The sequence below is a fragment of the Liolophura sinensis genome, chromosome 12 (genome assembly GCF_032854445.1).
Source record: "Liolophura sinensis isolate JHLJ2023 chromosome 12, CUHK_Ljap_v2, whole genome shotgun sequence".
In the NCBI taxonomy this organism is placed as follows: domain Eukaryota; kingdom Metazoa; phylum Mollusca; class Polyplacophora; order Chitonida; family Chitonidae; genus Liolophura; species Liolophura sinensis.
The window spans coordinates 4,878,132-4,933,730 of record NC_088306.1 but is presented as its reverse complement, the minus strand read 5'-3'; the positions used below and the strand labels follow the sequence as shown (position 1 = coordinate 4,933,730).

General features: G+C 38.7%; 2 protein-coding genes across 5 annotated transcripts; both read right to left on the bottom strand.

The window, feature by feature from the left end:
• Positions 1 to 558: 558 nt before the first annotated feature.
• LOC135479470 (uncharacterized) lies at positions 559 to 9,974 on the bottom strand. Of its 3 annotated transcripts, none has more exons than XM_064759314.1 (4): positions 9,830 to 9,974; positions 6,315 to 6,416; positions 4,256 to 4,484; positions 559 to 1,176 (listed from the first exon to the last, which is right to left on the bottom strand). In XM_064759314.1, the coding sequence occupies exons 2-4, from the start codon at positions 6,409 to 6,411 to the stop codon at positions 1,032 to 1,034; spliced, it is 471 nt and encodes a 156-aa protein (XP_064615384.1). In that variant the 5' UTR covers positions 6,412 to 6,416; positions 9,830 to 9,974; the 3' UTR covers positions 559 to 1,031. The 3 variants fall into 3 exon arrangements, with proteins under 3 accessions (XP_064615384.1, XP_064615386.1, XP_064615385.1); XM_064759316.1 differs by lacking the exon at positions 9,830 to 9,974 and adding an exon at positions 8,286 to 8,520; XM_064759315.1 differs by lacking the exon at positions 9,830 to 9,974 and adding an exon at positions 7,067 to 7,179.
• Positions 9,975 to 27,134: 17,160 nt separating this feature from the next.
• On the bottom strand, positions 27,135 to 55,385 carry LOC135479151 (methanethiol oxidase-like). Of its 2 annotated transcripts, none has more exons than XM_064758911.1 (11): positions 55,299 to 55,385; positions 46,956 to 47,125; positions 38,167 to 38,352; positions 36,766 to 36,886; positions 35,667 to 35,849; positions 34,768 to 34,949; positions 34,241 to 34,319; positions 33,903 to 34,024; positions 32,185 to 32,250; positions 31,698 to 31,843; positions 27,135 to 30,540 (listed from the first exon to the last, which is right to left on the bottom strand). In XM_064758911.1, exons 1-11 carry the CDS (start codon positions 55,300 to 55,302, stop codon positions 30,354 to 30,356), a joined length of 1,446 nt encoding a protein of 481 aa, XP_064614981.1. In that variant the 5' UTR covers positions 55,303 to 55,385; the 3' UTR covers positions 27,135 to 30,353. The 2 variants fall into 2 exon arrangements, with proteins under 2 accessions (XP_064614981.1, XP_064614982.1); XM_064758912.1 differs by lacking the exon at positions 55,299 to 55,385 and adding an exon at positions 54,682 to 55,096.
• Positions 55,386 to 55,599: the final 214 nt, after the last annotated feature.

The following is a 55,599-nucleotide window of genomic DNA, read 5'->3' as shown; positions in this document are numbered from 1 at the left end:
ACAAATACATAGCCCCACATTTTCGAACGCGCTGATCATTTGTCAAAATGTCCAGGCCAAAGAAGCTGAGCTTTTGTAAAAGTGCTCAAACGGCAAACTGTTATTCAAATACACAAATATACACGTAGATTAATCACAAAAACTGACTAGTTAAATAGTCACATAAAGATTGACTAATGTTCAAAGAACACGTGTTTATTCTACAGCTGCACACGTCAAGTAAACTGAACTTTTTGTCCATGTATTCAAACAAGCTTATTATTTGGCAAAGTGCTCAAACTGAAAACTCAAACAAATTTTAGTTCCATGCAAACAGCGATCATTGTTCAAAGTAAAAACGATCATTGTTCAAAGTAAAACGCTTAAAACATTCATTATCTAGCTGCAAAATCACACCGATAATTTGTTGAAATATTGAGACAAATAAACTGAAAATGTGTGGACGTATTCAAATAAACTGCCATAAATATAAACAAACTAAAATTTGTCATCGTATTCAAATAACATTTCGTTCGATGCAGACACACTAATGACCAAGATCCAAACTGATCACAAACTGAAAGTAAAACCTTTAAAACGTTCATTTTAGAGCCGCAAAAACACACTCATATTTTGTTGAAGTATGAAGACAAATGAACCATAAATATAAACAAACTGAAATTTTGTCCAAGCATTTGAGTAAAGAAGCTGAGCATTTGTCAAAGTACCGGTACACAGATAATGTATGAAAGTATCCAAACGCACGGGCATATGGCTGTAATTTTTCAAAGTACTGAAACTACATATGTATTATACAGCAACATGCGAACAAACTGACCATTTGTTGATGTATTAAAACAAGCTGCCCATTGTAACCAGTAACCAAACTCTCACACACAGCGGCACACTTTGATTTTACCGTTATCTGAAGCTAGATTACATTTTAATATTTTACAGTATTAACAAGTGTCATTTTTAACACTTGGATACTGTAGACTGTAGTCTGCGTGGACGAGTGTACCAGCACCACTCTGGCCTTGCTCGTGAACGTTTCACCTGCGAAGAACCTTTACTGTGTATTGCTTGGTCGGGTAATCAATCTGTGCTGAAGCCATGAAGCAGTGAAGATTCTTGTTGAAGTCACTTGGCTTCAAATCTTTGATGGTAAGCGTAGCGCCTAAGACAGAACGGCCATTTCTGGAAAAAATGGGTAGACACAATATTAAAGACTACGTCCTACATCATTTGAGCAGTGGCGACAGTGTGACAGCTGAAATATGGTCACTTATAATACATGTGAAATTCGGCCTATTGTCAATTTAGCTCAGCCAGGGTTTTATGTGGACTGTTCATGTGTATGTTTAAAGAGAAGCAACGTTCACGCATGCGCCCAACACCATGGCCTAGTCCGAATTAGGTAAAAAAAAAGTACAGTGATGACAGCTGGAATTTATTAGACGTCACGGGTTAAGAATCACTCTCTCAAAATTACTGTTGTCATCACATTTAATACACGTTCACAGGTAGGAAAACGTCTTTTAGCCTGTAAGACGGCCAGCACTATAAGAAAGTAAGTGGATTTTGGTAGACTAAAAAGCATTGCTTTCATAGAGAATGTAGAAGTATAAAGATAACTGTCATATTTCTGTCTGTACGTTATACAGTTACTTTTATTTGTGGTGGAGACTTACACGACTCACTTTTGTCAGCTAGTTCAACTCCCCAGACATAGATTATCTCGACTGAGTCCTTATAAGACGTATATATAGGCTTCACTAAGAACAAACGCCATCCCGTGTGGCAAACGGAAGCTAACAATGAAGACTTTTGATGATGTTATTTTTTCTTGACGTTTAAAGTCTGCCCATGTAAAGCAAACAATGGAAGGTTTGATGATGTTATTTCTTCTTGACGTTTCAAGCCTGGGCATGTGACTGTGAAATATAACTTTTCCATTTGGGTACTTTTTCCCGCAAAATGGCGGCTCGGGTCCAAGCTGAACTGGTCGTTATTCTCTTGCAACACATTGGTACTACGTCACCAGTTTGCCCTCAAAACGTCATCACAAAAGGCATGAAGGAACAAAAGACCACATAGCTTTGGCCGGAATTACTGTACTATAATCGGTCAAGGTTCTTTAGTGATGTCAATGCCGGTAATTCCACTTAGGTTTCATTTTCACCCCCCAAAAAATTTATGATCATATTCCTCCTATTGAAACAAACCACGGAAAAGCTGAGAAGCACCTCAGGTATTCAGCCTGGAGCGGGCGTTGTATGTCAATGATTTGTGTTGATGCACATCTGTCCTATTGAGGTCACGTTGTTTATTGATGAAAGGATAGGCTACACTGTAAGTGAACATAGGCCTACCCATTTTCAGACATGGCATTGCTATTAGCACTCAACTACCATATATGATAGAAATTATCATAAACCCATTTTCAGATACGGCACTCCTATCAGAATGGCCGCTGATATATGGCAATGGAGGGCTGATACATGGTAATGGTTAGGCTGATACCAGGGAAATGTGTAATAACCTTTATGTGCTTCAGGTTATTACGTTAATAATGTCAAAATAATTTTCCTACTTTAAAGGTGACTGAAATCAGAATGTATATACCAGTAGGCTTGGGCATGAGAATATCGACGTGGTTTAAATACCAGTAGGTATAAAGTTTCAACAAAGGAAAAACAGAAGAAAGAAAAGCACAGACGCTCACGCACACGCACACGCACACATACACAAACAAAAACGAACAAACGTTCGTATAATAACGGAGCGCCAGCTCTCAGTTGCTTAGAAACAGACTTTACAATATCACAATACTGCGAAACATAGGTCACATCTGGCGTCACATTTATATGCTGACACTACAGCGCCTTGTGGATTGCGTAAACACGACACACTAGTTTCCAAAGAATACACATAAAAGTAATTAAAACGAAAAATGAAATAAAAATATAAAAAAACAGCCCACAGTGAAAGATTCAAGCTTGCAGCTCTAGAAATTAATCGTTAATCTAGAATTTTTCACTAACAAAGCGGCGGTCAAGTGTATGGGTGAAAGGAAACTTGAGGGGCCGGAAGACTGAATCTCCGATTGCAGCAGTTGTGTACCGGTAAAGCTATATTTGACGTTAACTGTGTAATGTAAGGCTATAATTAACTTTAACTGCGTAATATAGGGCTATATTTAACAATAACTGCGTAATATAGGGCTATATTTAACATTGACTGTGTAATATAGGGCTATATATAACATTAACTGTGTAATGTAGGGCTATATTTAACATTAACTACGTAATGTAGGACTATATTTAGGTCCACACATGCACTCGTCCATGTGCAATTTATTGAAGCTTCTTGAAATACGCTCACGCGCAGGCTCAAAACACTGATTCATCTGTAGGCTGCTCGGGGGTGGAAACGAAACAAGGAAGAAAACCAGATTGTGTATGAAAAGCGTACACCGTTAATCTACGCGCTGTTTTGCGGGACTTGGTGTAGGTGTAAACAATGGCATGTGCCCATACTACGCACAACCTGATGTCAGCGGATATTGCCATGACATACGGAAATATCTCATTCTGTCTACTAAAGTCAGACATTAAGTGTTAGCCCCATGATATTAATTAAAATATTGTTCCCTTTTAAATATGGAGGATATTTATAAAAATGTCTATTCGCGGTTAAAATACAAAATACACAGTTTTGCACATCAAATAAAAATAAATGTATACGGTGAAGAAAAAAAAAACCCTGGTTCTAACAGAAGGACAAAAGTATATTCGCGATTTGTTTCTTTTGCTTCAGAATGACTTCCCCAAACGACTTATATAATTTTCATATAATTTTTTATACAATGTGATTGAAATATCCTACCACGGGTATTCTGTGCTTGACGTTCGCGCTAACGAAGACAAATAATGGTTATATTGTAACGTGACAGAACTGTGACAGCTGGAATATTCTGTGACGTCTGAGTCAACAAGATCCGAAAACCGTTACCAATGCATGTAACGTTACAAATCTGGGACAGCTGGAATATTCTTGTGACGTCTGAGCCGATTTCGACCCAAACCGTTATATTGTATCGTGACAGATCTGTGATAGCCAGAACATTCCGTGACGTCCGAGTCAGAGAGGGTTCAAAACCGTTAACGGTATATGTAACATGACAGATCTGTGACAGATGGAATATTCCGTGATGTCTAAGTCAGCATGCAAGGGCCGAAACCCGTTACCGGTATATAAAACGTGACAGAACTACCTAGAGTATTCCGTTATCTTGTAGCGGGGGTCCTCCGTGAGGTCTCCGATAGGTTGGACGCCGTACCCCTCTATCGTCACATCTCCCATCCAGCCAACATAGCGAGTACTGGAATCCCCGCAGCCGAAGTCCGCCTCACACTGGAACTCCACCGTGTCGCCAACGTCTGCAAAACGGCTGTCGGGAATTTTGGTCGGGTGCGGGCCCCCTATGGGGTATTCCTTACAATCTGGTTAACACACAAGCATGCGCATAGGGCATAAGAGACTTACAGTACAGACAATGAAGTCAGAGCAGTGACCAGAGTGTGAAGGTTACCAAATGGTCACACGTAAACGGTGAAATCCGGCCTCTTGTCAATTTACGTATCCATGTATCTCAGGATTTTATTCTAACTTTCCATGTAAATGCTTAAATTACAGTAAATTACACGCCTCTAGTACCATGGCTCAAGCAGAATTAGGTTAAAAAGTTATTTGCAATTTAACAGACGTCACTGGTCTCAAAAATTACCCAGAAAGCTCTGTTGTCATCACATTTAATAAACAAAAGCACAAAAACAATGCAAAGGGTCCAGACTTCGAGAACGCTATAAATCATTTGCATGTTTAATACATTTAAGACAAAAGTTGGTGCATTTTGTGTATAAACCAAACAATACAAAATATGGCGAAAAACACCGTTTGTGAGTGCTAAAGACGTACATGTATATACCTCTCGGGGCAATATGTGGTTTGTTGACCAGTAAAGCTGCTTCATTTCATGGTTAAGCACTTATCAGTCCCAATGGTTGCTCGTCATATTATTGCGTCCAAAGTGCTCTCCGTGTTATTATTTTAAAAAATCACTTAAATATGATTTGTAAGCATGATTTGTTGCCAATATACGATATGCCTATATATATCAATTCATATTCACAGGTACGAAAATCAATATTTATTTATGTATTAGGTTTTACGCTGCACTCAAGAATATTTCAGCTATAGGACGGTGGTCAGCATTATGGTGGGAGGAAACCTGACCAAGCTCCGGGGGAAAGCCATGACCACTGGCAGGGGTCTTTTTGTTTTGTGTATGTCACAGATAGTGTGACAGATCGAATTTGGAACATATTGGTCAGTTACCATGGTACTGGTTCATCCCGGATCTAAGTCATGCCCAAGTGTCACGGATCAGACATATATTGTCGGAAAGTCACTTGTAATCACTCCCTTAAAGGCAAAGAAAATGCTAAAAAAAAGTATTTATCAGATGCAAGACCATTAAACACTGCTCAGGAAAATAGTTCCATTTACTTTTTTTTAGAATTTTTCTAACCGACTAAATTCAGTTAAAACATGGGATCCTATGTTAGCCTGTTGGGACCCCAAGGGTATCAGTGACGTCACAGCAATATTTTTAGCTTCAAATGATTCGTTTCAAGATCCATTTGTTCAATGCATTCATTGCTCTAAATGAACACGTATTTTGAATGATTAAGTATAGCAATCTATGTGTGTCACGTGTTAAAAGCTGAATTAACATCACCCATCCCACTACGGCCACAAAAGATCACAGTAGAATACACATTTTAATTGCATTTTACCAGGTCAAAAATACTCTAAAAACATAAATCAAACCATTTTCTTGGACAATATTTATGGTCTTTCATCTGATATGTACTTCGTGTTAATGTGTTCTTTGTCTTTAATCTTCACTTTCATGCATGGGTGTCAAAGGATTAGATTACGTAACCAGTGGCTCACAGGGAAATTGTTACACGAAGGCACACATGCTGGTTGCCACTTGATCGTACCTTGTAAGTTCTGCCATCAGTTTGCGGATGATCGGGATTTTCCCCCGGGTTCTGCCAGGTTTCCTCCCGCCATAATGCTGAATAAGTGAAATATTCTTGAGCACGGCGTAAAAGACAAATCAAATAAATGAATACATTTAATGTCAAGATAAGCTAAGTAGACGGATATCTGCTGTGAAAGGGGTAATAAATCTATAATTGCAAGACATGTCACCCCATATGATATATAATATACAGGGGTGACTATGGTCACAGAATACTTACCTCTTTCTGACAGGACTCCAGCTGACACGAGACTCACAAGAAAGTTGAAGAGATATAGAAACTTTGAAGACGCCTTGTTATCTGCGTTAATCATCATGGTGTCTGAAACAAAACGAAAAAAACACCCTTCAGTGAACCGTGATCGTGGTGGAACCTTGGTCACGTGATTTTCGCTTCTAAATCTCTAAGGTCATTTACCATACAGTAAGAAAAAAAAGTTGAAAGAAAGCTTAAAACGAACCTTTTCTACATGGAAAAGTAATGTAACACCAAAAAGGTTCTTCGCAGAAGAACAGTACAAAACTTTGTTCTGTTTTGTTGAAAATGTTTTCAATTAAGTTCCCCATTACAACGTAAACTGCAGTACTTAATTATCCTCAATACCGTGTATGCATTTCGTCCCTTCCAAGCCAATGTTAAATGCCTGGAGGTCATGAAGGTCATATTAGTGGAATTTAAATATTCATGTATGTTATCTTGGCAAAGGTTTGGGGAGTATAAAGCAAGGTTTTAAAAAGTAAGACAAGTATACAGCCAAGAAAAGATTACAAAATTCGTCTTATTAGACTGCAGTCCACATAACAATGCGAAAAGCTACCAAGGAAATGTCTTAACAAGCACATGTAGTGTTAACTCTTTAATTTAGAGCTGTGATTACGTGTACTATATAATAGAATACGTAATGACAGCCCAACCGTCCAGAGCTAATGCTGTGAGTACATCGGTAAAACCGTATGCCTAACGGTATTCACCGGGCCGTGTGATACCAACGACTTAGTAGGCCTACAAATGGTACTTGCTGCTGCCTCGCTTGGTGCTCAGCACTCAGAGGTAAGACCAAGGAAACATCACTATAATGAGACTGTATGGGTTGATATGTCTAGTGTCTTCATCATGATACTTCAGTGGCGGCAGCACTTTGGCGATATGGACGCCCTGCCACAGGAAGACACTATATACACACACACCTAATGACTCCCCAGCGTCACATACATACATACATACCTACCTACCTACCTACCTACATACATACATACATACATGCATACACACATACACGCATACACACGCACACCCGTACATACATGCTGGTATTCACTAGATAAACATGTTTACGTGTTATCATAAAGTCATCTCTGCTTTAATATAGCACCGTCACAAGCTGCGAGATGTGTTTCCATCTCCAAACAAAAATTATTCGTTCATAAAGAGGATATTAATTAGTAATTAAACCCTACCTTTACGGTTGTTGTTATATAGTAATATACGGAAAGCGGTTATGACGAGAGCTACATGTATACTTTAGCGACGTTCGTGAACTAATAGAGAAATTAACTTTCCATGGCCTTTAAAACGGCGTGTGGGATACATGTACATGATGTAGGTGTATGTATGGAGATAAACAACTGCGCATGCGTGGTCAGTTTGCATGCCATACAATCCCAGCGTCGCCTGCAGACAAATGTCGGGCAGCTATCCATGCCTTGGCTTCTGTAGCCTGGCTAACATTCAGTCACGTGTATATAAAGTAAACATCCTACAAAACATGTCGATAACATCGGTGAAACGTAAACACGTGAAAAGTTCATGTAGCAGAAATTTGAGACTGTTAATTATTTCGTTTTTGAAACTGGTTCGATGATAAAAACGCTGTATAGAATTATATGTGACTAGCTGTATATTTGAACAAACAAAAATTCTTTATGTACATGCATATTCAGTTATGAACGGTCATATGTATACAAATTCTCTGTCCAAGGCTGGGTTTGAACCCCCGCCTCACGTATCCTAGCGACCGGCTGATAAGTAATTACCTCTCACCAAGGCTCTGTCCCCATTCCCACCTGTTATCACGATTAACAGCAAATATACATGTATATTCACATAGGTGAAACATTCTAGAGTAATACACTCCATGAATCCATTGATCCAATCAATTAAATAGATCAAAAATATATACTTTATGCTCACAAGATCAGCAGATGTTCGCGTTCATAAACATGGGATGGGTAACTGTATATGTACAACGTTTTGATATAGTCTTCTTCTTGGAAACCTCTAACACTGTTTCATTAAAAGGAAGAAGGAAGGGCGGCTATGTTTTAATGTTAACTGTTTCCTTAATTCCTCGACCACTCCTTTTATATAGTCTAACACATGTCATGAACACACATGCAGCTCCGCAAAAAATTTTAACCTTTACTACTTTTTCTAATACATAACAATTCAGCATACAGTAAGCTCTAGACGCAATTTTTACTCTTTAAATTATTATTCAAACAAAGGTCAAATACCACGATCTTAAATTATCAAAGTTAAAGGTATATATTCATGCACGCATTTTATATAATGTCATATTTGCTACAGCTTTTCTGAATCGATATATACACTGCAGAGTACACTCCAAAAATAAATCTCTTAATTTTAACAGAAACTCTGTTGCCTGAGTGATGGTAGAATATACTCTGCTATTGCAGCTGACTGTCCTGTTAAATGAAACACACATATTCTGTTAATTTAACAGTAAGATTCTGTTAGACTAACAGGGTATTATGCTGATTTTGACACAGTGTTATTGTGTCAAAATAACAGAATATATTCTGGCATCACTCAGGCAACACATTTTCTGTTAAAATTAACAGATTAATTTTTTGAGTGTTCGCGACTGTATTTTGTTTCATATATATTTATAACAATAAAACATTAATCAAACGTATATGAACAGTATCTAAGTTTATTTATTTGCCTCTTTTTTGCTTATTTATGAAATTTTCCTTTCCTTTTTTTTTAATCAGTTTTACCTCAATGTTTTGCGTTCTACGCAAAACTCAACTTCGCTTGGCAGTTGTCTAGATGTCTAAATGATATGCTTACATCGAGTTTGTTTTCACCACTTAAAGCAATACCGATCGAATTATAAAGAAGCGAAGTGCAGTTTAAGATAAGTTGTATTCTGATTTAAAAATTTAACTTTTGTTTTAAAACTTCACGGTCAAACTGAGAAAAGAAAGAAATAGCAAGGGAAAAAATTCGCTGTGTAACATTGCCACTTCACACACCCATTCGTGATTTGAATTACATGTAGGAAATCTTTATGTACAGAGGATTTCACAAATTAGGCACACTATACGTTTCTGACCACACACCTCTGTTACATTTAAAAACAATTGGTTTCTAAACGACAGCTTTTTTTGGTAGAGTTGAATTTAATTTCGTTATGCCTGTATAGGCTTAGAAGTATATAACATTATAAGTTTCTACTTTAACTTGGATCAAAACACTCCTTTGGATGGGCAAAAAGGTTACATGATTAACTTTAAAACTACTAAAAATACTTTAAGTTATGCAAAGTTGATCAAGGAAATATTGCAGTTATCATGCAGGTATGGAAATGATAAATAGAAAACGTCAAACGATTCACCTTCTGGAATATATATATATATATATATATATATATATATATATATATATATATATATATATATATATATATATATATATGCTCGTGTACATACTCAAATTGTTCCCTCTGCTGTGGCTTCTCCTGCTTGGGTAGTTTGACAATACTTAGTAAACCCGAGGCCTATATATATAGCCCTGTCGGTGTAGCCCAAGCGTAGCTCCGTGAAATATGACCAGCGCATGATTGTGACTGATGACCTACGCAGCCACAACGTAGGACGGGATTTCCCTGCTGTGTCTATTTATAGGTCAAAACACGAGGCGAAGACAGAAGACATCAGCAAAGTGTTGAAATGATTATGGTATTGATAGCGAAACTGCCAAGAGGCTGACTTGGCACGATGACACATAAAACCCTGATTATGACATAGGGTTTATTTATTTTGTTTTTATTTGTGTTTTACACTGTACTCAAGAATATTTCATTAATACGACGGTGGCCAGTATTATGTTGGGAGGATACAGAGGGGAAGCCCAAGGATATCCGCAGGTTTCTGACACACCTGCCCACATAAGATGACAGAGGAAACCAGCATGAGCTGAACCCGAACTCATTGGGATCTTACTGGCGAGAGGCTATTGGGTCATTTTTTCTGAGCTAGCCCAAGGAGACACCATGAACTATGAGAAAATGTGGTATTATCATTTATATAGGCTGCTATGAGCTAAAATACCGATAACTTTAAAACTATTTGTTATTACATATATGGCGACAAATTGTCGATTTTTTTGTGACGAAGAGAAAGTGTATAAGAAAAATCCCCCCCCCCTCGAAAAAAACCCCTTCTTTATATTTCTATTGTCCCCGATGGCCCAGTTGCGTCCGCTTCGGGGGCCGCAGATAGGGGGATAATATTGGGTTCGGGTCACACCTAAAACCTTAAAAAGAGGAAGTTGTAGCTTCCTCGATTGGCATTCAGCATTAAGGAGTGATTATTAGTGCGATGACTGGTTGACTCGCATCAGTATAACGGCTCGGGTGAAGCAGCACTACGTAATAGGGCGGTGGAAATCCGTCCTGCATCAAGAAGGCACATTACATGCACTCTAAGGACTCATTCGTCGTCACATGACTGAAAACTTGTTAAGTGTGTCGTTAAACCTATTAAGGAGGTGTTGTTGATAATATGTTAAGTAATTCTCCACCCTTTTTGTTCTAATGCATAGTTCTACTGTATTGGTGATTTTATCACGGAAAATCAGCTATGTTGTATATCTGAATCAAATATGTATCTCCTATCGTATAAACATTTTCATAACGTGGCAAGTACTTGTTTAACGCTTCGTTAATTATATCACATTGTAAATAAATAGGACATGTCTGGCGCTATTGTATAGTCACCAAACATGGCGCAGCCTGTCACTAAAGTATCATTGTGGAATCTCTACATGAAGGGGCAGACAATCACAATGCAGGCGGGCACAGGTGGAAGCTGAGAGGTTAGAGCAACGAAGCAGGACTGGTTGACCCTGAGTCAGTATAATGTGACAGGGTGAGGTGTTATGTCTGGAGTCTTCGATGCAACACATGTACGTGTACTCTACATGCATGTACTCGTTCTGCCATAAGAAGGCAGAGTATATATATACAAAAACCTAATGACTCCTTGTAGTTATAGGCTTGTTTGTTTATTTATTTGAATGATGTTTTACGCCTTTCTCAGGAATATTTCACTTACACGACGGCGGCTAACATTATGGTGGGTGGAAACCGGGCAGAGCGCGGAGGAAACCCACGACCAGCTGCAGGTTGCTGCAGGACCTTCCGACGTACGGCCGGAGAGGAGTTCAACGACAGCGACAGCGACGACATTGGTGGGAGGCTCCTGTGTCGTTGCGCTTTGCTGGCGTGCTATCTCCCTCGGCCTGGGAGACCTCCCCCCCCCCCTCATCCCACTCCACATGTTTGTGCGAAGAAATGTTAAGTACGACTAAAAACGATGTGTATATACAAGCATACAGATACTACATACAAACATGCTTACATACATATTTATATGAAAGAGTGCCATATTTCTCGGAAGAACTACGAAGTTCAGACAAAATGGCTTCGATATCTTATTCATACACGTCAGCCCTCGTTTTTGTAAGCCAGTCTGTACAAAAACCCCAACTACGCATACATAAACATGTCGGTTACCGGTAGTTTATGGCACTAAAATGGAGATTTTGAAACTAAAAGGTAGTACGTTGCCTATACTTTTAAGTTTTTTGCCTAGACACTTACGTTTACAAATAAATTTTCTTCTTTATTCCTGTATAGCCGTACATATATATAAGCTGAAGAAATGTATGTTTGTGCTTGAATTATTTATTTATTTATTTCACTGGTGTTTTACGCCTTACTCATGAATATTTCACTCATACGACGGCGGCCAGCATTATGGTGGGAGGAAACCGGGTAGAGCCCGGGAGAAACCCATCACCATCCGTAGGTTGCTGGCAGACCTTCCCACTTACGGCCGGAGAGGAAGATAGCATAAGCTGGACAAACTCAGCGACCGCATTGGTGAGAGGCTTCTCGGTCATTACGCTCTGCTTGAATCAAAAATCTTCTTTGTTATGGTCAAAAAGGGTTAAATACGTCAGTTTTACACGGTTTTACTCCATATACACCCAGGAAACACCAAATGCTGGTTTCGTTTTCGGCAGTACGCGGGAATGTCTGCCAGCAGTCTGCGTATGGTCGTGGGTTTTCCCCGGGGCACTGTCCGCTTCCCCCCACCCCCACCATAATGTTGGTCGAGAAAGTAAAATATATTTAGTATGGCTTAAAAACACGAATCAAATAAATAAATACTGAAATTTATGCTCAGTTGATCAAAGGAATGCTGCAGTTCTCAGACATGCGCAAGTACATACATGTACATTCGTATAGTTCAACCGAGAATAGACTTTGGTCACACTGAAAACATGTCACTCACCCAATCGTATCTACTGAATCTACATGTGCACATTTTCAAAGAAGCAGAAAATTGTTCAAAAAAAAAAAATAATAAAATATTTGGAAATATATTTGGGGTTCTCTAGGCGCAGCCTTGAAATGTACCTCAAAGGATATTTATATATTATGTCATTTTCCCTCAAAACCTTACGTAACACGTACATTTTGTTACAGCATGATTTGAACGTAACATAGTGATATGCTGGTATGATATGTAAAGATGTGACTTCAAATGGAGACGCGCATGTACTCTCAAAAATAATCTGTTAAATTTAATATTTATTTATTTGATTGGTGTTTTCCGCTGCACTCAAGAATATTGTTAAATTTAACAGAAAGCTTGTTGTCTGAATCTCACTAGAATGTTATCTCATTCCAACATATTATCCTGTTATATAGATAGCAAACATATTCAACATTAGCAACATTAATTCAGCCTAAAGATTGTATTAGGCTAACCGAATATGACACAGTGACATAGTATTAATATGCCTAATCATAATAACAGAAAACATTCTATAGCATTAGGTCTGCCAGCAACCAATGGTCGTGGGTTTCCCTGGGCTCTGACCCGTTTCCTCCCACCATCATGCTGGCCGCCGTCGTATAAGTGAAACATTCTTGAGTACGGTGTAAAACATCAATCAAATAAATAAATGAATCTATAGCATAATTCAGGTAACAGGCTGTCTGTTATATGTAACAGATTTAACAGATTATTTCTTTGAATTCGTTACGTTCACGCGTGTGTAAAAGGCCAGATTTGTGTCAGATTTATTAGTCTATAATCATAAAGCTGGAATGGACATAAGATTATCGTTTATATGTGACAAAAACACTTGAGATGTGTGAGAATGATCTGCCGGGGGGAGGGGGGGGCTAAAGCTCTTAGTAATGCTTGATTTCTCGTAAACTGACAAATGCTGATTATCTCATCCAAAAGACAAGGCAAAAAATGTTTTTCATGTTTATGTAGAGATTAATGGAGTAGGATGACATGTAGGCAGGAAACCAACACTTGACACATGAGATAATTCCCACCTCCATGTAGACTGTATAAAAGCAATGTTTAAATACTGACGATATAACAGGTATATAGCAGGTATAAAGGTAAAACGGAAGTGAGAATCATCTTTACAATGTTGCGTATCAAATAGAAGGAGGAAAATAATTTGTGAGTAAAAATTCTAGTTGTTAACGTGCTAACCCGCACAATGACTCAGACGCAAGATTGTCCGTCTATAAGGTCTCATGACTCAACGCGTTAGTTCAACTTTCTTTCCTTCTGTTCATTCTAGGCCATTGTTTGATCGCTGTTGTATTTCCTTCTCATATATGCTTTGTGGTTAGCCTGTAGTATTAGGCTATGGGTTGATCGGTATTGTATCAGGCAATTGTAGTTCAGACGTCTACTCCGTAACTAGAGTACATGTACGTGTGGTGATATCCCCGCTCAGTAGTGACTCTGCACACGTGACGAAGCGTAAGTAGAACACATGTGCGTGTGATACCCCCGATGAGTAGTGACTCTGCAGGCGTGAGGAAGTGTACCGGTAACTGGAGTACATGTACGTGTGGTGATATCCCCGCTCAGTAGTGACTGCAGACGTGAGGAAGAGTAACTGGAGTACACGTACGTGTGGTGATAGCCTCGATCAGTAGTGACTCTGCAGGCGTGAGGAAGCGTAACTGGAGTACATGTACGTGCTGTGCAGACGTGACGAAAATAATTATCCTGATTGCGTGTACACGTAATTATAACTGCAGCTATGTCTTTATTTTTACCGGATTTCAGACTGCCGGAGACTAAAGGTGACGTGCTGGCCAAAAATCTCTGTGTTTATCAATGAAATTTTCATGTAATTAAAACACTAAAAACACTAAATTAAAGAGTATAAAAATATCTTTTTCTTTTCCGTTATTTTAAAAAAAAAGTGTAAAAAAATATCTTTTTCTTTTCCGTTATTTTTATTTTAACCATTGTGTCGGCACACAAAAAAGAAATACAACCATAAAAGTCTAATACATGTATATAAATTCAAATATCTTAACATGTATACAGCACTTTTTTTTTAATATAGACAGTTATCGTTTGCTATAGTTACGCTATGCGTCTATGAACATCGCCGCTCCAGGGTGTTTAATTTGAATTAATTTATTTATTTTATTGGTCACAGCACAGTAAACACATCCCCTCCTCTCCCCATCGTTTTCCCTGGGTTTCCGGAAAAAAGATAAATAACACGTTTTATTTGGTGGTTCACTGATACATTATTCTTAAGTATTTATTTCGTGTTTACGTATACATTACATTTAGGTGCTTATTTGGTCTTTTATGTATACATCACATTTCGATATTTATTTTTTGTCTTATGTACACATTACATGTACTTATTTATTTGGTGTTTTACGTATACATTACATGTAGGTGCTTATTTTGGTCTTTTATGTACACATCACATTTCGATATTAATTTTTTGTCTTATGTACACATTACATGTACGTGTTTATTGGTGTTTTAGGTATACATTACATTTAGGCGCCTATTTTGGTCTCTTATGTAGGCCTATATATCATGCGCTGGACTTGAACTCACAGCGAAAGCATTGGTGAGAGGGTGGTTTATTCATATATTACATTTAGGTACTTACTAGGTATTTTACTCGCACAAGCTATATACAAGTGGTCAAGTGACATGTGTGGGAAATATCCTCAAGATATCTAATGCTAATAATTACCATGAATACCACTGTTTTGATTTGAGATAATATTCCTCAATTGAGGCCTGTATAGGGCGTGGTGGTCAGATGTGCTATGGCACATGTACGTCCCACTGCATGGTCACACGCTTTGTACAAGCTTCATATGAAGTGAATGATTTAAAGACAAAAAGTTTCCAATGCATTTTAGCAGTATGTTTTTGTATTAAGGGATAGCCGAACTGTTCCCAGAAATTGACCCGTTTCGCAAACGTCACCATGTATGGGCCATGACTGAACATCACGTGCTCAGGTACGTGACCGCAAATTACGTGACCTATTTTACCGCACACCATGTGAGCCATATATAATAAAGTATATATAGCTCACATTTGTTTTTAATTTCAATAATTTGACATATAAAGGAATGAAAATACAAATTTAGCCAAATTATAAAGTAATCCTTTGGGAATAAAACCGCTGACGGCTTATTTCATCCCAGGATAGGTAACACCAAAAATCCCCTTATAAAATGATGAAGTAGGCTAATAGTGAAATATTACAAAACCTTAAAATTCATAGTGGCAATCAGAGGGAGATTTAGAGGGACATTCTTTTAATGAACTTGGTAAATAATTCCATTCACCAAGACATTGTTGATTTTTATATGTGTGAGTGGTGTTTTACGTCGTAGTCTAGAATATTTGACTTATACGACGGTGGTCAGCATTATAGTGGCCCCTGGGGAAAGCCACGACCATCCGCAGGTTGCCGGCAGACCTTTGCCAGGACATTCTGAGTCATATATGTATACCAAATTGTCACCAAGCAAATACTAGGAAGGCGCATTAAAACACTCGCCTTATCTTTGCTCGTAAATAGCACGTGCTCAGATTGTCGCAATATTACCGCACGACTTCCCTCATAGTGTTACTGGCTTATCGCACAAAAACAGGAAAAAAAATAACCAGGCTTTTCAGCATCCGTGTCCTTTACACAAACAAGTACAATAAATAAACTGTTTGAATGTCGGGTGTGGGTGTGACATGCAATATAGACATCACTGGAATGCAGTACAGATATTAGTGACACGCAGAATAGACATAAAAGACACATGCGCAGCGGCCATTCACACAGATCGGTGCAGAATTTGCCTCAGGATTGCGGAATGCTGAGTCTACTCACAAGCATTAATGTCCTGACATAACTGATTTATGTACTGTTATTTTGCACCTTGTTAAAATATGTTAGAATTTTGTCTCTTTTTGAAGGAACTGAAGACCTTCTCCACAGGTTTATACTACCATGCACTGTGTACATCTTCTGCTTATATGCCTATTCCATGTTGACGAAATTCTATAGCCTCACGTCCAGCAGCAGTATATATATATATATATATATATATATATATATATATATATATATATATATATATATATATATATATATATATATATATATATATATATATATATATATATACCACGAGCAGCGAAAAGTTATAATATTCTGTGATGGTGTGGGAGGATGGGGGAAGGCTTAGGCTGCGGAAGCAGTATACGCCTGTGCTCGGAAAGCTCTCGTCATGTATATGGCTGGAGAAACAATTTATGCAATTTATGGTTATGAATTCGGGATAAACTGCACGTTGTTCTTTATTTGTTAAGCATTTTATATTCAGACCGCTCAGCCGATATCGTTTGGTCTATAGAAGAAAAAAAAAGGACAGTATTTTCGTTAGGGAGTGGGGGGGTGGCTTTAATTTCAGAGGTTCCGCCACCTATGTTACGTGTATATAGTGAGAAAATAAACGCGCTCGTTTAGCCCAAATATACCTTCACATGATAGGGGGTCGATAAATAATTATACAATCCCGTTGAAATCAGAGACAATGGAGGGAGTACCGTGGTTCGGAGTTGTCTGACGCACGACCCCGGATTTCCGGCCTACACTGATGACGGATGCTGAGATAGTTACATAGTGCATGGTCTAGAATCATACATTGCATGACATTTTACATGTACCAATAAAAATTGGCAGGCCGAATAATAGCTAGCTAGTTTAAGCGTGAATATCGTATTTTATATTTATACCTATATTTGTTGCTATATGTATGGTTTTAAATATATTAGTTGATCTACTCAATAGCTTAATATGGCTTGATAAAGAAGCAATTCTGACATTCGTAGTCATTTTATTTATTCAAAGTAGACCTATATGTCTTTAATAAAAGGTCAGCGTTTGTTTCCGGGTGTTGCCATTTTCAGATAATAAACGAAGCCAATCTGTTCCCGATTAACGATTTTACTTCTCGCCACGATATGGCTGACCTATTGCCGACGCCACACTCCAAGAATTAATCTGTTAATTTGATCACAAACTCTGTTGTCTGAGGGATGCTAGAATGTATTCTGTTATTGTCACACAATATTCTGCCATATTCAACATACTATTCTGTTAGTCTTATAGAATCTTTATGTTGAGTTAATATTATATGTGTGTTGTATTTAACAGAATAACCTGCTGCAATCACAGAATACATTATAGACAGCAGATTACCTGTTAAATTTAACAGAATAATTCTTTGAAGGCAAGTTAAGTCAGTAGGCTTAATCATTCATCCTTCCATTCTTTCAGCATTCCTATCGCAGGCTACATATAAATCCTTTATTGATTATTATTATTAAAAATGTTGGCGTGTGCCAGTCCCAACTGATTTATCTTATAATGTCATCGGGGCCTCCGTGGCTCAGTTGGTTATCACGTTAGCGCAGCGTAATGATCCAGGAGTCTCTCACCAATGCGGTCGCTGTGAGTTCAAGTCCAGCTCATGCTGGCTTCCTCTCCGGCCATATGTGGGAAGGTCTGGCAGAAACCTGCGGATGGTCGTGGGTTTCCCTGAGCTCTGCCCGGTTTCCTCCCATCATAATGCTGGCCGCCGTCGTATAAGTGAAATATTCTTGAGTACGACGTAAAACACCAATCAAATCAAAAAATATGATGAGATCCGCCTTCATGTATACATACTCACACTTCCGTAAACACATACATAGTGCTGACATCAACATTATTATTTTGGCCTAATGCCGAGGCTGAATATCCCTGTATACATCCTGCTGACATCAAAATTATTTTGGCCTAATGCCGAGACTGAATATCCCTGTATACATCCTGCTGACATCAAAATTATTTTGGCCTAATGCCGAGACTGAATATCCCTGCACACATCCTGTAACCCTGTAGCTTACATATGCGGTATTTCTAACCAGAATGGAAAATCAGACCGAAGAATATAGACCTATTTGAAACCATATATAGAGTGAACGCGAGAGCTAAATATAGATTTACATGTAGAAGACAGAAATGTTCCATGACAAGGCCGAGATATATTTCTCAGCAGAGAGCTCAGCCCACTATAAACTGCCGGGGATTCTCCTAAGTTTAGTCATCTACCTGGTAAAGAGGGAAGACAGAAATGTTCCATGACAAGGCCGAGATATATTTCTCAGCAGAGAGCTCAGCCCAGTATAAACTTCCGGGGATTCTCCTAAGTTTAGTCATCTACCTGGTAAAGAGAGAACTATAAAGAGGAACAGAGACAAACAGGTGCTGTTTGCTTTTTTATTTTTACTTTAAATGTCTTTCATTAATGATAATAAAGTCAAAAAAATTGTCACCAAGCAAACGTTGGCACACGCCAACATTTTTAATAATAATAGCATTTGCTTTTATACATAACCTACATTTCATATACTCCAGTCAGTCAGATTGTGTACCTCGAATCTAGTTTAAAACATAGACCTTTATTAAGTTCTGTTGCTCGCTTCCTCCCCGACCGTACGATGGAAGGTGTAACAGCAACCCGCGGTTTGTTGTGGGTTTCCCCCAGGCTCTGTCCGGTTTACTCCCGCCATAATGCTGGCCGCCGTCGTATAAGTGAAATATTCTTGAGTGCGGCGTAAAACACCAATGAAATAAATAAATAAAAGTGTTTAATTCTGTTTCATGTATTTACTTATTTACTTGCTTACTTATTTGTTTTTATTCATTCATTTGCAGTTTGCAGCTTTTTTAATTAATTATTTTTATTCATTGTTACTTTAAGCCGTAATCATTTATTTATTTATTTGTTTATTTATTTTATTTATTTTGTTGGAAGGTTTGAGCTATAGTAATTTACTTCTTAGACGACCGCCCGGAAAATAAAGCCGTACAATATATCTTTTCTGAAATTAATGTTAAACAGTTAAATTTTTCTAAAATAATTTGGTATTCATAAACTTTTCTCAAAAGATAATTTACTTAACACATTTAAAAAATAATTTCTCATCTTTTGCAAATAAATTTTGGATTGAGAAAACTGACTTTGATTTGGAGGAGACAACTAAGCTTCTGTAAGTCGGTTACCATGAAGTGATCACATTTTGCTATGAGTAAGTAAAGCTTTAAACCTCAAATAAGCTATATACTAGGGTATGTTTGTATATTTAGGGGTTACGTCGTACAAGTACTAAACAATTTTCAGTCATATGACGAGGAGTCATTATAGGTGCATATACATATACTGTGTCTTCTTGTGGCAGGGCGAACCCATGCCGACTAAGTGCTGCCGCCACTGCATGAGGTATCATGCCGAAGATACCAGACATGACACCGTAATCAGTCACGTTTTACTCCCACCAGGCCAGCCAGTACTGTTTCCTTGCTCTAACCTTCCAATGCTGGGTGCCATACACACCAATGTTCTCTAAGCCTCGTGATTTTACCTTCAAAGCCATTTCTTTACTTTTAATCTCGAGAAATTTTGACCACCTCAACAATGTTATATTAAGATAAGTTGAGGTATTAAATTGTTAAAAAAAATGTAAATGATGATAAAGTATAGTGAAGTATTGCCAAGCCTACATAATTATAACCCAACTGCCCGGTTTCACTACGTGTGCGTGTTTTGAGTTGTTTTTTTGTTTTGTTTTTTCGAGACAATAAAGCATAGAGGTCTAGGCATCAGTGGATGACAGAGAAGGATTGGAAACACAGATAAAAGGAATGTGTAGTCAACTATTATGTCATAAAAGTAAAGAGCACTGTCCTTCAAAAAGCTGGCCTTTCAGATAGGCGTGACTGCGTCTTGGCTATATATTTATTTCGCGTAGTTCCGCACATTTTTTGTGTTTCCTGCTGCTGAATTCATCGGCACGACTCGGCACGAGGGCGTGCAAGATGAATATGGTGGCCTACGCTGCATTCATCACACACACTATTGTCCACTCGGGTGTTTCCATGTGTCAACATCCCGCTTCAGACAACAGTCTGCATAAGGAGGCGTTAAAATAACAGAAAAAAGAAGTGAGTGTCAGTCAAAAAAAATATAAAATAAAAAAATCACTGGTTACTATATCTAAAATAACTTTTTGATCATTGTTTTAAGAGTTAATATTTGAAAAGAAGCACGACTTGTGGACCATGTATAATTGTTAACTCAAAGGCAAGTAAAAAATATGTATACCTCAAATGAAAAATAGGCAATAAATAGATGTGTTTTTTGTTTTCATTTATTTTTTTAACCAAGAAATGGCACATTTCTCCTATTTATTTTGAGCATTTGAAACTCCACGTAACCAGTTAGAATTATCCTGTATATATACGGTAGTTCATCAGAGATGATTTCCCAGTTCTTAATTCTTGTTCGAAAGTGTATTAGCTAATATTGTACATTAGCTAAGAGGTCGTGCGCCAGCTAGTATTATGTCTCTTTTTATATTGAAATTTTAGCCAAATTCAGCAGCCAGTATATACAGCTGGTTAAAGTTGAAGCCTGACAGTAGCAAACTTGTATTTCACATTTAATGTAATGTTACGCAACTATCTTCTCATGATAAAAAATTCTTACGATAAATGCGATGTGACGTCATATTAATAAGATGTGGCCCGAATTTTAGAGTATTTCACCTGCTTTCGATGACACAGTTAAGCTTTAAAAATAAAATAAAAATAGTTTTGTAGTTTTGTTGGTGCTAGGAATGGCTCTGATTTTGTCACATTGTATACATGCTTTGAATAACAAATGGCCGACGTGAGTGGAGTGATGTACATGTAATGTATTCTCGTTGTTATGCTAGTGTGTATCCTCTCAACACACGCTTTGGCGTCAGGATGTTTAAACGGTGTCAAACACGATGACGCGGGCTCCGTGTCCGTGTGGTTAGCGTGCCAGGAATGACCCAGGAGCCTCTCACCTATCAATCGCTGTGAGTGTCAAGTCCAGCTCATGTTGACTTCCTCTCCGGTTGTACGCCGGAAGGTCTTGCAGCAACCCGAATGAATGGTAGTGGGTTTCCCCCGGGTTCTGCCTGGTATCCTCCCGCCAGAATACTGGACCCCGTCGCATAAGTGAAATATTCTTGAGTATATGGCGTAAACACCAATCAAATCAAATAAATGAAATAAAACATTGATCAACTAAATAAATGCATTCATTCATTCAATTGTCCTTCATGCAGAGCAGATGGCTTACATACGACAGCCGTTTTCGCATAAATACTATATTCTTGAGTATTGACAATTGATCACACACTACAAAAACGGGCTATGGCAATTTTAGATCGTCACACAGCTGGCATTTGTAATTCCCCCTGAAATGAATTAGTTTCCTAGAAATTTGATTGGTCATGATTTCAAGAGTTTGGTTGATATACCACAAGATGCGCCACATCCGGCAACGTATACACCTTTTCCAAGTTTTCTCTTTATATTTCTCTTTCTCCGGGATCTTCGGCGGAAATTGGCTATTTCTTTTTCTCCGGGATCTTCGGCGGAAATTGGCTGTATGTGACTTATCCCTCTGACATAAGCCCACATAATTCCATTTGTCAGAGGCGTGAATGTAAGGGACGAATTACTCACAATGTTTGAAAAATAAAAAAATATTCTTTTTTATCATGTAAGGTGTACAAGCTGCTTTGCTTTCAGTGGTCACCTTGAAAAATGCAATTCGCTGTACGCCGTGACACGGTGTTTATGAAATTGTATCTGTCCTAAATAACCGCCATTGTCACAAAGATGGCTTTACAAAATGGTAGCCTACGCCAGTCGACCTGAAAGTAAACAGAAATGGTGATCATTTTCAGCAGAGACGTTTATAGCGGCCAACAGGTATGATCTGCCATAGTATGTATCGTTGTGGGCCACGGGGCCTCGCCACCCACCTATATGTGCAGAGAACTGCGCTTTATCTGCAATGAACTAGGCGAAACCTTTCAGAGGAAACCGGTTAGTCGTATCTTCATTATTTAATCACAAATTGCCACCCACTATGTTTATTTATCTCATCAAGGATCAAATAAGGTCAACAAATTGTTGATCTTCTGTGTTTGTCATCTTCCCACTCGTCGAGAGCGCTGTGTCTGTGGGCTGAGGAGAAAAAGGTCATATGATACATGTACATCAGCCGAATGGCTTACAACCATGCATCGTATACAACAGCGCTTCAGGAGGCTATACCGGAGATTTTTTAATAAAAATAGACATCGAATCGAATCGAATATTTGCTCTTACTTTGTAATAGCCCAAATATTACCTTTGCCTCGACTGTGAACGTGTTCAAGGGATATACAATCGACCCTGATTAGCTAATAGTGGAGATAGGGTTTTCTGGGTTAAATCTTGCAGCCTTAGTCACGCTTGTAATAATGTACCATACCCGTAATTCAGATTAGGCAAGTCGTACTCTGGATTTGCGTATCTCTCGCACGGTTATAATGTTCTTAAAACTTGTAAACCGGATTGGATTTTACATGAACGGTAACTTTTTTAAACGTTAGAATCATTTTAACACCTTAAATAGTACAAGTAAAAGTCTGATATTTACTAAAACACAATAGTTTAAGCTATTCTTGGTAAATATAAAATTTATTTTATTAGTGTATATGGATTATTATTAGTGTATTAGTGTAGTGTAATTTCTGACATATACACTGTTAATATCGAAAAATACAAACATAAATACATTTCCTAGCAACATTAGAATCATTTTAACACCTTAAATAGCACAGAAAAGAGTCTAAAAAAAGTTCCGGGTATAGCACTCCTCCCACCTCATTAGTTTCGGACATATACTCTTTTAATCCTGACACATACACACGTAAATGCATTCCTAGGCTCTGTGACGCACGTTTTTCACCTTACACCTTTAGGATTATCACAGGCCTATATACACATAGGTAAACATCACCGGATTAAAAAATACGGCAATGCCATCTGGCTAATGACTGAATGAGGGCATCGTGATTTATCATTGTCCGTGGGTGAGTATATCAATGTGTCCTTATGTTCATGCATGACGAAATGGTATGGGAAAAATATCTCAACAATTAGACTGTTCAAATTTGGTACACTCTTATTTTACAGCTGCTATCACCATCTGTTAAACTGTTGAATTCCATCGCTTTGTTTTTATACCACCGCATTTAACAGATTTTTGACTTTTGAACTTGATGCAAGCGATTCTCGTAAGGCGTAAGGTTTAATTTTTGAGCAGGCCTGAATTATACCCAGCTTATGCGAGAGTATTATTATGTAGTTTTATGTAATTTGTAAATCTTATTGGAAAAGACATCTTTAGCTTTGAAGTCAACTTTAGATCTAGCTTAAGGCATTTTTACATCAACATGTACTGAAATTACGTTTGTATCGTTAATTTATGTGATATTATGTTAATGTATATTTCAATTCAATTCAACCAATAAAGAAGGGCAAGTCTTATACATAGGCGTCATACATAGCTCGGCCGTAACCCCTAGATTTAAAAAATATAATTTTACGCTCTGTTTTTACGACGTCTTCAAATTTCCAGGTTCGAAGGACAATCATTCAAGCTGTTGACGGAATCTTCACAGCAAACCACTCACTCTGTCCACCCGCGCCATGAAAGACCTTGACCTCAAAAGCTTTGTATTGTTTTACACATCACTTCCGGTTTTCGCTATCTGATCCTCACAGTAATTTCCGGTTAGTCATGTTTAAACATTTCCGGTGATGCAGGCCTGTTGTGTATCTAAAGGCAAAGAAAGCACCAGAGTAAAGTATATGTCACATAAAACATCTTTCTTAAAAATAGTTCGATTTATTTTTTTTTAAATGTTTTCAACACCGTAAAATGCATCTGGAACTTTGGATTCTATGGTGGTTTTTTCTAGTCATATTGGGATCAGGGACGTCACATCGGGTTTTTGCCTGTTAACACACACAGACTGCCAGATTTCGTTATTCTGAATGTACCTTGGAACGAGCTACCACATGCCAAAAAACATGGATGTGGCGTCACAGTTACCCTCTGAGTCACTACACCGTAGAATCTTCCTCCAAACCAGTGGGCGTCAGTAAGTAAGCTACATGTACATGTATTGGGGAATAAGTTGTGTAGGAAGCACAGATTTTAGGGCACATTATTCCGGCAATAGTTCGCCATGGATTAACCACAGATTTGTTGATTAGAACAGCCTAAATCCCTGAAACACATCTTATTGTCTTGGCACAAATCATTCCATGGAATGGAGTCGTCATGAAAACTATGTATGTATGTATGTATGTATGTATGTATGTATGTATGTATGTTTGACATGTACATAAAGATAAAGGCAATAAAACATGACACATCTCAGTTTTATATTTCAGTGAACACATTTTTAAAGGCCCCAGTTTCACGCAGCACTGTTAACCTTACGAGCTCGCAACTACCATGACGATGTGATGCCTACAGTACTGGTTGCGGTAGTAGTTTAGAGAACGTAACGTGAAGAATGCTTCCTGAAACCGGGCCCTGTTTTTATCACACATGAATGTCTAGAAGTTCTTTGTCAACTAATGGACAAAGTTCTGTGAAAAAGGTGGGGGGAGGGGGGACGAAAAACAGGCGGTTACTTGACAGCAGAAGGACTTGTAGAATAAAAGGTGAACTGAGATAAGCGTTAAAATATCATTTTATGACCTATTAAGTGCATTTCTACATACTAAACCTTAGGTAACTACATGCATTCCCACCCCAAACTTCACCAGCACCGTAATACCCACTGCCCTACCAAATCTACCATAGAGCTGGATCCACACAAACAAAATTAGTTTGTTAATTATATCAGAAAGTCTGTTGTCTGAGTGGTGTTAGAACGTATTCTCTTATTATAACATAATACTGTGTCGTATTGGACATAATATTTGTCAGTCTAATGAAATCCCTATGTTGAAATAGAGTATATGTACTCCATGTAACATAATACTCTGCAGAATAGCAGAATACATTCAGACAACAGACTTTCTGTTAAAATTAACGGATTGATTGTTTGTTTTTTGAGTGTTGGAATACGCGATCTCAATAGTCAAGGCCCTGGAAGTCGCAATGAGCTTTAAATAACCAAAACAAATAAATAAATGGATGAAAGGGCGAATGGACGGATGATGGATGGGTGGATGGTGTTTAATGTCGTACTTAACAATTTTTCAGTCATATGACGACGAACCTTTAAATGGACTTGTGTACAAATAATGAAAGAAGCAGGGTGCACGTATAATTCAATGGAGAGAGGTGAAAAACATAGTCACCTTATATTCAGCGAGTTACCAGTTACTGAACTGTGGAATTCACAGGTTACCTCATTACGTACCAGATGAGGTCCCCAAGCCATAATTGCAGGTTATTCAATTCGCACTCACAACACATTATCATCCATAATCATGACAGATTATAGGCCGACATAATCATACATAATAACCTACATTTAATATAATTTAATAATTTGTATATATAAATTAAGTTATTTGTTAGAGATAAGTAACGAATTATAAATTACGTATTTACGTGTTACTAACTAGTGGATGACGTTATCTGTAATTAAGGTTACGCCCGCTGGGATGGTTAATGTGCGAACTGGATTATTGATCGTTAAATGGGGACCTCCGTGGCCGAGGTGGTTTTCACGTAAGCGCGCCGCAATAATCCAGGAGCCTGTCACCAACGCGGTCGCTGTGAGTTCAAGTCCACCTCATGCTGGCATCCACTTCGGCCGTACGTGGGGAGGTCTAACAGTAACCTGCGAACTCTGCCCGTTTTCCTCCCACCATAATACTGTCCGCCGTCGTATGAGTACGGCATAAATACTAATCAAATAAATAAACATAATAGAACCAGTTCTGAATGTTCAAGTCTAGGCATATAGCCATTTCTTTTTATTAAATGTACATATCATTGGCGTGAGTTTATTTTTTTTAAAATTTATTTGATTGGTGTTTTACGCCGGGGGTACTTGTAAACATATCAACAGACAATAATCATTTCGCCTTTTCTTTATTGGTAAACATGTATAATAATTAATATTTATTTACAATAATGTAATTTGTGACAGAAATTGTTGTGTGAAGAAGATCTATGATTCAGTGAATAATATTATATGTATAATAAAATAATTACTATAATTTTTATATTATAAAATAATTAAATGAATTCAAAAACTGCTAGTCAAATGCAAAGCACCGATGTGGGCAACGCGAAGATTTGATCCACGGCAGCTACGCGAAGCCGGCTATAGTGATATATCTATGACAGGTCATTTATACGACGTAGTGTGAATGTAGTAGGCCATTGTCACAAATAAGGAATCGCCACGCGGTGTTTAAGGCCAATCAGTCTCAGCAATTTTCTATGCTTTCATCACAAGTAATCTCACTGTCATTTCCCCTTGACCCCAGATTTAATGAAAAGTTGTATAAGTGAAAAATTTCTGAGTACAGCGTAAAACACCAATCAAATAAATAACTAAAATAAATTAACTGTTTCATTATGCTTTTGTGTTTCGCTAAGACTTTGTGTATTTCCTTTAGATGAATTCCACACAACTTGTCACATCAAAAACTTATCTGTCGCCCGACACCAGATTAGGATTTCGGACATAAATCTACATACGACTACTAACATGCAGTACCACTCAGGTAATGTTTACCGGGAAATACACATATGAAAAAGGAGGCATTCATAGGAAAAGGGACAAAAATAAATGCACTAAAATAAAATAAACTGTAGTCAGCGCAGGCTGGTTTTGAACCATGACCACGCGTCTCTTAAGTTACTGAGCTAAACCTTTTACGAATGGACTGAAAACCACGTTGAAACTATAGAAGAATAAATGTGTATCAATGGAAAAACATTCAGTTTATACAAATTTTGAGGTACACCCCCATCAAGGGCCCGTCAGTCGCAAGCCATATTACTTCCTTGACAACATTGTGACAACTTGGTCAGATTGATCCCCTGCAACCAACGGTAATATTTTGCGAAGACCCTAACCCTCACCGATCCTTTCATGTATAATCAGAGTCCTATCCACGTATTCCTTTCCTAGTACATCGCTGTTAAATATTCTTACATGAAATGTAATATTCACATGGGACAGTTTATAGTTAAGCGTCCTCGTGCTTTGCACATGCACTATGTGCGTAACGGAAAGCCCAGGTTCAATCCTAAATAGGGTTATACTTACAGTAAAGGAAAGCTAAAACATGAAGTAAGGTTCATCATACAGACAACCGAAACCTATACGTGAAAATACCTTTATTTATTTTTTCAGATTTTTTTAAGAGTGTTGAAAAGCATTCAAATGTTTGAATACTATGGTGCGCTTTATGAACCATACTGACGGTATCTAGGAACTCTGAAGTCACACCACCTTCTTTCCTGATGTTCACCGGAAGGAAAGGGTATTTGGAAGCATCACTTCATTAATCCTTTACCCATAGCTAAAGAGAGTTATTCCAACATTCAGAGTCGTAATTGAAGTTGGAAAGAGTTCATGTGACGCCAGAGTTCCTAAACTCCAGTAGTATGGCCCATAAAGTCCTCCTTAGAATTCAAATGTTTAAACGTCTTTAACTCTCCTTAAAAAATCCAAAAAAAATAAATGAAAGTATATTTATGCATAGTTTTATGTGGTCTATTTAGTGTTGCCTGCATCCATTTTTAGATGGTCTTTCGGTTTTTACCGTTAAGACGTTTAACATGGGCAGCCTTGGTTAGGTCCCCAACAGCCATCACCATAACTAAGGGGGAAGTTCAACTTCTGGTCGGTTAGACGTTAGTACCAGAGGTACGGTTAGTTGAGCCATCCTTTGTGGTCTCCTCGATACCGAATTGCACATATTTTCACAGATTTTATATACTTGCACGAAATGACGTGGATATTTATTGCTAATATGACCAACAGAGTTATTTCCCCTGAAAAGCCAAGAACTTGGCCTACAAATTCGAAGTTTTACCTCAAATAAGGAGTTGTGATACAACAAAAATATTTACACAAAGCACAATGGTATTCTACACCAGCCTGTGTGACGTCTATTATACCTAACCTAACATCATTGTCAAGTACTTAATTCTGCTTAAGCCATCGTGCTAGGCGTTTAAGTTGCTACTTTCAAGAATATACTGTACGTGAAAAGTCGAAATAACATCCTGACTTAGGTAACTTGGCAAGAGGCCGTATTTCATTGGCTACGTCTGAACATTTGCCAACTCTGTATGCCGTAGTCTATTAATATTATATTATTAGGCAAGTTTTGTTCGTTTTCTGTTTTGACTGGCCTGCAAAGACGAGTCATGGTAAAACTTCTCTGTACTATACATACTATGCGATATACGGTATACTTCACGTGTTGTTGATAAAATATTCCCTCGGTTATAATCCAGATCTGAATCTTAAATCTGAAATGCTTTCCTCACTACATGTGTTTGGAGGGCGGGATCTCCACTTCAGCTGGCTTCTTCACTACACTGGAATGAAAAGGAGGTGGGTCCTTCACCTGGGAAGACTTATAGACATCACAGATGACACAAGACAATGGGATAAAACGGAAGTGGGTTCTTCACCTGGGAAGGCTAATAAACATCATATCAATGGTGAGACGAGACAATGGGATAAAATGGAGGAGGGTTCTTCACCTGGGAAGGCTTACAGACATCATAAATTAAACGGGGATTTCTCCCTCAAACGCTTCAAAATGCTTGAACATTTTTAGCACTGCAAAGCTAAATGCTTGAACATGTGTGCGCTACTAAGCTGATGGTTTGGGCACTTTTAGCACTGCTAAGATAAACACTCGAACAAATTTTTCTGAAAATTTTGGGATATCTTAAGATGAGGAATTCCTCAATGAAGAATGCCTGTATAAAACATATGTATAAAGTATAAATTCACGGCAGGATTGGGGTCAGCAAGTTATGTGAAGCTTGGGACAAATTCAGTGCTCACCGGGGTTCTGTCTGTTTTCTTAATTACGGCTTATTTTGTTCTTGATGGCAAATGCCAGGTTTTATTCACACAGGGGCATGAATTTTGGGGGCATTCCTCTGACATCTCAGGCGAAATGCTAACAACTTGGGCTCTAAAGTGTAGCATTCGGTAACCCGTTCTGAAGTCCCTACATGAAAGGTATGAAAGTTCATTTTCGCGTTTTTTTTTTGTTTTGTTTTTTTAACTCCCTGTCTTTCAGAATTACTTCTTTCTTTTTTCACTTCTTGGCGGCGAAACTCTGATTAGACCAAAATTTTAAGAACATTTATCAGTCCGTGTTTTAACATACAGACAATCACTTGTTTTGTTCATTCCACCAGTAAATATTCACACGCTATCTGTATAATACACAGTGTTAGCCTATACAGATTACGTATCGGTGTGTAAAAGTAAGAAAAAAGTACAAAAAGTGAGGGGATAAGGTATTAATATTGTGTTCAGAATCTGGCCATCATGTCCCAAGAGTAAACCCGAGCTGTGAACGGCCTGGAACCCGCACCCATAAAAACTAGTCTGCGACGACGTCATTTAACCACATGTTAATCCCAGCATACATAATTCCAGTTCCTTTGTAATCTTATAGTGTTGTTGTTGTTGTTGTTGTTGTTTAGAACTTGGCCGTCTGTTTGTTCACGAGCCATATATCAGAGCTACAGTCTCCCCCGGGATACCGCATCTCGTGGGCTAACATTGGACCCCCAGGCTCCTTTCCAAAGTCCACCAAGAAGTCCCGATTCAGTGTTAGACCGCCACGTTCCGTGTCAACGTCTATCTGCAGTAACACACTGCCGTGCCTGTAAGAGAGATGACGAGATGATAGGTTGACTGGATAATATAACAGTTACACATATGGTGAATGTCAGGCAGTATTACAGGCAGTGACATCACAAAAGTGGTCAGCTCCTTGCTCTAGATATCACATTTAGCCCTCGTTGTCTTTAGGTTTAAGAGTGCAAAAGATTGAAAGATCGTGCGAAAGAAAATAACCAAGTTGAGTGCACGGGGAACATACAAGCATAAAACCTAGAAGGGAACAAACACAACATAAGATTACGTCATTGCCATCCGTTACATCACTAAAAAGTACAGTAGAAATCCTACATATTAAAAATTTGGTCAACAATCAAATGTAGGCGCCTAAATGTAGAAAGGTTTCGTCGATATGATTAAAGACGCACAGCATAGGGTGTTTCTATGCTATTAAATATATTTAAGAAAATTTTTGAAAAATAACTGAAAATACTCATTTATAATTTCAGTGAAGCGTCTTATAAATGCGACTTTTTATTTGCTGTTTTTTTTTTAATTTATAAAAACCGCCATGTTGGATCTGCATGAACATCCACTAACGATTCAGTTTCTTGTCAGAGAAACATGCGTGTAGATGCCCGAATTATCGCAGTGGTCAGTTTCATTCATGCAACCAAAATGGTAATTTAAGGCCACAAACATGGCTGATATTTTGATTTTGTCTGTGAGGTATATGTTAACCTTACTTCATCAGCAGTAATTGCTGTCATATTTATTCTGTCACAACTCATGTACACCTAGCCGTGTTATGTTCATTACTAATGAACTCATCAATAAAGACTCATTAATAAAGTGTAAGATAAAATTATTCTAATTGTTTATACCCACATCACTATGTCGTAGATATTGACACTGACTACGAATGTTAGAGTCTATCGCCGATTGGCTTAGTTACCTCCACTATATAACTTTGTAAGTAAGAAATCTAGGCAACGAAACAAACATTCCTACTCGGGTGAATGATCGCAAGACCAATTTCCTTCACAACGATCGACACAAATCCCCGAAGAACTAAGAAAGTATGAGCAGTAAAACGTCAGAACGATGTCGTGCAGAGAGAGAATCAGTCAGTGGTTTAATGATGACGGAAAGACACAAGGAAAGTTCAAGGTTAAAGAATAAAATTAAAATCTAAACTCACTTGCTCAGGTCTGGGTAGAACTGATTGTCCCAAGTAGAGAAGAGTGACTCCGTCACGTACAGCCGTTTACCGTCCAGACTGAGTTGTAACATCTGTGGACTGCCGTATGCGCGTCTACCCTGAATTACCAACGGCTCCGGCTGCTCCTGAAAGGGGAACATAACTCGTGCTTACATGTACATCCCACTCCTGACACCAAATTTTGTCTAACATGAAAACTGACTCTTTTAATAGTTACTATGTGTTAGTAGTTTTATCTAAAAATCAACGACTGGTTTATTGTATTGTAAGAAACATGATCTAATCCGTATTTCTGGATCACCTTGCACTTGTTTGAGCAATTCATCGTTGGCACGAAGTGAAGAGGACAACTGCAGGATGATTGAGCCCTTTCTCATACCGACGTCCAATATATCAACATGAAACACTAACGATATGATACTAACAAAACATTCCACAGGAAATGGCTAGCATTCGGCATCATTACCTTCAGTTCTTTATCTTCCGTAACGCGCACGCCGCCTCCTTTAACAATACTTCCGCCAAGGAAAATCTGAAATAACAAACAACCTAGGTGAGCGTTCTTGAAATATTTCTAGTTTTTGTTAACCACGCTTTCGTTAAGGCTACTGTGGCCGTCTGTCACCCTAAAATAACTAAGTGATTGTGTTTTTTAAAATAAATGTGAGTTTTTCTTGACAACAGTTCCTGGTCGGTGGACGCTGTGGCCGAGTGGTTAGCGTGTTAGCCCAGGACAATAAAACAACAAATCTGCGGATAATTACTTATTCATTTACTTATTTATTTATTTCATCCGTGTTTTACACTGTAGTCACTTATAAGATGGCAGCCAGCATTATTTTTTTATTTGATTGGTGTTTTATGCCGTACACAAGAATATTTCACTTGTACGACGGCGGGAGGAAACCGGGCCCTGTCCGGAGGAAAACCACGACCATCCGCAGGTTGCTCCCAGACCTTACCACGTAAGGCCGGAGAGGAAGCCAGAATGAATTGCTTGTTCAAAATATTGTTTTCAGCCACCTGCTTTCATTCCACATAGATCCAATATCTCGTGTATTCTCAGGTGTCCCACACAGCATCAGATTTTCTTACCAAGGCAATTGTAACCATTAGCTTATAAGAAACCTAGTAATTTTAACATATATATTTGAATCAGTAACATATATGAAGTATGGAAAATGCTAACATCAAGTTTTCAAATACAGTACCATGACTAATTTACACTCGAAACCAACAAACACAGCTACTTGATAACTCGATCCGTTAAATCAGTCAGTGCCATTTAACATGAAGGACTTCCAACACTGAAGACGGGGTAATAGCGAACCTTTCCCACCTAAAGTGTTTTGGACCAAGGCTACGCAGTCTGCTGTTCAGTCCTTCGTTTGTCTTGAATGCATGTACGCTTATTTTGGGTTTTTAACATCACAATCAACAATTTTTCAGCCATATGTATTGATAAATGGTAATTAGGTGAGTGTATGTATACTGTGTCAAAGTACTGCCGCCAATGAATTATCACGCAGAATACACCAGGCATGACACCTCACCCAGTCACATTATACTGACACCGGGGTCAACCAGTCCTGTTTCCTTGCCCTAATCTGTCAGTGCTTAGTACCTAGTAATGCAGGAACAAGTACCAGTTTTCAAGTCTTTGGTATAACACGACCCAGGGTTTGATCCCGGGTTTCTTCGAGGTAGACGCTCTAACATTAGGCCACCGAAGCAGTCCACGTTTGCATTGATGCCAATCGTTAACAACTGGTAACATATTACTGCTGTATTACAAGAGAACAATGAGTGAAGGGATCGATGTAGAACCAGGGGTGGATTCGAGCCTGCGACCCCACTAGCCAGAGTAGAATCGACTTAGGTCAATCCAACGCCGAATGAGCCATGAATAAAGCCGTTCTATTTGCATTAGATGACATGAAACCGATATACTTTGTAAGAACTGTAGAGTAAGGGTGTAGAAGCTCATTCAGCGATGACTCCAGGCCATATGTTAACATTTACATCATCATCCGGTTATGCGCTGGTCTCGCTATGCGTTTCTATTTTGGGATAGTATAGACTACTTTTATTTCATGGCACTGAAGCCGGAAGCGTTAACTCGTGCCCAGCGCCCCCACCAACCCCCACACCTAACCCCAACCCCCAACCCCAACTATCTCTCACCTGACCGACAAGCCGAGGATTCCTAGTGTCGGTAATGTCGTATTGCCTGATATCCCCGTGTAACCAGTTGCTGAAGTACAGGAAACGATCGTCCAAAGACAGCAGAATATCGGTGATCAAACCTACAAAAACATATTCATTAACACACACATATCCAGAGACAGCAAGATATCCGTGATCAAACTTACAAGAGTTCCAGTGACAGCAGAGTATATGTGATCAAACCTACCAAAATCTTACGGATCACACACGTATGTTTAGGGACAGCTGACAAAAAAATTTATAAATGTCACACGAGTGTATAACATTGCTGATCTACGCAATTCTGCTGGTCTTACCTGGCATTTCCGGTAACGCCCAACCCTCGACTTTCTTGGCGGGAACATCAATAACCTTCTCAGCGAACCATGATCCATTCTGAAGAACATTGATTTGCAACAGAGCAAATATTATCTTAAATTCAAATGCCGTTCTATTTATTGTTGAAGTTGAACCTTTACAACAATTTTGTGCCTTTGAAATGACATTTTATGAGCAAACTGGCTACGTAGAAAACAAATATTGCAAGAGATCAAACAAATATTGCACTGATCAAATAGCTTGGGCCCAAACCGCCACTGGATAGGAAAAGGTGCCAATTACTAAGCGTTCAGCCAGCTATCGTGATTACCAGTTGAAATGAAAGGGAAAAAACTACAACACGTAACACCTTAACCTTATTTGACCAAACCTTAGTGTAAAGTGGCTGGTTTTCGGGAATAAGTGTGAAGGTCTCGAAGCAATGGTCGTGGGTCGTATAAGTGAAATAATCATGAGAACGGCGTATAACACCAATCAAATAAATAAATGTCGTTGTACTGCTCACGTTGTTTTTTGTAAACCGGAACACAGTTGTTCCAAGCGCGCAGCCAACGAAGCCCACGGGAGAGGACGGGTTGTGGAGGAAGCGGATCTCGAGAGGAATGGCGCCTTCAGCTCCCATGTCGATGGTCTGTAAGTGCTTGTGAGTCGTCCAGTCCCAAACGTGGATACTCTGTCCGTACCGACCTTCACCAGAAAAATAAACTCTTAACTGACCACCAAACGAACCTGTTGTTCGAGATATGTTTTAGTATGCATGGTTTGACTTTGGGTGTTACTGCATCTTGAATTGAGGGCACAGACGTATTTTACTGTTGTTGTTTTCTTTTTCTTTGCAAGTGATGCATTGAAAAAAATTCTTTTTAGTGTAGTAAGTAACAATAGTTGTCAGTATCTAAAATTAGTAGGCAAAGCAAAAGTGTGGTCTTTTATGATGAATTGGCGAAAACTTTATCTAATATACTAGAAGGTCTGTCAGAACCTGCAGATGGTCGTGAGTTTCCCTCGGGCACTGTCCGGTTTCCATTGGTCATAATTTTAGGTTCAAAATATGTCAAGGTGACACTTTGGATTGTTGTAAAAAAAGATTCACACACTCAAAAACTGCACACAGGCGCCCGGTAGAAATCTTATGTTATCAGTAAAAATTAACACTGTTCACTCAGACAATACAAATTTTCTTTCTTCCTGAAATTGATACATGGTCAAATTCCTCTAAATTCAGGCAAATCTATAGCCTGTAGTAAAAGATTACCAGATGATGGTGAAGCTGGTGCATATGTCGTTGTATGTTATCTCTTTGTTCCATATGGCGTTAAACACCAGTCCATTAATCAATCTTTCAACGCAGGAAAATCTGCAACATAATATACCTATCACACTAACACCAACAAAATGCCGTACCATTCATGACGTCATCAACACTAAAGCCCTTGGTGAAACACTTGGGGTCTCCCCACTCTGTGCTGAACATGACGTTGTGGTAGGGCTGGTACCAGAAGTCATACCCAAAGCGGGTCTCATCGCCGGGCTGTTGCCACGTCCCCTTCACGTTAAACGTCTCTCCGTCAAGTAACATAAAGCCACCTTCATGTAAAACGACATGAAATATTAATGCTAATTATCGACTTTTTCATGCGTGTGTTTTGTCCTCCCAGGAAATACAAAAAAGGGTGAGCACAAATATAAAGTTTATAAGACAAAACTTTACTTTTATTCTTGAACAGTGACATCACAAACCACTGGACCAACAGCGGAAAAACGTTTCAGCGAAAAGTTATCTTTATAAACAGGACACCAAGTTCACTAAACCACTCTTGAAGTGAAGACTTGATTGCCTATTTAAATAACATGTTTAAGTTATGCCAAGATAGTTATGCCTTCATGCCATGATCCATATTTGTCACGCAAATTCAGATTTAAGTTATGAATAGCAAGTCCTTAAAAAGGCGAACTCCGAACAGGAAAAAAGCTCAAACTGTGGTTTAGCACTTTGTGTTGCAGTAAGAATTAATGTACAAATTTTAAATTTTCTAGATCAGAACATTTTAATTGTATTGCTGTGTTTGAATTTTTTACTTATTATAAGTTTTAAGATATGTGATAAATAAATTCACAGAGCCACAGGCTTTTAGGTGTTGGTTCATATAACTGATAGCAGGAAAGCGTTTCACTTGATATGATTGGAGGATAGATTCACCATTAAAATTATTGTTTGTGTTTTACCCTTATCTACCAACGCATTCGAAAAGAACAAAATCGATGGGTATATGTTGGCGACACAAAGGGAAGGAAGGCGGATGATTTATGTTCTGATATCAATTCAGGACTTAAAGAAGACATTGGGATCAAACAACGATATCCAAAGTAAAGTGGCATGACTTAACACAATCCTATACCCGCAGAATCCCCCACCTCTCGCAAGACTTCCACAGTCGGACACAGTTTATTAGTGACTCGTCTTTGGAAAACACTTAAGCAACAATTTAATTTATTAGTTTACCTTTGCCGTTGCCCATGGGGTCCCCCATACAACTGATCATGACCTCGCCCGATCCCAGACAGTGGCTGGTGTGAGGAAAAGCCAGGCCCGTCTTCTCGAAAACCTCCACTGGTTCCACGGACTGAGGGAATTATGGAATCAGAATAACCAGACGTGCATCATCATTACATTCAGAAATAGGATTGACAACAGCCGGGCCGGGGCCGAGTGGCTGACGCGCTACCATAGCACAATGGCCCAGAGGCCTAGAACCAATGCGATCGATGTCAATTCAAGTCCATCGCATGGTGCTTCCTCTCCAGGAATCTGGGGGATGGTCGTGGGTTCCCTTCGGGCTTTGTCCCGTTTCCTCCCGCACGAGTACAGGCCGCCTTGGTATAAGTGGAATATTCTAGAGCACGGCGTAAAACACGAATCAAAAAGAATCTAATGTTTGGTTTCTTTGGTGGGTTTTACGCATCGCCAGCCGATTCCAAAAAGTCAGCTTTGATTGAAGAATTTCAAACTTGAATACTATTTTACAAATTATTTAGGGTCCTTCTCATAACAAGCGTGCAACAAACGTATCAAAATTATGGAAGCTACCTCGACGTTTCTAATACAGGGCAAGACGGCGAAGTAACGCGGTAACGAAGCCAGGTAACGAGGTAATGAAGCAGAAAGGTAGCGATGCGAGGCAGATACATAATCTCGCTACCTAGCTGCCTCGCATCGCTACATCGCTATTTCGCTACCACGACCTTTGCAACGGGCGAGGTAGTGGTCAACGAGACAGCGAGGCGGCCAGGTAGCGAGGCAGCAAGGCAGCCAGGTACCAGGTTCTTGGATCATTACGCCGCACTAGCGCGCTAACCTCCTCAGTCGCTGAAATTTGATTGACGTAGTCGTGTTGAATGTTGTAATACTTAATAAGACAACGGGGTGCAAGAACTTTACACTAAACTGATTATAATAACTTCTCGCTATCTCGCTGCCTCGTTACATCGCTGCCTCGTTATCTCACTTCGCTACCTCGTCACCTCGATCGCTAACTCGTTACCTCGCTTCGCTACCTCGTTACCTCGCTCTGTATTAGAAAAGTCGAGGTAAATAGGAAGCGAGATGTCCTGTATCGGCTTCCATACATAATTTCAACTTCCGGTAGCACTGAAAAGTTATCCATTGTGATGCGCTTTTCATTTTTGAATGATTTGTATGTCCCAAATGGCTTTGTGGAATCGCCCCGCGTTAACCATATGACGTCAAATGCACTTGTTTTTCAGTCTAAAGTGGTTGGGAATTTTACTTTTGATTATCTCTTCTATATGCCCGAGTACAAATAACATGACTAAATTAAAAGCAATATTGCCCATCAAAGAGAGCCATAAGCACGCCTCTAAAATTCAAACATCTGACTCATACCTTGTTCAGTCTGGGCGCTCTGGGTGTAGTCCCCGTGTCTACGACGTATACCCGTGATGACGTCACACTCGGCAAAATTAACCGGTTCCGACTTTTGGACGGGTCTCCATGGCAACTGGAGCAAGAGTTCCATCCGGAATGGTGAATCTCATCTTGAGCATTTGGGAAATAACACCGATGGATGACCTGTCAAATAATATGAGAAAATTAGTAACTTGTTTCCTGTTTCTTTCCTCAGACTAGTTTTTCATTTTTGTATATTGAGTATACAAGTAAAAGATGGCGGCGAGAGCAAACGTGTCGATTTGACCTCCGCTACTCTCACTGAGATGGGTTAGTTGTTCTGTTGCAAGGCTGTGATATTGCGGGGATTTTGAAAAGATGACTGAGATACAAAAATATCAAGCAGATACTACCGTTGTTTCTTGAAAGCCATTCGAGTTTTCGGACAGGACATGCAGGTCGATCCCTAATCTTCAGGACGTTGTGGAAAGTGTACTTTAAAAATGGCGTCCACGAGAACTGACATGGACAACTCGGACAAACATCCCGGGACTAACAAGAGAAAGGCAAGCAAGCTTTTACAAAATCCTACTTTCAAGAAAGTAAACTCATTTGGTGACATACTGTCAGCTAGCAGTCAGTCTACCTATCAATCAAACCCTATGCCGACAGGCCCTGTAAATTTAGGTCTTATTGACAGCAGGATTCAAAAGCATGTTGGTATCTCTTTTCAACAAGCTGTAAAGTCAGCAAAGAATCAAGTCATGGAAGTGATTAAAGAAAGTGACTCAAAAATATCCGCTCTAGGTATTGATTTAAAGACTACCGTTGAGAAATTATGTGAAAGGGCTAAGCATATAGAAGAATATCACGACCAAATAGAGAAGTTATCTGCGGAAGTGTCCTATTTGAAAACTGCTCTTGACGAAACCACATTGGAACTAAATGTACTCAAAGAAGAAAATGCTTTGTCTTTTGACCGTGCTGAACAGTACAGCAGAAGAGAATGTTTGAGAATAAATGGTCTTACGCTACTCGAAAATGAAACTACAGTTGATGCAATTTGTAGACTGGCAGAGACGTAAATGTAACCATCTCCAAAACTGACATTTCAAGGTCACACTATTGGCAAACAGAAAGCGCAAATCATTGCGAAATTTACGTCGTATCGCAAACGAAGAGAGTTATTACAAGCACGAAAATCTCTCCATAGGACGCCCTCCTTATCAAACGTGTATATGTCAATGAGGATCTAACGAAGTTGCGCTTTTCTTTATTTAAATCTTTGCTAAGCCTGAAAAAGCAAAGCAAGATTCATAGCGTTTGGGCCCATCATGGCAATGTATTCTTTCGTGCGACCAAAAGCGCAGACAAAAAACTCGCCAGCACTGAACGGGATATGAGTAACGTTGTCAGCTTGTAAAACAACATTCTGGTCGATTCCCGGTGCATTCTTGCCCGCATACTTGCATTGTACTAACTCTGACCTACTCAACAAGTTTCATATCCGCAGGAGTTTCTTGGTTTACACAGAGCCTTTCGTCTTTGACTCATGTGGTGACCTGTGGCTGCAGGTTTTACTGACTGTGACATAAACAAAATGAGGGAATGCACGGATTCTTTAAGTTCGGACCTGTACTACAGACCTGCGTTTAATACGGGTATATTACATAACCGTTCTAACGAAGCCTATTTTCACCCCGACACCAAAACGCCAAGGAAAGGCTCTCCAATCATTTTTGATACACTTCATTTATGTACCTGTTTATTCTAACAATGTGAGGAAATCTGTTTTGAGTGGGTTCCAGGCCATTCTACTATTGCAGGTAATGAATGGGCAGACAAGCTAGCGAAACAAGGGCTGTCTCATTTACATATTGCTCAAAATGTGTCTGTGTCTGTTTCAGAAGCAATGTATATATTTAAGCGGAATTTTATTTTAATTTGGCAGGAAGACTGGGACACCGCCACTAAAGGGAGATATTTTTATAATTTTAATAACAGTATTTCTAATTCTGACCTTGTTACTCTGGCGAGCAGTTGCCAGGCGAGCAGAAATCCTATGCAACAGATTGAGGACCGGGCATATTCAAACGAAGTCTTATTTAAACAGATTTCATTTATTTGTGATCATTGCCACGTTGAGGAAACAATTGAGCATATGTTTGTTCCGATGCCCACAATAGACTCTTCAGAGACATCGCTATTATGCGGAACTACTCTGTGCTGGTATTACAGACCCTCGCCTAGACAATGTTTTAAGGCCTGGCAAGAAGTCTGGTAGAGTCTTCGAAGCTACAGTAAGGTTCCAGCTTCCATGTGCTAGGAGAAAATTTAGAGTATAGTTCATTCTCATCTCTATGCTATAATGCATTAATGTGAACACTACTTGGTTTCAGCACTGATCATGGCGTGCATCATTCATTAGAATGGAAACACCATTAAACAAACTACCACCACCACCACCGACAAAAAAGCTGTGTCGTATACTTACTGTATATCGCACGCGTTTTTGTCCACCCAAACAGTAATTAAGTCGCATGGACTTGGTATATAGTCGCAGTCGTAGAGCAATGCATAATATCCCTTTTGTCATGCAATGACACGTTTTCCCATATATTTATTTGATTAATATCGTCAGAACAGATCGCGATTGCATTCTATACTCTATCTCTATTTTTCTGTATCTTTTCTTAATCAAATCATTCATGAAGGATTTCACAGCGATACTTGATAACAAATTCTCATATCTCAGCGCAAATATCACACTTTTCCTTTCACGTCACATATATAAATATATAGTTTTGCAATGTTACTTTTTTGGATATTTGTAAATACACTACTTAATGAATATTATATTTTTATAATGGTTAAATTTCTACTGCTTATAAATAACATTTGTAAGGAAGATTTATTTTGTGAATATTACCAAATGTATTCGTTTGCACTCCCCGTTTTGTATGTTTATGTTGGAAAAATTATTGAGCAAGTGCTTTTATTTCCCGTAAAGTTCAATGTACATGTACACCTGCCATGGATAACTTAAGCCAGTATAGGGTGGCTATTGGGCCTGGTTCAATTTTTTTTTTATGTTTTAAGCAATATCAACCCCTTGTTAAGTATTTTGAATTATTTGTTGATATGAAATCTGTCTTCATTGTATTAACTTCTTACTCTGGTATTCTGGCACTGTGTCCTTTAAGTGCCCTGTGTACTTGTAACTACTAGTTGATTGTATATATGATCCTTTTGCTGAAATGTGGTAATGTACACAGTAACCCAGGGCCTTCCCATCAGAATAACTTGTCGTGTTGTTATAATAACGCAAGGAGTTTACTTGCTCAAGGCGATGGCCAGTTTTCCCCCTAGTTCAAAGTAGATGAGATATCAATTGTTCTATCTCGCGAATATGATTATGACTTTATCTGTGTTAGTGAAACCTGGCTAAGTTGTGAAATTTCAGACGACTTAATAAATATTGATGGATATTTTATAGAAAGAAAAGATAGGAATAGGCATGGAGGAGGAGTAGATATTTACTGTAAAACATGTCTTAATGTCACTCGACGAAAAGATTTGGAAAATGAAAACGAAATGATGTGGATCAATGTGGATTGTAATTAAAAACATGTTTGTATTGCTTTCTGTTATCGCCGGCCCAGTGGCTCAGTTGGTTAGCGCGCTAGCGCAGTGTAATGACCCAGGAGTCTCTCACCAATGCGGTCGCTGTGAGTTCAAGTCCAGCTCATGCTGGCTTCCTTTCCGGCCGTAAGTGGGAAGGTCTGGCAGCAACCTGCGGATGGCCGTGGGTTTCCCCCGGGCTCTGCCCGGTTTCCACCCACCATAATGCTGGCCGCCGTCGTATATGTGAAATATTCTTGAGTACGGCGTAAAACACCAATCAAATAAATATATAAATAAATATCGCCTGCCCAATCAATCTGCTAATGACCGGGAGCTCTTCATTAATAACCTAGATGATTCTATCACATCTGTTTTAACAGAAAATCTAGACGTACTATTAATTTTGGGAGACTTCAATGACAAATGTATCAAATTGGATTCCACGTCAAGAGTGAACTAAAAATGAGTTTGTATGACTTGATCACGGGAAACCACCTCTTTCAACTTATCGATGTATCGCTGGCTATACCGACGAAAGTATGTATTAGACCTAATTATTACTGACAGTATTGGATATATAGATGCCAATATTGACCACTGTACTATCTATTGTACATTACCAATCACCCGATATGACAGACCTAAGACTTGCAAAAGGCATGTTTGGGACTACAAATGTGCCGACTTTGTTGGTTCATGTCATCTCCTATCTCTTACGCCTTGGGATGTAATTGATGAGATCTTTGCTGACATTTATGACAGAATTTATGTTTGGAATAAATTATTCCTGTCATGTAACGAATGTAAACCAAACAAAAGTATCACAATTCACCCTCTTGACAAACCTTGGATGACGAGTGATGTTCGTTTTAAACTAAGGATCAGAAACAGATGCTTTAAAAATTCAAACGTACCAAAACAGAGGAAGACAAATTCCGTTTCTACATTTCTAGACGTGAAGCCAATACTGCTAAACGTAATGCAATACTGCGTTACTCCGTAAATTTAAACTTAAACTATCTGACCCTCAACTAGATAAAAAAAAAACGTACTGGTCAGTGATGAAATCATTATTAGGCCCACAACCAAAGCCCCCAATTCTTCCTCTTGATCTTAATGGTAAAAACGTGTCGAACAACAACGACAAAACCTATGAATTCTGAAGTTTTTTTGCCTCCCATTCAATTCTACCGCAGACAGTACCAGATATAACTCCTCTTACATACCTTACCAACTCACGACTTCTTTGCATACAAACCTGTGAGAAAGGAGGTGATTTATTTACTTAAAAACCTAATTACAAGAAAAGCGTCTGGTTGTGATGGTATAAGTAACTCGGTGCTCAAATAGTGCTGAAAGTATTGCTCCATCTCTAACTAAACTATTTAATTTTTATTTCCAGTCTGGGGTATTCCCCACTTCATGAAAACTCTCTCGTGTTAGTTCTCTCGTGTTAGCCCAGCATTTATGAAAAGGAATAGCCATGACATTTCAAACTATCGACCAGTATCTCTACAACCTTCGCTTTCTAAAGTATTGGGAAAAGTTGTATACAAACACCGGTATGATTATTGTATCAGTAACGATCTTCTCATAACGGACAACTCTGGATTCAAACAAGGGGACTCTACCATACATTAGTTACTAAACATGGTACATAAAATATATCAAAGCCTTTACAACGGAAATGACGTGTATTGTCTTTCTTGATGTGAGTAAAGCATTTGATAAAGTTTGGCATAAAGGTCTTCTGTTTAAGTTGGAGCGATTTGGTATTGGAGATCCATTACTTTCTTGGCTGAATGACTATCTGACTGATAGAAAAACCAAGGTCTGTATTAATGGTACTGAATCAGATGCCAAACCTATTTCCTGTGGGTTACCTCAGGGTTCTGTACTAGGTCCATTACTTTACTTAATATTTGTAAATGATATTATTACAAACATTGAATGTGATATTAATATTTTTGCTGACGACACGTCACTGTTGGAAGATATCAATAATTTGATTGATTCAGAGGCTAAACCAAATCGAGATCTTGATCGTTTGTCAAAATGGGCAAGTCAATGGGTTGTTAACTTTAACGCTCTTAAAACTGTTTACTTGCTTATATCTTTAAAATGTAACCCTTGCCATCCTAACTTGTATGTTAGACGGTGTTAATGTAAAGAGCGTTTGGTCCCACAAACACCTCGGCATTATTCTGCAAAATAATGGTAAGTGGAACGAACACATTCGAGCTGTAGTAAAAAAAAAACATGACATTAAGCACTTTCTACAGAGTAAAGAAAACTCTCACTAGAAAATGTCTTATCACTCTCTTCCAAAGCCTAGTAAGGTCGTCAATCGAATACGGCAATGTTCTGTACGACAACTGTAGCCTTAACTGGCAAACTCTCTTGAAGCATCCAAAGACGCGTGGTATTACTATGTACTGAAGGATTGCGTCAGACGTCATACAATAATTTATTAAATGAACTAAAATGGGAATCTTTACATAATCGACGTCGAAGCTATAGAATTCTATTCTTCCACAAAAATGTAAATGGACTTTCTATGCCTTATCTAAAAAGGATATTAGAGGTCAGAAATATCACCGATACAAACACATACAACCTTCGAAACAGGGACAACGTTCGACTTTTTAAAACTCGCATTCAATTATTTTCCTCCTCTTTCTTCCCCAAAACTGTCAAAGATTGGAACATTTTACCGTCCCATATCCGCAATGCCCCAGTTGGAATGATAAAGCAATTTCTGTTTTTGAAGAAAAATGAAGAACTCTCTTAACTGTACAACATGTTCGATTCCTACCACTCTGTTATTCAATGCCGAGTGAGAATGGGGACTTAATGCTCTGAATGCCGATCTTTTTAAGTACAATTTAAGCAATGTTCCCGCGTGCCCGAACATTAATCATTTATGTGAAAATGTACTTCATTATTTCTTTGAATGCCCCAAATATGCCACTCAAAGAAAGCATATGCTCGAACAAATCACATCAACAATATCTCCAGGCGTAAACTACACAATATTTATTCCTTCATGTTCAAAATGTATTTGTAATATAGTATTATTTGGATCCGATGAACTAAAACCTGATGGAAACAAAATTGTCTTAAAAACTGTGCATAAATTTATTGCAGAATCAAAAAGATTTTAAATCGATGGCTAGCATTGAAATTTCTTCTCATATTAAATGATAATGATAAATATTATTTCAGTAAGTAGTCATTATATCCTCGCATTATAGCCTCATTTTATTACATATGATATGATTCATTCTTTTGTAGTGTAAATACTTTTGTTGTTGCATATATTACATGCATATGTGTATAGTCTATTCGGTCTATCTATCTCTATCATTTCTTTTATTTATGTTTGTAACCAATTCCGTGTTTTTTTTTTTGTCCTGTACATATGTTATATGTTGTCGAGGAGACCCCCGAGTGGCCATTGGGGAATCCTCCTTAAACAAATAAAGCATTACATTAGATATGTAGATATGTAACTGCGTCATTGACTGAGTGATTGGCTGACTGATAGTTACCGGACAATTACATGTACATGTATAGTGGGGTTGACAACAATACACTTGACTCGCCAATCCGTATGTACCGGACTCACCTTTCTCTATGTACCTGGTTCACCTCACTGTATGTGCTGTACTCAATTTAATGTAAGTGCAATACTTACTTTACTGTATGTACTGCATTCATCTCACTGTATGTGCTACACTCACTTTACTGTGTGCCCTGCATTCATCTCACTGTATGTGCTGTAATCACGTAACTGTATGTACTGCATTCCCCTTACTGTATGCATTGCACTCACTTCAATATATGTGCTGCAAGGACTTCCTGTATTTGGTCCTCTGTGGTCGTGTTATTAGGGTGCTAGTGCAGACCAATGACTCATTAGCCTCTCACTAATGTAGTCGCTGCGAGTTCAAGTCTAGTTCGTGCTGGCTACCTCTCCGGTCGAACGTGAGAATGTGTTTCAACAACATGCGGATGGTCATGAGTTTCCCCAGGTTCTGCCTGGGTTCCTCTCAGCGTATAAGCCAGCCATCTTATAAGTGAAATATTCATGAGGACGGCGTAAAACATCAATCAAATAAATTTATTTATTATATTTATTTGATTGGTCTTTTACGCCGTACTAAAAATATCAATCAAATATATAAATAAATAAAAACAGTAAGTACTGTAACACCTTACTGTATGCACCAACTATACTCACCTCACAGTATGTAATGTACTCACTTCACAGTACGTAATGTTCTCACCTCACAGTATGTAATGTTCTCACCTCACAGTATGTAATGTATTCACCTCACAGTATGTAATGTACTCACCTCACAGTATGTACTGCACTCACCTCACTGTATGTACTATACTCACCTCACTGTATGTAATATACTCACCTCACAGTATGTAATGTTCTCACCTCACAGTATGTAATGTTCTCACCTCACAGTATGTAATGTTCTCACCTCACAATATGTACTGTATTCACCTCACAGTATGTAATGTACTCACCTCACAGTATGTAATGTACTCACCTCACAGTATGTACTGCACTCACCTCACACTATGTACTGCACACCTCACAGTATGTACTGCACTCACCTCACTGTATGTACTATACTCACCTCACTGTATGTAATATACTCACCTCATATGTTTTATACTCACTTCATTATATGTTTTGTACTCACCTCACTGTATGTGCTAAATAAATTCTCCTTATTGTTTATCTTGTATTTATTTATATATTTATTTGATTGGTGTCTTACACTGTACTCAAGAATATTTCACTTATACGAAGGAGGTCAACTTTATGGTGGGAGGAAACCGGGCACAGCCCGGAGGAAATCTACGACCATCCGCAGTTTGCTGGACGACCTTCCCACTTACGACCGGAGAGGAAGCCAGCATGAGCTGGTCTTGAACTCACAGCGATCGCATTGGAGAGAGGCTCCTGGGTCATTACGCTGCGCTAGCGCACTAACCAACTGAACCACGGAGGCCCCCATACACCTTGTAGTATGTTCGTGTGCTGCACTCACCTCACTGTATGTGATGCACTCGCCTTACAGTATGTACTCATCTTACTGTAAATGTGACTCACCTCACTGTGTCTACAGTACTGCACTCACCTTACTGTATGTACTGGACTTTGGATCCACATCTACAGTGGCTAAGTAGTCCGACCTGGTTTTAGAGGCTCCTTGAGGGACAGGGCACGTGACATAAAGGAGGGTCTCGCGAGGGCCATTCCTCATCGCGTCCAGCGGGGACGGATAGCCAGGGCCTTTACCACAACATTCTGCAGGTTAAACATACAGTATTTTATTTATTGATTGATTTGATTGGTTTTACGGCGTACTCAAAAATATTTCACTTATACGACGGCGGCCAGAATTATGGTGGGAGGAAACCGCGCAGAGTCCGTGGTAACCCACGACCATCCACAGGCTGCTGCAGACCATAGGCACGTTGCTGGAAGACCTTCCCACGTACGACCGGAGAGGAAGCCAGTATTGCTGAGAGGCTTCTGTGTCACTGCTTCGCTAGAACGCTAACAACTCGGTCAAGGAGGCCAAATGTACAGTAGCTTATTGGCAATTACTCAGCTTAGTGGCTGATCGTTTGATTGATCAGTGATTGTGTAGATATGTGTTGCATACTGTTTGATTAAACACAATAAACTATTAACTTAATTGTTTATTGTTTCCTTCCACCATAATGCTGGCGGCGGTCATATAAGCGAAATATTCTTAAGTACGGCGTAAAACACTAAATAAATACAGAAATAATTGTATGCAAAGGGCCTATTGATTCATTGATTGATTGGTTTTGATATATTAATGAGGCAGCATCACGCTTAAATCAAGCTGCTTTAAATACAACTCTGGAAGGACAGAGTGGTCAAAGCAACATTGCAAACGCTGGGATATAATATTTGTATCCCCGGTAAAATCGACAGAAAGCCCACTTTAAACGACATTTCATATTCAGCCCGTATTTCCATTAATCAGAAAACTCATTTACACGAATGTCTGTAAGTCATATTTCCCGAAAAATCTTTTCACAAGACACGTTATCTGCGTTAAAAGAAAGGTTAGGATAAATTCATTTACGAAGTTTTATGAAAGTGGCCGTGGTATTTATTTATGAACACGTATCCTATGCTCCTGATGACTGCGTAGGCCTAAGGTAGATACAACTGCACGCCCTCAAGGCCTGGATTTTTACACAGCACGTTATCTCCAAGGTAAATTCCCCGCTGCATTGTTAAATACATGTCGCCCTTATTACTGATGTAAAAAACAAAGCTGGAGCCTGAAAAACAAATTTAGGTCGCATGATGTAACAGACAATGAAGGAAAAATTAATGAAATATTAACGCGATGACATAAGCGCTTATATACTTGTCTACTTCTGCATTTTTGTTGTTCCTTTACCCAGCTGGGAATGCGACGCTAAAGAACTGTGGTGACACACGACATGAAGGTCGTTGGTTATATATGCATAACTACAAAGTGTCAGACGGGTCAAAAGTGAAGTCTTTTATTTGGACAATCCTTTCTATCCCCCCATTGTCATCAGCTATACGTACGTCTTTAAATAACAAACATTTGCTGCAGTCCAATGATGCTGTCCACGGTTGAATTCACAAACTGTTTCACTGGTTTTTGTAACTCAAAAATAGGCCAAGCGCTATCAAACATGCATTCATCAAAGACCGCGTCATTTGACCAGTCTGAAATGTTAACCTGAAAATCCTTAGGCCTTATATAACAAGCACATTTACGTGTAATATAAGGGTGTCTCGAGAAGCATTGATCCGTGAGGAGGCTACCGACAAACAGACGTGAATGTAATACAACTTCTTCATGCGGAACAACAACCTCGTTTGAAATTAGGAGCTCTTTGAAAGGTTATAGATGTCACCTCCTGAAACCACGCAATGTGTCTACATCAAGGTTATTGTCGCAGGAATAGTGCACCATACGCACAACTCCCACCACTGTTGTTTGATTTATTTATTTGATTGGTGTTTTACGCCGTACTCGAGAATATTTCACTTATACGACAGCGACCAGCATTCTGGTGGGAGGAAACCGGACAGAGCCAGGGGGAAACCCAAGACCATCCACAGGTTGTTGGAAGACCTTCCCACAGCCGGATAGACAGCCAGCAGGACACTGTTGTCTGAATTCATTTACGAATCTGAGCTAGGAACATCTGAAGTAGACCACAAATACATCTACACTGTAAATCTTCAACCCTTTCAACCATTAAAGCATTTTTATCAAGGCTATTTATGCATAGAATTACTACGAAAGTGACGCTAATATTAGTTTGTGTCACTAATGATGCAAACTTTAAAAAACTAAAACAGTGCAAATTATTTCTCTACACCCCATAGTTCCCTCAGAATATTTCATAATATTGGTTGCAGAGGTGGTTGAAAAGATTGAAGAAATAGGGTATTACAAATGTGGGACTGAACTGTTAAGAATGCTGTCCGTGTCCTTAAGAAAATTTTCATGCTCTGGAGGTATTATCTCTAGGGTCCGGGAAATTATTAAAAAAACAGTGAGTTAACCAGGAAATGTATATACACAAATTTATGGAGAAAGTGTTTCTCATTTAAACTGAAATGTCTGTTTTGCATGTCTGTAGAAATTACAATATACGTATTAAACCAGGTTTTCAAACCAGTCTGGATTTAGGGCATATGCCTATATAGCGTACACAAAAGAAAGTGTAAAGAAAGAAGCAAGCCAATCGTTTATTTTTTACAGCCTATAAAAGTTCTCAAGTAGATTCGAATGTCTGAATTGTCCTGAATGTTTACACATACTGCATAGATAAGAAAGATTTATACATCTAAATGCCGATCATATGGGGGGAAGTTGGCGTCTCGCTGGCTCAGCTGGTTAATGGGCATACTTGCTAAAAATATGGGCCCTTTGCCAATGAGGTGGACAACAGACTGAAAGGGCTGAAAGGGTCGCGTCTTCGAATCCAGCTCTCGCTATTTCATCTGTGGATTTAAGTCAAAGAGTTACATAGCGAACTAGGTTCTTAGTTCACTTCGGTTTTCCCCACCCATAAACCTGACCGCCGTCCTATGGGTGCATTTAAAATTCTTCTTGAGCATCAGTCAAATATGAGAGACGTCATTATATGAGTGAGTTTATTACAGCCGTTGGACCCGAAGTCGATAACCTTTTAGACAAATCTAATGGACAGACCATATTGCCTCAGATACAAATTACTTTTTGTATTTAATTACATGATAAGGTTCGATGGTGATGAGAAATCCCCAAATCCCAAATCTATTGGTCTCAAGCCCTTTCAGTCTGTTGTCCATCGATCTGCGGGGCAATCGTATAATGGTAAAAAAAATCTCCAGGAAGCATGATCGATGAATTTTAACATAGATATTCCAAATACAGTGAGTTAAATAAGGTGGGTATATACACAAATTTATGGGGAAAAAGTTATGGAGAGCTTCTTATTTATACTGAAATGTCTATTTTACGTTTCAGGGGAAATTAAAAAAGATTTTACATGCAATATACATGTACAATACATATTCAACTGGGTTAAGAAAGCGGTCTGTATTCAGGGCATTAACCTATATAACGTGCACAAAAGAATGTGTAAAGAAAGCAGTAAGCCAATCGTTTAACATAGGTACTCTCTAGCACAAGAGGTCTAGCTGTGGCAGACACACTCAAAAAATAATCTGTTAATATTAACACAAAGTTTGTTGTCTGAGTGATGACAGAATATATTTTGTTATGACAACAGATTATTCTGTTAAATAAACTAAATTAATATTTTATTAATTTAACATAAACATTCTATTAAACTAAGAGGTTAGTATGTTGAATATGACAGGATAGTGTGTGATAAAAACAGAATATATTCTCAGAAAACAGACTTTCAGATTAACAGATTAATTTTTTGAGTGTAGACAACATTGTGTCCATCTTCCCAAGTTTCAACTACATATACAATACACTTATGTATGTTTGAGGTTTTACGTCGTACACGTACTTAACAATTTTTCAGTCATATGACAACGAGGAATGATAAGGTGTGTGTGTACATATACTGTGTCTTCTTGTGGCAGGGCGAGTCTCTGCCGCCATAGTGCTGCCCAACCACACGTTCATATACAATATACCCTGCAAGAAAACCGGGTGGTAAAATTCAAAGGCTGATGGACGAATGACACTCGCCTGTAAAGCAAACAAAGCCAGATAAAAAATACCACCCAAAGTAATGCTAAATGTAACTGGAAGTCGACTGGAAAAACATGAATGGTCTCAAGGCCTACTTGGAAAAAAAAAAGGACTCACAAAAGGGTCAAAAACAAAATAAAGCAAAAGAAAGCTAGACTAAAACATCGCCCAAAAGTAAAGTTTAATTGTGGCTAGAACAGTCGAATTTGTACAAAAGATCCGTTCCGTTGTTTAAAGTTCGTGCTTGACCTTAGTTATTGTCCCATACTAGTCGTATTTTACGGCGGTGTCGCTGTCAGCAATAAAGTAGGCATTTTACGGAAGTGTCGCTGTCAGCAACATAACGGTCATTTTACGAAAGTGTCGCTGTCAGCAATATAACAGTTATTTTACGGCGCTGTCGGTGTCAGCAATATAACAGTCATTTTACGGAAGCTTGACCTTGTAACAGATCGAACCGACATATTTACTCCGCTTCATGCCTCACTGAAGCGCTCTGCAGAAGCATACATAGAATGTGGTCGAAATTTTTTTTTATAGTTGTCTTCTCTTTCAGGTCAATATGTCAACAGTCACACATGCAATCAATGCCTTCACTTCAGTTACAGTTCAGCATCCAGTGACTTGCAATTAATGACTTACAGTTCAGCGTAAAGTATCAATGCTGTACCGCCTTACAGTTCACTGCATGCCTCATATTACCTAGTGTGGTTCCGTTTTCATCACGCCAAAGGCCCCCCGCCTTCTAACCCATTATTTATTTGATTTTGGCTTGTGTCTGAAGCCAGTCACACAGCATATGGTGTTGTTATGTTGGTCACCACCATATAGGCCGATATAGCTCACGGTGGTATTATACTGGGCCCGTATTTATCAAGATCAAAAAGGACACATGAAACGTCTGGATTTTGTTACTTAAGAAGGTGAGTATAACATGTTCGGACCAATAAAAGCATAGTAAAAAGCTTTCTCAGCTTTCTTCCTGGGGTGAAAAATGGCGTTAGAGTACAGTTTTCCTAAGGTTCAGTCAGAAAATTAAGTGGGCGATATGTAAAGCTTAACGTACTACACGACATCCGCAGTATAATATTGAAGGCTGGCCACATCTCATTAATGTACTTTTACAGAAACAATTTCGTACCTAAAACTTCATTTTTACAGTAAAAATCAGAATCAATGCCTATATCGCCTTTGTTAACTTCGCTTTGTTTTCACACCCAGTATACTCTAATCACGCGACCAAAGAATGGGCTTAGAACTGGTTAAGAGTTGGCTCAGAACAGCTTTGACATCACTGCAAAAACAATTAATTCCCACTAACAACTTCTCGTGCAGCCGAACAATTAGAAATACGCAAATGAGATGACTCCTCTAAGGCAGAGAGACAGACTTCGTAATTAACGCGCAACTTCAGGGTTATTAAGATAAAAGCATATTAATTAAGACTGGTCACGGTTGGTTTGACACCAAACGATGTAAACATAGCGTGTAGGACATGCCCCTACACAGAAATCATTACGAAAAAGTAACAACGAACCTTGTCCAGAAATACTTCAGTTTTCTTCCCCTACAAAAATCTATTATTTTCTAGCATGAGTATTAAAGATACATCCCAAACGTGTTTCACATCATTTTGAGAAAAATCCATGCATTAAAACATATTAAAATGATAATGGAGAAGTTCATCAGAGACGACTTTACAGAAAATAATTATCTGCAAAATATTCCATAGGCAAATTAGAGAAATTCCTATGAGCAATGCGATGTGACTTCACAATAGTTAAATGTGGTCCGGAAGGACCACCGTATTTTATCATACTTGAAATGCTTTTTATGGCGCATCAAGAATCCTAACAAGAAACAAATGACAATAGTTTTGAGCACAGGATTTAGCATGTATGGCGCTTTGAACGGGCACTGACTTTATCAGGTCGTTTCCACATTTTTTTCACTTTTTGTCCGGAAAACATTTAAAGCACATACAACACAAATGAACTTATACACTCAAAAAAATTAATCTCAATTTTTATAATGAAAGCTTGTTCTCTGGGTGATGCTAGAGTGTATTCTGTAATCATAACACAATATTCTATCATATTCAACAATATACTGTTAGTCCTGATTGAATGTTTTATGTTGAATGAACGGAATATGTGTGTTATATTTAACAAAACAGTCTTCTGCAATAGCAGAAAACATTCGCATCACTCAGACAATAGATTAACAGAATAATTTTTTGAGTGTAACTTCACACCATCGATTAATTAGTGTCCGTGAATCTCTGTGTTTAAGTTAGACACTTATATGTCTTTTGTGCACCATGAATCCTTCGCAAAAGAAGCTCACATTTACAGATATTCACCGGAAGTTCAATATAGGCCCCATAATCCCCAAAAACCTCGCTTTTTGTCACGTATAAGGCTCCTCCATTTAGACATTTGGCTCATTTTCTCTCTTTGTCTTTTTTGGCGTGGTGAGGTACTTTTTCTTTCTCGATTACTGTTCAACATAATGTTTTACAATTTTCCATACATGACGCTGAATACTCAAGCTAAAATACAAATATATCTATTCTAATTTTTTAAAGACATTAATAAAAGAATATCATTGAATGTTTCCAAAACTTATGGATTTTTTTCAAAGTTTTAACTCTAAATCATCCCATAGTAACAAACTAAGATTAATCAAAGAAATAAAAAAAAATATCTGGGATGAACTTGTGGTTTAAATGGTAACCTATGCACTAGGACAATACAACTATGAGCGAATGGGCGAAAAACATTGTAGAATTTTGAATACATTTTATCTATGTATTCCCTGTCCACGAGCATGTTTGGACCCACGGCCGTGCTCCTTAAGATGTGGATTTAAGGTGACATGCGTTAAAACATCTCGCCATTCAACACAGAGATCAGCGTAAATGTCCTCGGTGTAATTCCACAACGTTCATTCCCTACACTGACCGGCGTTCAGTCATTAATCTGACTTATATCACAACTGGATATCGGGTTACCGTGACACTAGTCCATGCGTACTAAATATGTAATCTACACTTTATCTCCGATGGACAACAGTTCATCTAGACGAACTGTTTATCTCTGTATTTTTTAAGTACTGCGTAGAGGTTCGTATGATTTTCATTCACGTCAGTTACATGTGTGTTCAGAAAGACGCCACGACCGGTTGTTCCTCGAGATATGACCCATGCGTCCGCATCCCCACCCGGCCTATACCCTACAAGTATGCTTCCGATTCAATAGGGGAGACTTAAACAGGTTACTACACAAACATTGTACTGAGCAACCTTGAATGCTACGCTATGTAAAACGTGCTACACAAGTTACTCACGGTGTGAGTAAGGGCATGAAAGTTGCACTGCAGCCCCATTTGCCTCGGCTATTCTGAAGGGATATATTTATTTATTATTAATTCGGCAGCATTATGGTGTGATGATGAAGGGATATATATGAAGCCTACACATATATGTATGTACACTTAACTGCGTCTGGGTACAAACATTGTATATACTCAGTGATAGGATACGTGCTACACTATTACAACTTCGTGATATCACATAACAAGACCACAACAGTTGCCCCTGATGCAGGTGTATATTTACCATAGACCTTACATACATATAGGAGTGCATGGACGAAATCTCTATTCTGGTAGAGTAGCCCGCAGTACACCAGGCGATTCTGCACGTCCCGGGGCGGCGATAAGTCGACGGCGATTTAGAGCATGGGTAACTGTTGCCGCACAGATGCACAGTATATATGAAGATATTTGATTCGGAATCAAAAATCGCAATTGATTATTCCCTCGTTGTGCAGTGTGGCCGGCCTGTGGACCGCGATTTTGATCGCCGTAGTGTGGGTGTGTGTAGCTTAGCCTGTAGAAACACTGTATTAGGCAAACGGTGAACACATCTGTTCTGACGATGAAGGCGGCTGTAACAGTTTCTCTATAGTCCCATTTCCCTGCACACAGTCAACACAAAAATGGGCGATCTACCTGTTCTAGCGTGTGTATGTGCACTAGGCTTGATCAAGACGTCAACAGAGGGGGATAGATCTGTAATTTTACGACGACTACTGCACACGCCACACTATTACGCATGCAGATGTTCTACAAGTATGTGTAAACCGTGAATTATACATAACTGTACATGTTTGGACGTGTATATAACTCAACTGTACACACTTCGTTCCAGCGGTTTTAAATAAAGTGACTCACCCATATTTCTAGGAGAAGAGATCAACTGCGTATAATCCGGATTCTGACGGAGACGGCTTGCCCCACTAACGTCGACCAGAACTAGACTACTGGCTAGGTCATTCAAATCGGGCAGAGTCCAATCCTGTCATGTGGTAGGCCATACATATATGTGTGTGTGTGTACGTGTGTACTGATTGTAATGACAAAGAAACACAATTCCCCGGCCTTGTGACCGCATGTTGGCATCTGAATGGCTCGATTTAGATCAAGCATGGTGTGTTTATGCGTTTTAAAAAGTGACAACGATCTTTAGAGACAC

Coding starts and splice junctions, on each gene's coding strand:
- LOC135479470 (XM_064759314.1), bottom strand. CDS start 6,411: ATGATGATTAACGCAGATAACAAGGCGTCTTCAAAGTTTCTATATCTC. Junction 4,485..6,314: donor TGGAGTCCTGTCAGAAAGAG/GTAAGTATTCTG, acceptor TGTGTTAACCAG/ATTGTAAGGAATACCCCATA. Junction 1,177..4,255: donor AAGATAACGGAATACTCTAG/GTAGTTCTGTCA, acceptor CATTTTTTCCAG/AAATGGCCGTTCTGTCTTAG.
- LOC135479151 (XM_064758911.1), bottom strand. Junction 36,887..38,166: donor GAGCGCCCAGACTGAACAAG/GTATGAGTCAGA, acceptor TAATTCCCTCAG/TCCGTGGAACCAGTGGAGGT. Junction 34,025..34,240: donor GGCGTTACCGGAAATGCCAG/GTAAGACCAGCA, acceptor ATGTTTTTGTAG/GTTTGATCACCGATATTCTG.